This window comes from Delphinapterus leucas, chromosome 3 (assembly GCF_059928025.1).
Source record: "Delphinapterus leucas isolate spDelLeu-1000000601 "Yukka" chromosome 3, BTC_Dleu_Yukka2, whole genome shotgun sequence".
Classification (NCBI taxonomy): Eukaryota; Metazoa; Chordata; class Mammalia; order Artiodactyla; family Monodontidae; genus Delphinapterus; species Delphinapterus leucas.
This window is the reverse complement of record NC_143131.1, coordinates 129,027,362-129,088,309: the sequence shown is the minus strand read 5'-3', so window position 1 is coordinate 129,088,309 and position 60,948 is coordinate 129,027,362. Positions and strand designations below refer to the sequence as shown.

General features: G+C 42.2%; 2 protein-coding genes and 1 pseudogene across 6 annotated transcripts in view; 2 read left to right on the top strand and 1 right to left on the bottom strand.

The window, feature by feature from the left end:
* Positions 1–2,983: 2,983 nt before the first annotated feature.
* On the bottom strand, positions 2,984–33,264 carry G3BP1 (G3BP stress granule assembly factor 1). 3 transcript variants are annotated; one of them, XM_022590197.2, is made up of 12 exons: positions 33,152–33,264; positions 18,192–18,304; positions 16,099–16,180; positions 15,452–15,625; positions 12,543–12,633; positions 11,511–11,604; positions 10,120–10,321; positions 8,421–8,522; positions 7,856–7,967; positions 7,509–7,637; positions 7,014–7,123; positions 2,984–3,324 (listed from the first exon to the last, which is right to left on the bottom strand). In XM_022590197.2, exons 2-12 carry the CDS (start codon positions 18,284–18,286, stop codon positions 3,118–3,120), a joined length of 1,398 nt encoding a protein of 465 aa, XP_022445905.1. In that variant the 5' UTR covers positions 18,287–18,304; positions 33,152–33,264; the 3' UTR covers positions 2,984–3,117. The 3 variants fall into 3 exon arrangements, with proteins under 3 accessions (XP_022445905.1, XP_022445904.1, XP_089765716.1); XM_022590196.3 differs by lacking the exon at positions 33,152–33,264 and adding an exon at positions 32,511–32,724; XM_089909590.1 differs by lacking the exon at positions 33,152–33,264 and adding an exon at positions 24,562–24,598.
* Positions 33,265–48,470: 15,206 nt separating this feature from the next.
* ATOX1 (antioxidant 1 copper chaperone) overlaps positions 48,471–60,948 on the top strand; it is a 13,846-nt gene continuing 1,368 nt past the window's right edge. The window contains exons 1-3 of one of the 2 annotated variants that reach the window (XM_089909588.1): positions 48,471–48,575; positions 54,686–54,761; positions 58,871–59,040. In XM_089909588.1, the coding sequence (XP_089765714.1) occupies positions 48,570–48,575; positions 54,686–54,761; positions 58,871–58,995 (207 nt within the window). In that variant the 5' untranslated portion in view covers positions 48,471–48,569 and the 3' untranslated portion in view covers positions 58,996–59,040. The remainder of the gene's footprint in view (positions 48,576–54,685; positions 54,762–58,870; positions 59,041–60,948) is intronic. The other variant, XM_089909589.1, reaches the window with a different exon arrangement.
* LOC111183118 (large ribosomal subunit protein uL15 pseudogene) lies at positions 54,685–58,864 on the top strand (annotated as a pseudogene). The gene is made up of 2 exons (XR_016392825.1): positions 54,685–54,761; positions 54,960–58,864. The product of XR_016392825.1 is annotated as a large ribosomal subunit protein uL15 pseudogene (transcript).

The window sequence follows — 60,948 nt, the reverse complement described above, 5'->3', positions numbered from 1 at the left end:
AAAAGTTGAGAACACAGGAGACACAAGTAAAGCCCAACCTCAGCATAAAAGCAAACAAAATTATTTTTGTACAACCAAGATCTATTTATTTTCAACAGATCTTAAAAGAGACCCACTGAACCAAACTAGTCTTACATAGCTAAAATATTCATGGGTGAAGGGTTTTAAACTCAGAAAAGAACTGCATGTTGGGCCATTCCTACAGATGAAAAATTATGTTGAATGTGATGAGTTGATGCTGTCTACAGAAAATCTTGCCCTAATCTATTTTATTTTCACTTTCTAACTGTGAAATATGTGAATATATGTGTATCTTAGGGTGACATGTTTATTCCATCAGCAATAATGTAATCGATGATAGCTGGATACTTAATAGTGTTAACCATGACGCTAAACCCTATTTATAAAGTCCAATGCTAATCAAAACACCATAATATCCCAATTATGATAACTTGAAATTATTGAAGCAACCTTTTCTTTTCTGAAATTATGCAGCAATCCCCTGCAATAAATTACAAGCAGCATCTAGTACATTGCTACTACCTCTCCAAATTAAAAAACACACACACAACTGGTACAGATAAAGGAAAGCTGAGATTATTACTTACAGTAGTTGTTACTATAATTCCTGAGAGAGATTTACTTGCTAATTTGTTTATTTTTCTGAGGCTCTATTTCAGAGGAAGGACAACTTTCACTGCAGTTGCCCTAGTCCACCATTCCACCCACCATGAATTATAGGAGTTGGGACTACCTGTGTTCTCAATGGGGTTGCTTCATTTTCAAAGGGCACTTGGCACCACTGGCCCCCAGCCAGCAAACCCTAGATGCAGGGTATGCATCTCCCTCTACCCCCAACCCACCAAAAATCCCACACATTTCTGCATGTCCTCTAGGATATAGTAACAGCCCCAAGTTGAGAAACACTGCACCTAGTTAGTGCCCTTAAAGCTCTGTTCTAAGGAGGAAGAACTTTTTGAAATGTACGGTTTAGTATTCACTTATGAAAAATGGTTTCTAGGTTATCTATAATTTATCACCAAACACTTACTGCAACTTAATTTTTTTCTCAAAAATAACTCAGGCTAAATTTTCTTCTTTCTACCACAAGCTTAATATAAGCTACGAAAGTACAAGCTGAATTTCTTCCAATTATCACTGGCCTGGGCCAAATGAAGTGGTTACCAATTAGTTATTTAAACTGACCCAAAACACAGCCATGTGACTCAGTTATAAAAGTTTCTTCATGTGAAAGAAATGTTGCCAATTTTCAAATATTTGAGGTACTGAGGGTCAACTGATAACATCAAACTTCATTTTAGATTAAGGCTACACCCTTCAGCAAACCTAGAGTTTCCCAGTAACAGCAAAACAAACATTCCTATTCCTACTAATATTCTATCCTCAAACAATAGTCCTAAAGATGAATACTGTTAAGAAAACAAATAAGTTAAACTTGACAAGCTCATTGCCCTTCGATTAATGACAAGTTATCATGCAAAGGCTTGCTTCACAAATGTGTAAACAAAACCTTCACCCATCTCCCTAAGAGCACTCAACAGTAATATACTATGCAAAACGAGTATTAGTCTATATTGCCAGATTAAATTTTCTTCCAGAAACATTTTAATAAAAATTGGCCATTTCTGGGCTTCCCTGGTGGCACAGTGGTTGAGAGTCCGCCTGCCGATGCAGGGGACGCGGGTTCATGCCCCGGTCCGGGAAGATCCCACATGCCACGGAGCGGCTGGGCCCGTGAGCCATGGCTGCTGAGCCTGCGCGTCCGGAGCCTGTGCTCCGCAACGGGAGAGGCCACAACAGTGAGAGGCCCACGTACCACAAAGAAAAAATAATTGGCCATTTCCAAGAAACACCCACTGCATGCCCACCAATAAAAGGGAAGCATAACAAAATAGAAAATTTACCATAAGGCTATGATTTAAGAAAAAAAACTAGTGCACACTCAAGCACACCAGCAAAGTCCAATATTAAAGTCACATTCTTTCTTACGGGCCACGATTAGGATTCTGAAGAGACACTGAAATAAAACTTAATATAAATGCTGAACTACTCAGGTCAAAGGACCTCTACAGAGGCATCTGACCTCAAAAGCATTCCAGTTTGAGACTCAATTTCAGAATAAGGCATAACAAATGAACACAAGACATACAGGGTGAAAGAGGGATTCTGTAATTCCCAACATACTCTGAACCTAATAGAACAAATCTAAGTTTATTTTTTTTTATTATTATTTTTCTTTTAAACAATTGCCAAGACTGGAATCAAAGATAAATAGAAGGCACAACAGTTTTGCTCTGGTTTTGTGTTACTCAGATTTTTGAATTTTTTTTGGGTCTTTTTGGTTTTTTTTTAACAAATACAAATTAAACATGAAAAAACTCTACTTCAAAAAAAAAAATCTAACAGTTCAAGAAAAGCTTATCAGTTGCATTCTAGACATTTAAAACCTATCTCACAGTTTAAATTTCAATGGTAAAAACAGGTTTTGGAACTGTTCTGCAATCACGTATCCAAAGAAAAACTCTACTAACACCTTTTATTCAGTTTTTAACCATACCAGAGAGAATCTAAATTGTCAATTTTTCCAACGGCAATTTTTCCACACCAGAAGGTAGTTATGACTCTCAAAGAAGAGACAATTTGGGTTCTTCCTGCCTTCAAAATGTTTATCAAATCCTGTAATTCTCACAGGCTTTTGAAACATGTAGAAAATAAGTAAGAAATATTCCAATGAATGAAACATACCAAATGTCAGTAATAAGCAAGACACATTCCTTTGGGGAAACTGTTAAAAAAAAATCCAGTCTATATGCAAATAAAGCAAGGAAACGCAGTCTTTTTTTTTTCTTCTTTAAAAATCCACTTTTCCTAAAATATCATTCCACAAAACTGGAAGTGAAGGACTAAAAGGTGGAGGGGTGGGGGTGAGAGGGGAAGGAGCACACACCAGTAACACAAAAAGTAGAATTGTACAAACTTAAGCAGTTTATCATAGACTAGGATCAGATTCCAAGATACCAAAAGGTTGGCTGAAGAAATCACCATTCTGTGGGAGCTAGGGTTTGTACTGCTGCCTGAAGATCGGTGAAGAGCAATTCACTGCCTTGGAGCAATGCCCCTTCCCACTCCAAATCCTGGTTTCTGCACCATGCCTCCACGGGGTGGGCCTCTCATCCCACCACCCAGCCCACCTCGAGGGCCTCCAGGTCCCCGAAGGCGGTTATCTCGGCGGTCTCCTTCCCGGGCGGCTCGAGTCTTCTTTTCTTCCACATTCAGACGGACCTCACCTCTGAACATGATGGGCTGTAAGAACCAAGGTGAACAGACTTACACAGAGTGCTTATGGGCTACTGACTACCAAAGACAAAACAAAGCTATAAAACCAAGACAAAACAAGGAACCAGCAGCTTACAAATCACCTACGTTCTCACAGTGCAGTTTTTTGTCTCAAACTCAGAACACATAATTTTCCCACTAACAGATACATGGAAAAGCAGGTATGCAAGCTAGCTCAAAAGTCAAAAAGTCAATTTAAAGAGTGCAGCAGAGTAACTCTCTTTGTACTTATTAAAGCACATCTTATATTCCCACAGAATTATATAAATAGAATATAAATAAAACTTGCCACCTTCTCCATGGATTGGGAGGCTTAGAATAAAATCCCATCATCACCTAATGTGGAAAGACTTTGCTGCACATGTTTATGCAAAGTACATATACGTCTCAAAAACATCATGAATTTCACCTAAATATAATCTTAAAATGCTATTTGCCTGAACAGAATTTGGGAAAATACTGAAGATAATAAAGATACCAGATCTTAGTGCAGGAAAAAAAAGATACTTCCCACTATGTCTTGGGCTTTCTTTTTTGCCAAGAGAAGTACAGCAAACAAAGGGTTACTCAAGATTCCAATGAACTCAATTTACGCTCCTTGCTGGTACTCAGTGGTTTTCTACTGTAATATTTTTTAAAATAAATATCTAACAGTACTTACTATGCAGAGAAGTATTCTATATACTTCACTTTTATTATCTCATTTAATCTTCACAACAACCCTTTCAAGGTTGTTAGCACACCTATTTTATAGAGACCAGCAAACTATGCGCCAGGGAGGTTAAGGAACAAGACTGCACGGGTCACAAGGCTAGTGAGAGACAGAAGAGCAATGTAAACCAAGGCATTGTGACAGGAAAGCATGAGCTCTGAACCAACACAGCATGGTCAGACACCACGGTCATATTCTACGAGCTATTTCTGTACTCATAAAAAATTACTGAAGGGGGTTTCCCTGGTAGCGCAGTGGTTAAGACTCTGCGCTCCCAATGCAGGGGGCCCGGGTTCGATCCCTGGTCAGGGAACTAGATCCCACATGCATGCCGCAACCAAGAGTTTGCATGCTACAGCTAAGGAGTCAGACAGCCACAACTAAGGAGCCCGCCTGCTGCAACTAAGGAGCCAGCAAGCCACAACTAAGGAGGCCGCCTGCCGCAACTAAGACCCGATGCAACCAAATAAATAAATATTAAAAAATTAAGAACAAACCAAAACAAAAAAAAAGAAGTCTAAAAAAAATTCTGAAGGGAGTACGGTAGACTTCTACCAATACAGTGAGGTGAGGGAAAGGCAAGCTACATCTGAAGTCACCAGAGTTCACAGGAATGATCTGAAAGTGCATGTAAGGAAACCTGCATGGGGGTGGGGCGGCGGAGCCTCTTTTGAGCTCTGACTCTAAAGTGAATTTTAAATTCTGATTAAATATATACTTATATTTGTACATTTATAAGTATTTTAACACAGATTTACAAATATTTATATATATATATTTTTTTTATATACACAGCATATAAATCACACACATTAATGTGAAGTGCTGTTCCTGGTAATGTTCTAGATACAATGGGAAAAATAAAATCATTTAAAGTCTGAAAGATAAGGAGAGGTTAGGACTGCGGATATTTTAAAAGGTAGTTATGGAAGATACCTCTATGGAGGTATCACAAGGATAGAAGCAATCTGAATGAAAAAAGGTAGCAGACATACAGCCCACTTTGAGGAAATTTACCTCAAAAATTTCTATGCATAATGATGCCATGCCTTACCCACAGGGGTTAAATGAAACACCAAAGCCCTCATCTTGGATAATTAACTGGAAGCAAGCTATCGGGCCTGACCTTGTTTGGCCCCACAGGAGTATCATACCATCTAAGAAAATACAAAGTCAAGGCTGCACCAAAAAGTGTGGCCCCTGGGTCTATTGTATGCTCAATGGTGGATTTACCAACAAAGCCTACTGGACATCTCTGTGTTCAGTATTCTGTGTCCTGGGTGACATAAGCCATATTCTCTCCACACTTCTCAGGGTTTTGCAGGAGATGCTTCACAAAAGTAGTGGTCCAACAGTTTGACAGACAATGCACATTTCAGATTAAGGCTAACTTAATGTTACGACCACAACATTAAACTTTGTAATATACCCATTAACATTCTGGAGAACATCAGAGGTTCTGGAGAACCTCTGGGAAATAATGATCTACAACATTTCTAACTAACATGGTAAATAAAATGTGTAAGTTTTAAATGGCAGAGACTGAAAGCAGATTAGTGGTTGCCAGGGGCTGGGGAGAGAGGATATGGGGAAAAACTGCTCAATGAGTAAGGGACTTACTTTTGATGAAAATGTTTTGCAACTAGATAGGTGATGGTTGCACAACAATGTGTATTAAATGCCAATGAGTTGCACACTGTATTTTTTTTTTTTTTTTTTTTTTTTTTGCTGTAGCAGGCCTCTCACTGTTGTGGCCTCTCCCGCTGCGGAGCACAGGCTCCAGACGCGCAGGCTCAGCAGCCATGGCTCACAGGCCCAGCCGCTCTGCGGCACGTGGGATCCTCCCGGACCGGGGCACGAACCCATGTCCCCTGCATCGGCAGGCGGACTCTCAACCACTGCACCACCAGGGAAGCCCTGTATTATTTTTTAATGAAATTTTTTGTTTTGTTTTGTTAATCTGTCTTTGGCCACGCTGGATCTTCATGGCTGTGTGCAGGCTTTTGCTAGTTGCACAGAGCAGGGGCTACTCTTCGTTGTAGTGTGCGGGCTTCTCATTCCAGTGGGTTCTCTTGCTGTGGAGCACAGGCTCTAGGCACATGGGCTTCAGTAGTTGCAGCACGCGGGCTCAGTAGTTGTGGCACATGGGCCCTAGAGCAAACGGGCTTCAGTAGTTGTGGCGCATGGGCTCAGTTGCTGCAGCGCGCAGGCTCTAGGGTGCACAGGCCTCAGTAGTTGTGGTGCACAGGCTCAGTGGCTGTGGCTCACGGGCCCTAGAGCGCAGACTCAGTAGTTGTGGCACACGGGCTTAGTTACTCCACGGCGTGTGGGATCTTCCCAGACCGGGGCGCAAACCCGTGTCCCCTGCATCGGCAGGCAGACTCTCAACCACTGTGCCACCAGGGAAGCCCAGGAAAGGTCTCTTTAAGAACACAGAAATAAGATTCTGACTCTACAAATCCCTCTATTATTAGAGAAAGTACTGTTAATAAAAGTGCCTTAAGGTAGGGTGACTCCAAACCCAGACAACTTATAGAACAAAAGAAGTTCCTCATAGTTATATATGAAACAGTTATATATGAAGACTACAAATATACCTGCTAAACAAACTGATTCTAAGATATCTTAGCTAAAAGTAACATAATATTTAATTCATCACTTACACCAGGAGCCACTACCAAAGAAAGGAACTGCATAAATCTCAGCGCATTGGTTACCATAGTTATTTCATTCTCCATCATGCGCATATTCAAAAAGTACATTATTCAGATGGCAGTTTTGTTTTTCTAACTCCCAGGCAGTTCTTTTAATAATGGTTAAACATGATGGAAAATATTACCCAGACATGTTGGAATAAACTGCGCTTTACATATAAGACATAGTTTTAAGGATGAATACATTAAAAGACCAAAGATACAGAAAATCAAGATGAAAAACTGCTTACCCTGTTGCTAAGCACCTTCTGAACAGGCTCAGAATCATCAAACACAACGAACCCAAAATTGGGTAATTTCCCACCGCTGTTAATACGCAGCTCTACCACATTCCCATAATCTGCAAGTGGAACACAGATTCTCAAATAACTTAGAACATTTCCTTTAAGTATTACACGCGCACTGTCCAATGAAAGCCACTAGTAACACATGGTTACAAAGCATGTGAATTGTGGCTACTCCAAAATAAGATGTGCCCTACGTGCAACATACACACCAGATTTCAAAGACTTAGGATAGGCTGATGGAAAGTATCTCATGTTTGTACATATTAAGATGATGTCTTAGATACACTGGGTTAAATAAAATATTAAAATTAAATTATCCAGTTTCTTTTTGCCTTTTAAAATGTTACTACAAAACTTAAAATTATAAATGTGGGTCATCTGTTTCTATTGGATAGCACTGTATTAAATGAATCTAGTATTTAAAACTCAATAACCTACTTTGAAAAAAATCTTTAAGCTCTGATTTGTCCACCTCATGAGGCAGGTTGCCAATAAAGAGTTGGTGACTGTCAGGGTGTCTCACGATTCTTCGGGGTTCAACGTCACCTTGCTCACCAGCCTCACGGACTGAAGAGGAAACGAAAGCAGGAAGGAATGAGAAAGAGGACACCTTTACATGACTGTTCCATTCAACAGTTCTCTCTACCCCTAAATACAGGCAATTCCATTAACTCCACAACATATTTTTTAAAATCTAAGTACACACAAACATCAACTACCCTCCCAAAACAAGCTCTCACCCTCAACAGGCTCAGACTAAAGAAGCCACCCTTCTGAGCTCTCACCTGGTCTAGGTCCCCTCTGGGGAGGAACATTTATTCGCTGTTCTCGCACCCTTTGATCCCTCTGAGGCCTCTGCGGTGGAATCTGAGATTCAGGCTTAGACTCCGGACGAGGCTAAAAAATGTGTAACGTTAACTTTTGTGTAAGAACAAAGCAAGCTTACCTTTTATTCTTGTGAAGTATCCTAGCTAACAATAAGGTTTAAACTAGAAAATGACAATTCCCTCATTCTCTCACAAAAAAAAAAAAAAAAAACCACATTAAAAATCACCTTGTAACACAGATGTAGAGAACAAACGTATGGACACCAAGGGGAAAAAGCAGCAGGGGCGGGGGCTGGTGGTGTGATGAATTGGGTGATTGGGATTGACATGTATACATTGATGTGTATAAAACTGATGACTAATAAGAACCTGCTGTATAAAAAAATAAAATTAAATTAAAAAATTTTTTTAAAAATCACCTTGTACCCTTCTCCTCTGCCTTATTCATTAAACCTCTGTGAAATCACATTACACAAAAATACAAGTAAATTTGCCTAATATGCAAGCTTAATTAGAAACTCACCTGTGAAGCTGGTACTTTAACAACATGAGGTGGTATCCCAGTAACTGGAACAGCTCCACTGGGTGGAAGGTTCTTACTGGTCACAGATGCCCAAGAAAAGGTCTAAGGGAACACACCAACATCAGTTGATTACACTACTTATCACAACAATATAAAAGGTATTAGCTTTTGGGCTTCCCTGGTGGTGCAGTGGTTAAGAATCCACCTACCAATGCAGGGGACATGGGTTCGATCCCTGGTCCAGGAAGATCCCACATGCCTCGGAGCAACTAAGCCCATGTGCCACAACTACTGAGCCTGCACTCTAGAGCCTGCGAGCCACACCTACTGAAGCCTGGGCATGCAGAGCCCGTGCTCCGCAATAAGAGAAGCCACCGCAATGAGAAGCCCACGCACCACAACCGAGAGTAGCTCCCGCTTGCCGCGACTAGAGAAAGACGACACACAACGAAGACTCAACACAGCAAAAAATAAATAAATAAATAAATTTTATTTTAAAAAAAGGTATTAGCTTTTGAATTCTTGTATTATTACACGCGCATCTCATTTTCAGAGGCAAGATGGAATTTATAAGTAACTTGAGATTCCGTTTCCCCTCTACTTAAAATTTAGTACTAAAATTCCTTAGGACTAATCAAGTATCAGCAAAGTATGAGAGGCTACTTCCACATAATTTCAAGTTTGTGAATCAAAGAAAATTCTCCTTCCAAAACCAGCTCTTCCTCCTATGATTCTCTCAATCTATAACCCAACTACACCAACTTTAGAATCTTCTTGCGTTATATCAATCAATACCAAAATCACCAAATCCTATTATTTACATCTTAAATCTCTTCTCCATCTCCACTGCCATGACCCTAATCCAAGATGTCATTACCTCTCTCCAGAACTACTATAATTAAGCCACCTAAGTTGTCATCCATTCTCAATCCAGCCAACCTACTTTTCCACCTGCAAGCTAAAGTGATTTCACCATTTCTCTTTCCTACTCACCCAGAAGCTTCCAGAGACCAAGAGCTCTATCTACTTTACTGACAATTCCCATACCTAGAACAATGCCTAACGCAAAGACACTTGAAATAACTGTTAGAGAAACGGCATCACAAGAACCCTGGCCCCATAAATACAGCACTAAAACATATTCCTTCAAGGAGCATCAACTGTAAAGGTTCTGTTAGTTCAGTTATCATCTTGATGTGACTCAGGGACAGTAACTGAAAATCTTCAAACTTTTCAAATCAGGTATTCTGATTAGAAAAGTAGTTATACTTGAGCAATTTGTTTCTACTTGTACTGTAAAGTTGTCCTCAATTAGATTTCATAGAAAAGGGCAGGAAAAGTCTGTTGTGCCATGTTATTTTTCAAAGATAGACTATCACTTGTTTAACAAGCACACAATAATCTGCAATTTGAAAGATGTAATATTAAAAAGAAGGTTTGTTGATGCAGTGATAAAATAGCACCTGAAATTTCTGGCCTAAAAAGTATTCAAGTTTCCTTAGAGGAGGGAAAAAACTACTTTTGATTTTAGAAAGCAATATGCATCTTACTTCTTATCTGAGGTATGGCTCAATATGGAAGAAATTTCCCTAAACAACCAATATGAAAATGTACCTACAAAAGGCAACCAAGCAACAATAAAGAAGAAGAGAGATTTTTAAAAATAGAAGTGGAATAAAAATGAAGACACATTGCATACTCTCAAGTCCTCCTGCACTGTCTGGGCTATGTCTGCAGGCGCTGGAGAAGAACTCTTCTGAGCATCCTCAGGAGCAGTTTCTTCCAATACTGGCTCAGACTTTTCCTCTTGGACTTCAGACACAGGTTCTTGCTCTGGCTCTGGTTCAGGATCAGGCTCTGGTTCAGCAACAGGTTCTTCTAAATGTTCTTCTAAGTCATTGCTTTCATGGTAAAATTTGAGAAATATCATTCTGCTTCCGTTGATTTAGCAAGAAATTCCTAGAGACCTGAACCTAAAAAACATAGCTCTCTCCTCCCCAAAAAGATCTAAGAATTATGTATTTGTGTATTAAAACAAGACAACTTTTTAGAAAAGCCCTCAGTGAGCAAATCTTAACTGCAGTCAGATTTGCTAAATTCTGATTAAGCAAATGCATCAAACAGATCAAAATGAACCAGAGCAGTGTTTCTCAGAATCCCAAAATTATTACAATTTACCTATCACATATCACAAAACTCTAATAGGCTATGGGGAGGTGGAAAGGTACAGTTTCAGTTTTTTCAAGATAAAAATTTCTAGAGATTCTGCTGCATAATCGTGCATATACTTAACACTACTATAAAGTACACTTAAAAATGGTTAAGGTAAATTTTATGTTATGTGGTTTTTAGTATCAAAATTTTTTCTCACAAAAACACACAAGGAATTTTGGAGGGAAAAAAAAACCATCAGTTGTGATTCAGAATAGTTCTTAAACTTCCACATAAGTCACTTTAACAATCTGCAGATGCTTCCCCCCACCGGAAATTCTAATTTGGTAAGTTTGTGGTCGGACAACAAATCTTCATTTTCAACCAGCAACCCAGGTGAGTAAAGTCAGTCCCATCACCACACCTTGAGACACATTTGAAAGTATCCTTTAAGCACTGAATATTAACATTAAGGGTATCACAGGGCAACAAGTAAATATTAATTTATATTGCTATCCAACATATTTCTGTTCCAGTTGCAGATTAAAAAAAACCTAAGACACAGTCACACATTTGCCTGAGCTAATAAATGAAGTTCTTTATTGTTACTTAACTCATGTCTGAATTTTTGTCAATTTATGTCTAAGTCCTTGTACACCTTGCATCTCAAAAAAAGCACTTAAAGCTATGCCTTGATGTATTAAATACTTGATAACCGAAAAGCAACTGATGGATACTATTTAAGTAGTCCTCAGACTACAATCTATAGTAAACAAGTTATATATTTATGTTACATACCAAAAGCAAAACCTTTCTTCTGGGAAATTATCACTATTTTCTGAGATAATTCTGAGCATTATGGCTGCCCTCCAACAAACAGAAAGACTAACAACTCAAATTCTCATGCAGCTCTGGACAGATGAACAAAGTTTTCCTTACCTGACAGTTTGATCATAGAAAGTTCCAGAATCATCAGGTACCACCTCAGGTGTCTGCTGTCTTTCTTCAGGTTCCTCTACTTCTTCTTCAGATTCTAAATGAGAAAAGAAATTTAACATATTTGTGCTCACTTAACTCACAAATATATTCACTTGCACAATGTTCATCATGATAAAAAAGGCAATGAAATAAGAACAGTACAGATACATAAAAAGATAAAGAAAATTGGGTAAAATCATGACGTAGGCTTTAAGGACAGAATTAAGGCCATCGTAATGTTTGGGTTACAAGCATGGAGTCTGAGGTCATATTGCCAGTAATCCAACGAAGGTTCTACCACCTAACTAGCTATATGACATCAGGCAAATGACCTCCGTGCATTTCAGTGCCCTAATTTACTAAAAGGAAACAATAGTTCCTAAAATACTTATCTGTAAGGCTGTTGTATTATACAATAAATACAAAGCACTTAGAATTCTGAGTCATACAGAAAACACTAAAATACTAATTACTCTTAGCATTTAGAGACAATTCTCCATGGGTAGCTGTGTTTCTGCATATCTTACAACTGAGGCAATGGCTAATCTTTGTTCCAGACTACCTTTTAAGAATATTTATACAGCAACACTCTCGGAAAACAGCGTCTCTCTCCAGAGCAACGGGCAGGCATGTTTGCTGCCCCATTATAAGGTTTTGGTTGCTGAAACTTAGGTTCCACTCTAGTAATGCACCCCACTGCACTGCAGGTATCATCTAAACTTCTGCAGTGTCCCACGGAAACTATGGCTAAGATGCTACTATTGTTGCTATAATAACCTGTCTACTTCTGATTTAGGAGTTTGATGTCTTCTACCAATATCAGTGAAGTAGACTAACCTATCAGCCTCAAGTAGGTTAAAATCTCCAACCCTTCTTATGCCTTGACAAAAGTTACTAATGAAAGATACAGAGAATTATGAAAACATTCAAGAAACCTACACTCTCTTCAGGTCAATCTGATGCCATCCAAAAAAATTTAGACAAGTAACTTACCTTCCTGAGGCTCAGTGACAAAGCCACCAAAGACCTCATCTTGGTATCTGAAGATATCATTATGAACATAGAACTTATTTGCAACAGAGCCCTGCAATGCCAACAGAAAGTTTTCATTTATTCAGGAAACTTTTAAAATTCCACATCACCCTACACCATCGTTCTCAACTAAAGGCAATACTGCCCACCCCAGGAGACATTTGGCAACTTTGGGAGACATTTCAGGTTTCCCGTGAGGAGGAGAGCTGACAACTACTGAGGAGATGGCAGGGACGCTGCCAGACACCCTACGCCGCACAGGACATCCCCACAGCAAGCAGCCACCCAGCCCCAAATGCCAATAAGGTCAAGGCTGAAAGGATCCCTGCTTTACATTACATACTGTGTGCTTAAAATACCACCAGGTGAATATCCAAAACTGACAAACTCTAAGTATTTAAGATGCCAAAGCCCAGACTTCAAATCATTTCTTGAACAATAAATACATATTACCAATTGCAACAGATATTTTAAAATTCGCTAAATCTCTATCCAAGAATATTGACACAAGCACTCAAACGTGTAGCTAAAAAGGTTTGCCTACACTAGGTATAGGACACAACTACACTGAAATCCAACTATGTCATTTACTAGTCATTCAATTTCTAAGGCTGTTTCTTCATCTGCAAAATGAAGGATACCAACTTATACTTTAGAGCTTTGAATATTAAATGAGACAGTTTATGTAACAATCCATTATACTATGGTAATGTTAAGATCTTCCTCTTTAAAGGCAAAAAAGAACTAAATTTAGAATAATTAATAATCATCCCATGATTCCTTGAATATTTAGAAGTCCATCAACAATTTTAACACTATAGATAATCTAAGCCTTCCTCTAAAAATCATGACTAAAACGACTTCATGTAATTTTTCAAATAGACAACTGAGTTATTTTATATTCAAACAGAAAAATGACAGGGATTTTAGATTCACTACCCTTCAACAGAAAAGTATCTGACAAGTAATGCTAGAGAAAACTTTTAGTCAGCAGGTCCTCTTGGAGCCCCTTCCACACGCTCACACAGATAGGATTCCTTACTCTGTTCATTCTGGACCAGTCGAGAAGGCAGTACAAATGCAATTAATCAACATAAGCCTGTAGTCTTTTCATGAAAAGCATGATAACTAAAAAAAAAAACAGGGCTCCTTGAAGTAACAGCTGACTCCAGAACTGGGGTCGTGTCTGGAGCAGGGAGAGTGCAAGGTGAACCTGAAACATCTGTGCCACGAACTGCCCCCCCGCTGCAAAAAAAACCCCAAAACAAACAAACAAAAAAACAGAAACCCGCTTGAAGGGGTTCACACTTAGCAGGTCCTAGGACACTTCGGAAATTAATAAAAAATTAACTAAATCCATTAAATAAAGACCCCATGACAGATAGAAGAAAAGGCAAAGTTCTTTACAGTAGAATGCCAACTAATAAATAAAGAATTAGATGATCACCATTTGTAGCCATCAGAGTAGCAACTGATTCTGGCAAGAATCAATGAACGCTAGAACTAGCGTCTGAAAGTTTGATGAAGAACAAAGTATACGCACAGTCTCAAAGAAGCACCCACAATTTACTTACTAATGAGAAAAGTAAAAGCACTAACTTTACAGTGGCAAAACCTGGTGACCATCACCTTAACTAAGTAATTCTAATAAGGGGCCTAAATGACATCAAGTGCTACCTAATGTGAGGCACTGAAAGACATGTATAACCTAAAACTAATTATAAGGAAATATCAGACAATTCAAACTGATGCATTCTACACGTAATTTGATTGTCCTCTTTAAAAATGTCAACGTCTTGAAAAACAAAAGATTAATGAATTATAGCTGATTAAAGGAGTCTAAAGAGACATGACAGCTATATGCAACGTGTAATCCTGAACTGAATCTTGGACAAGGAAAAAAAAATTACTATTCTTTGTATTACTGGGACAATAACCAAAATTTAAATATGGACTATAGATGGATAATTGTATTACAAATACTCTAATTTGATAACTGTACTATGGTTATGGAAGAGAAGTCCTTATTCTTAATAAGTGCTCACGGGCTTCCCTGGTGGCGCAGTGGTTGAGAGTCCGCCTGCTGATGCAGGGGACATGGGCTCGTGCCCCGGTCCGGGAAGATCCCACATGCCGCGGAGCGGCTAGGCCTGTGAGCCATGGCCGCTGAGCCTGAGCGTCCGGAGCCTGTGCCCCGCAACAGGAGAGGCCACAACAGTGAGAGGCCCGCGTACCACAAAAAAAAAAAAAAAGAAGTGCTCACTTAAGTACTGGAGGATGACTGGGCATAATACCTCCAATTTACTTTTTTTTTTTTTTAATTTTATTTATTTATCTAATCTTGGCTGCGCTGGGTCTTCGTTGCTGCACACAGGCTTTCTCTAGTTGCAGTGAGTGGGGACTACTCTTTGTGGTGGTGTGCGGGCTTTTCACTGAGGTGGCTTCTCTTGTTGCGGAGCACGGGCTCTAGGCGTGCGGACTTCAGTAGCTGTGGCACATGTGCTCAGTACTTGTGGCTCGCGGGCTCTAGAGTGCAGGCTCAGTAGTTGTGGCGCACGGGCTTAGTTGCTCCGCGGCACGTGGGATCTTCCTGACCAGGGATCGAACCCATGTCCCCTGCATTGGCAGGTGGATTCTTAACTGCTGTGCCACCAGAGAAGTCCTCCAATTTACTTTTAAAATAGTTTAGAATTAAAAATGATAGGTAAATAGAAAAAGAATTATAAATGTGTGGACAAATGTGGCTCTAGGTAAGATATATGAAAGAGTACTTCTGCACTATTATTTCAACTTTTCTGTATATTTAAAACTTCAAAATGAACAGTTTTTAAAAAAACATGTACAACCTTTCATTGTTATTTTTTTCATACCTCAGGAGCAAGGACAAAGGTCTGCATGAACCTCCTCAAAGCCTGGTTGTTATTAGAGAGCAAACCCATCACCTGGACCACCACACCATCATTCAGGGTGGCATGAGCATCGACATGACGGATCTTAGTGTGGCAATTGGTGAAATTTTGTGACATCACTTTCCTATGGATTTCCTAAGGAATCGAAGAAAGAGAATGCAGAATCTCCAAGAACAACAAAAAACTTTCTAACACAACAAAGACAGAGCATTTACCTGTGCACATTTAAATTACAAACTACACAGACCCCACTGTAATTTGTCTTAATATAGTATATTCCCAATGACACCTTAACCTTAATTATTAAAATTATTGTCCTTAATTAACATAACTAAAATGTTTACAATAGATGACCCCCATGCTAAAACCTATCATCTTCCAACATAAAAGAACTTCAGAATATATCATACAAAATGAACAAAGTGACACTATAAGCTTTTCAATGATTATCATATAAACCAAGTAGTTACTGAATACCTAAATTTCTAAACAGAAGTTGAGAAATTTCATCTTTAAATATCAACAAACGTATCAAGCATGTATCCGCCTCAATTCTATGGGTTATTTTCTAGCTGCTCAACAGCCTACACGAAGCTTGTTTTGCTTACTTTCTGTCCATAGACTGCATCTGCTGGCTTTCCATTCGAATCCAATCCCCCATGGACATAAGAAGAGTTCTTTCCATAAAATCTGTAAAGCAGAAAGATACTCGTCATCTTCAAGTATCCTAAGACCAGGTATTTACTGTTCATGTTTGAACCCATCTGTCTGACTAGTACATTCTTGGAGGCAGGAATGTATTTTCTTTTTCATCTTTGTATGCAATCATAATATATGCATCACCTACATGTCACAACATTTGCTGAATGGGAATGAATATGGTCAAGGAATTTTTATGAGTCACAAGTTTCAGGTCTCAGGAAAGGATGATCATGTTGGGAAGGATCTTGTAGTTCACGTCAGGAAGGCACCTTAAAATAAAAGTTCCTGTTTTCACTCAAGGAGACCACAGGTAGTCCTGATATACAAGAGGACATCTATACTCTCTACCGACTTAGAGAGTCCTTTTATATCTGAGAATGCACGTGATGAGTTCCCATTAAAAACCCAGTAACTCAGGCAGATAGGTCTTAGGAGTAGTTTTAACAATTTTTGCTGATGCATTAAGAGCTTCAGACTTAAATCTTCATAGCTTTAATTCACCTATATCCTCAAAATTGTCTTGTTTTCATTACAACAATACTGAATTAGGGAAGCGCCAACAATACCCCACCCCAACACACACACAGACACAGAGAAAATACCCTAACTTGGGGATAATCACTTTTAGGATTTCTTGACACTTGTACTCCAAATTAACAATTTTTCACAAATAAGCCCATACATGTCATTCTACATACTGATTGTTTTTTCCTCCAAAAAAGGGACAGATCTGGGGCCTTAAGGATCTCAAAAGTACCTTTCAACTTGCAAAGTTATTAAAAGGCTGCACATCAGCCAGAATCAGTTCACTGCTGGCTAATCCACTTTTCATTGTATCTAAAATGTACCTCAGAGATGAAATGTGAAAAACAGATGTGTTAGAACCAGTAAATAACAATATTGAGAAGAAATGTATTTGGTTAGTTTGTTTCAACTGCTGCTCCACTTTAAATTCCAAATGTATGTAACTTCTAAAGGCACAGAATACAATTGACAAAAAGAACAACAAAAGAGGGGGAAAGAAAGGTTTAGGACTTGTTCTATCACTTAATAGGTGTGTGACTACCAACAAATTTTTAACCCCTTAGTGTCTTTATCTGTAAAATGAAGTTAACTATCCTACAATGCCTTACTAAGAGGTTTTTATAAAGATCAAGAAGAAAAAGGTAAAAGTGTTTTGGAAATTCTAAAGCCTTAAAAAAAAACAAAACACAAGTGATTCTTTCCATTTTCAGAACAAGGACTCAAAATGAATTTTAAAAACATTCTCTTTCACCTAATAATCATGTGGTATCCAATATGCAAACTGGCAAGATATAGAAGAAAAAATCGTTCTGGTCCAACAAATACACATTTTAGAATTTCTAAAAAATATTCTAATAAGTCTACATAAACAAACTTAAGAGCTTTGTATAATGCAGCACTATTTGTAAGAGGAAATAATGGAAGCAACTTACATATTCATCATTAGGGGATTAAAACATACATTACACCTCTGGAAAATAAAACCTCATGGGTAACAAAATTACTGTGATACATGTACTACCCTTGTAAGATGATCACAGATTATCAAGTAAAAAAGCTAAAACACAGTTTGATAAAAAAATTTGCACCTACATAGAAAAACCGTTAGCATATCAACACAAAAGTATGTCATTACAGGAACACTCTTGCATCTTCTTCAATACATTCTTACTAAATAATTCGTGATTCACCAAAAACAGCAAAACGGCAAACAAAATCAAGAGCACAATTATTATACGTTTACATTATCAAGCATTACTTTTCTGATAATGTATAGGTAACTTAGACTAATTTTTAAATAATATTTGTATATTCTACTATTACATAATTTGAACTACCATCACTTTTTGGTACTTACAAAGCACTTTTATGCAGTAACCCTAGAAGGTGCATGATGAATAAGAGAATCTTAAGGATTAGTTCCCACACACTAAAACGCAGCATTAGATGATGCTCAGGAAAAGAAAGGTCTCACCTGTGTAGCATGTCTGGAGCCTGGTTCAACAGTGTGTAATACTGTCTCACAAATTCCCGCCCGACCAGCAGGGGACTAGGCTTCTCCATAACCATTGCTTTGGTCAATTCAACCTGGAAAAAAAAAGTCAAATATGTTCAACCTGAAAGATCAAGTACAAGGGGAGAAAGGGTCAGGGGAGAAGACTGAATCATTTAGCTGAGACGGACTCATTGACCAACAAGATCACTTCAGCAATTCTTGGGGCTTCCCTGGTGGCGCAGTGGTTGAGAGTCCACCTGTCGATGCAGAGGACGCGGGTTTGTGCCCTGGTCTGGAAAGATCCCACATGCCACGGAGCGGCTGGGCCCATGAGCCATGGCCACTGAGCCCGGGCGTCCAGAGCCTGTGCTCCGCGATGGGAGAGGCCACAACAGTGAGAGGCCCGCGTACTGCCAAAAAAAAAAAAAGCAATTCTTGGTTTTTAAAAGGAATAAACACTATAAGAAACAAAACCCACACAGACCAGTGAGGTTTTATATATTCAAATTTACTGTAATCAGATAAATGCTATGGGGGAAAAAAATCACTACGAAGAATTAATTCATCATTATTCCCAATATTCAATTTCCTTAAACTTAATATAAGAACTTCAAAGGTACATATTGCCAACATGCATCCTATCATAACTTTCCCAAGCCAATAAAATCAATTAAGCATGGTCCACTTGTAATATTACAACATATTACTATGGCAATATTAGGTTCAAGGGTGATAAATATATATTTGACAATATAAACACATACTATCACATTTTTAGTCAAACTAAATCAGAGAAATTTTTACTCCCTTTAAAAATGAAAAGAAATTCTAAAATGAAAAAAAATAGGCAAAGAGTAACAAATAATGTTTTTACTCAACAAAATAATCCCTACCACCTCAAAATTATGACTTAAAGTATGTTGGAGTGTTAAGGCACCTGGCACACAGTAAGTTCTCAATTACTGTCAGTTATTATTTTTTTAAAAACCCTTTCAAAAAAATATTTGGCATGAGATAATCCAAGTTTTCATTTGAGGAGATAAAATCATCCCGAACTTTATAAACATAAAGGCAAACAGAGGTATGTATAATTAACTACAGTATAAAGGAAAAATGAGAGAAATTGTATTTCAGTTTTCCTAAAGAATGGGCAAAATGGATCGAGTTTGGTTGGTCAATTCCTGTACAAGCCATCTGTAGAGATGATTATCCTCATCTAGTGCATGACTGCATTATTCTTGAATACCTAGACCATTTATTTATTACTTGTTTCACCAGGATCTAAGAAACTAGACTAATAACATCAACCTAACTGCATCCTTTGATACTGTCAAGTAGTCTCATTATAATATAAATTTCTAAATAATATTTTATCAAATATTGCTTCCCACATCCAATCTTTCCATGAAAAATGATGAAAATCCTCCAGGTTATATATCAAAGGTAAGAAAAATAAAAACTTAAGACCACATCTGGAACTTCTCCTTTCCCTTTGAGATTATCTAGATAATTCAAATTAAAAAAAAAACAACTTAGTTTGATTACCATTATCATCAGTGTTTTACTTCAGGTCATTGCCATAAAGCCAAGAAAGTTAACATATTTATACAGTAAATTGATCTTTACCTCATTTGTGAATTTTTTCTTTAACTGTTATACTTCTGAAGCTTGTCAGAGAAATCCGTATTATTAACCGAGTTTCTTTATTAGTTTAACAGTTTAATATAACTGAATATTTTGCAAACTAGGTTCTCAATTAGCATTTTAAAATGTTCCAAACAGATGGTACTTTATTCCAGGATTACCTCAAATAGCCTTGCACACTCCCAAGGCTTATATTCACACTATGGTTCCATTAAGGTGGAAACTCCAGCTCAAGTCTCTCCTTTAAGCTCTTCTATAATAAATATCAACCAATCAGCTCGAGGGAAATGGTAGCAGTATTTAAAAATAATCTTTCTGTCAATTATATCTCAATAATTGAGAAAAAAGAAAAAAATAATATTCCATGTGTGTAAATACACATAGCATTTTAGTGAAAAGAAACCATATTGCTTCAATATTTAAAAAAAAAAAGGACTGATTCTTAAAATAGCCAAAAGCGTCAAGAATTCTACGTAAGTCATGGTCAGATAAAAATAACATTTTGAAAGAAGGCTACAAGCTTCTTTGAAGTCATAAAGTTTCTTACGAGTAGAGACAATTTCTTATGCAACTTTCTAGCCCTAAAACTTAAGAGTGTCTGACACACTCAGGAATAAAAAGCTTTCTTTCATTCATCATTCTCAACACAAGTGGAGATTAGAATTTTATACAAGCAAAACAGACTTCTGATCATCCATTTGTCAGACTGAACTATCAGGTTGTCCAGAATTCAGATTATGGCCGTAAATACATTTTTTTTCCCAATGATTAAGAAAAGGCCAAAGAGAAAACTAAGCTACCATGCTTAAAAAACAGAAGCTGCCTGACAGGGAACAGACTGGGAAGGACTGGAAGGGAACTGGCTGGGGTGAGAGGACTGTATGCATTTGGGTGATGGCTATCCGTATACAACTAAAAAACTTTTCAAACTGAACCCTTAAATTCTATAATTTTGTGGTTTGTAAATTATGCCTCAAAAAATCTAAATAAAAATGCTTCCACATTAAAAAAAAAATCCTGAAGACAACATAAAATGTCTTAGAATAATTAAGAGTACTGAACCACCCAATAGCACCAGTGACTACAAAATGTTTACGGAAGTTCTTCAGTAATCTAAGACCATACACTGAAAGTTTTGGGAATAACCTTGTCTATTTGATCATCATTCCCAGTAAAAAAGAAAATGCAGAAAATTTTGGCAATTTGAGCCCAAAAGATTCAGTCTATACAAATAGACTCAATCAATTCTCATTAGAAAAATTTTATTTGGTAAATCACCACCCTGAAATCTCCACCTTTATTTCTGGTCCAAACATAAAACAGAAGCTATGAGAAATATGTAAACTAACATCATACCCTCCTGAGAATAAAGTCTTTAATCTCACCCTCGTTCATGAGAACTCTCAATTCTGTCAAATCTAAAATAATGAAAGTAAACAAAATCAAATGGCATCATCTCAGAAAAGCTGATGTTTTACGTTACTGATCCACTATGACAATTAGAAACTACGCATACCAATGAAAATACATGCTAAAAATACATGAGATCCTCCCTCATTTATTAAATACTCCTGAAACACTGTGTCCTTTTAGAAGAGGTTTTACAAATTTATAATACTATGGATTCTGGCTGTTCCTTATATAACATCATATGCCAACGGATACATTATTGGTTGGACTATGAAGCATGTACCAAAATCAGAAATAAGAGACAAACTAGATAGTCTTATTATTTTAATTATCAACAGCAATTCCCCCTTCCCCATGCTGATGTGAAGACTGGAAGACTTCCTAAAAGATACATGCCACTCTCCCAAGACAAAGTAAGTTCATTAAACGTTCCAAGTAATTCCAATTTGGAGATCACTCCCTTGCAACACTGCTGTCAGATCTACAGGATAAACCTTTTGGGGTATATATTACAAATCACTCAAAAGTAATATTCCTAAAAAATGATATAAAATTAAATCATTGTGGTCTAGAAAGATCAGTGATGAAAGAAACAGGACCTAGGAAGAATACAGGGGGAAGGAGGAAATCACTCACTTCCACTAAAGTTTACTTTCCATTAATTTTATATCCAAGTTTGTAATATTCTGAATGTCATAATATGCCAAAATTGTACTCCACAAAGGGGACAAGAAAAATACGTTTTAAAAATTATACTTCCCCTTAAAAATTTTTTCAAGAAATACTGAAAAAGTCCTAGTTTAGGGAAAGGGGAAGAACAGAACAGTTCTTGACCTCAAGAAGTAAAGAAAAACTTGGCCACTTAGAAATACTTAAGGAAGCAAAGATAGTAAACACTACCTTCACTTTACCAGTTCTAACTGAACTGGTAAATCTAAGACCAGCAATGTGTAACAAATGAACTCTGAAACTGAGTGCTCTATTTTAAAACAGTGAATGAGTATTTGAGATGCAACAAAAGGAAACCTTCAAATTTTCTCTGACCAATTCTCACTGGGCAAAATTCTACCACTACTTGTGCTCCTGAGCTACTAACGATCTCTCTGGTGCCCTCAGTTCTTTAATCTTTAAAATTAAAATTATAACTGCAAGAATTAAGTGTCTGGCAGTAAGCAATGAATGTTAGCTGTTACTATTACTTTTACTATTATAACCATTAACTATAGTGAAAGAAAACATTTCTACATCCCACCATTTTCTGTCACCCAGAAGACTATTTAACTATTTTGCTAGCAAAGTAAAAAGAGGATTATCTCCTGAGAGAATAACAATTTTTCTAGGGCTTCCCTGGTGGCACAGTGGTTGGGAGTCCGCCTGCCGATGCAGGGGGCGCGGGTTCATGCCCCGGTCCGGGAGGATCCCGCGTGCCGCGGGGCTTCCGCGGCTGGGCCCATGGGCCATGGCCGCTGGGCCTGCGCGTCCGGAGCCTGTGCAGCGGGAGAGGCCACGATAGTGAAAGGTCTGCGTACCGCAGAGGAAAAAAAAAAAAAAGAATTTTTCTAGAGTACCTTGGACTACGGAAGCCCAAGCACTTAATGTAAAACTACTTTTTAGTGAACTTCTAGGTTGACTTGATGACTGCAGTGGTCTACTCATGAATGCCACAGAGTCACCTGTGTGCCCACAGAATGTAACTGGCCCAATTAAACTGTAAAACCAAATGACGTGCACATCTTAATATCTTAACTTTTAAAACATGCATCACGAAGCTACAATAATTTTAGGTACGTTTATGCTATGTCAGATATAAAAATTTCTGCTCTCTTTAAAAAAAGATAAATAAAGCATTAAGTTTTACTTTTCTGTTAAACACTGCCAAAAATTTATTTTATTCTTAGGCTAGGAAAATAAGTTTGCTGCAGTATTTCTAAAACAATTTTTATCCATCAGAGTCATAAAGAATATTTCCCCTGAGGAAAAACTACAAGAAAATACGAGTCAAAATGTTTATCTCACATTAGCAGCCTAAAAACTGAGAATACTAACCACTCCTTTTTTTGGGGGGGGGGGAGGGTGTTTATGTTATGAAATAAACCATACAAAAAGTACTATATAAAAAACACAAGGTGTAAATACATACAACATAAGGTTTAAAAAGTATTCACCGTTTCATTACCTGTGTTACAGAAAATTATATTTTGTTCCATATAATATATATAAAACATTTTAATGGAATACTATGTACATGTTAAAAAGAATAAAATTCATAGACCTCTGAATTGCTGGAATGTCCTGGGATGAACATGAATTACTTTCAGAATAAAAGAAAAAGAAAAACGCAACAAAGGGTACCAACATCCAATAATTTATGACCTGTTATCTTACATATTCTAGCTCTTAAAACAAAATGATCTTTAAAAATCCCTGTAAGGGACTTCCCTGGTTGCGCAGTGGTTAAGAATCCGCCTGCCAATGCAGGGGACACAGGTTCGAGCCCTGGTCCGGGAAGATCCCACATACCGCAGAGCAACTAAGCCCGTGGGTCACAACTACTGAGCCTGCACTCTAGGGCCCGCGAGCCACAGCTACTGATGCCCACGCACCTAGAGCCCTGTGCTCTGCAATGAGAAGCCAAAGCAATGAGAATCCCACGCACCACAAGGAAGAGTAGCCCCCGCTCACCGCCAACTAGAGAAAGCCCACGTGCAGCAATGAAGGCCCAAAGCAGCCAAAACTAAATAAATAAAATAAATTTAAAAGAAAAAAAAAATCCCTTTAAGTTCACAATTCCATAAACTAACTCCACACTGTGTGATTTTAGTTAGTCCAAGTGGGATACTTTACCAGATCTGAGGACCACAGAACATCTCTCTGTATTTACTAGCAGCAAGTATAGATGGTCCAATTTAAACTTTTTCATGATGCAGGAAGTTTCTATCTGGTTACTTTCTCCCAACTTTCAGGGTTAAGGTCTTAGAGTGGAGCAACCTCCTAAAAAGCTCTTGGCTTCATCTCTAAATCTGTCTTATGATATCTATGTACTTTGCTTTTTTAAAGGATTATATCAGAATATTTTCTGATAAGTTTTCCAGTTTTAGGAAAGATTCGCTTCTGGCTTCTAATAGTATAATTTTTCCAATAGCATCACTTCGTGTTGGCCTTAGGGTCCATCAAAGCAAACAATAAAAGCATGACTAAGGTAGTCTACAAAACAGGAAAAAAAAAGTTTGAGGCAACAGAGTTGATATTAGTTACCTACAAGGAGTGAAGAATGTAATTTTTATACTTTTCTTACCTTATTTGTAAAGCATGCAACATCAATGAGTGCTATTCTAAAAAAAACACACACGGAAATGTCAATACCTCATGTACTAACATAATCACTGATTTGTTTTTACTAGTTGACCCTGATCTGTGAAATATTCAATACTTCCCTAACTTTCAAAATACTCACCTAGCCCAATTTAACTAGACTGCATGGCAACTTTAAAGAAATTCCACATCAATTTTGCTGAAATTCAGAGAAATGTTAAAGGTGCTTCTTTTAACTGAGTCTAATAGAGCTGTGAGAATTTATGTTCCAAGAACAGGAAAGCATTAAGACCAACTATAATCCACCTGAATTTTTAAATAGTTGAGATTACTCTTTCTAATAATAGCAAAATAGCAAAATGTCTTAATAACTCAGGATCTGTTAAGTGCCCAATGTAAATTAAGAAAAAGCACAGCATCATACTCTAAGAGATTAATATGCAGAATGGATACAGAACTCCCACACAGATCATTCAAACAAAGAATACCTGAGAAAAAAACAAGCAAAGAAATGGAACAGGCAACTCTCAGGAAAGTAAACGGGCAACAACAAAAGATAAAAGTAAGTAACTAGTAAAATGCATATTAAAACTTATCACTTCTCACAGGAGATCCTCCAAAGTATTAAAATATCACTCAATATCAAACACTGGAAAGGAAGTCATGAAAAAAGAACCTGCAAAACTGCTGAGTGTCAACTGGTACAACCACGGTGGAGAACAACTCTGTAGTTGTCTAACAAAATTAAAACCAATCTGATGAATCCAGCAATTCTCTTGTAGATTGATATATAAACAAGAGAAACTCACCCATTTACAAAAGATATAAACAGAGAAAGTAAATGCCACCCTATTTCTGAAACATAAGACAGGTAACAATTCACATATCCATCAAAGGGGTAATGGATTAAGTTGCAGTTTATTCACATCATGGAGCGGGCTGTATGTAAGATTATCATACGGGCACTTAAAAAAAGATTAAAAAGTGATACAATTAATAATTACGCCACTTAACTGGAGTGAACTAGGAGTGTTCCTGGGAAACCGAGATATAAAGTCACCCTATTTATAGCAGTCATAAAGTCAGCATGAACTAGATCTCAGAAACAAAATAAGTTGGGCTTGCCTGGTGGCACAGTGGTTAAGAATCCTCCTGCCAATGCAGAGGACACGGGTTCAAGCCTGGTCCGGGAAGATCCCACATGCCACAGAGCAACTAAGCCCGTGCGCCACAGCTACTGAAGCCTGCATGCCTAGAGACCGTGCTCCACAACAAGGGAAGCCACCGCAATGAGAAGCCCGCGCACCTCAACAAAGAGTAGCCCCTCTCTCTGCAACTAGAGAAAGCCTGCACACAGCAATGAAGACCCTGCGCAGTCAAAAATAAATAAATATTTAAAAGATAAATAAATCAGCTTGGATTTAAAGAAAACAAAAAGTCACTTGCCAAATAAGTACTGTATGATAGCCTTGAAATGTTTGTTTTTAGTATACACAAAACAATAGCAGTATTGTTCATAGATACATTGGTAAATTTATTTTTAAAACAGCCTGGATGTAAAAACAGACAAATAGATCCATGAAACAGAATAAAGAAATATATTCACACATAAATGTACAATTGATTTCCGAAAGTGCAGACAATTCAGTAGAAAAAGGATACTTTTTTCAACAAATGGTGCTGGAACAACTGCACATCCATATATAGAAATAAAGAGAACCTCAATTCAAGACTCACAGAATATTAAAATTTACTTAATAGTTTTAGGTTTTACCTAAAACTATAAAACTTCTAAAGAACATTTGAATGACAGTGAGTCATTTTTGGACACAGCACTAAAAACGTGATCTATAAGAGCACAGATTGATAATGTGAACTCCATCAAAATTAAAACCTTCCAGGGACTTCCCTAGCAGTCCAGTGGTTAAGACTCCGCACTTCTACTGCAGGGGATGCAGGTTTGATCCCTGGTCAGGGAAGTAGGATCTCTTATGCCGCACGGCATAGCCAAAATAAACGAATAAATAAAAACTTTCACTTTGCAAAGACACTATCAAGAGGATGAAAAGGCAAAGCAGCTTGAGGTAACTATTTGCAAAGCAACTTGTATACAGAATATATTAAAGAAGTCTCAAAATTGAAAAACAACTAAAAAATATGAGCGAAAAATCTGAAGAGACAATTCATCAAAGAAATTATTCGAATGTCAAATAAGCACATGAAAAATGGTGAACATCAACACCATTAGTAATTATAGAAATGCAAATTAAAACCACAGTAAAGTACCACTACACACCTGTCAGAATGACAACTTAAAAGGCTGATAATAAAGCGTTGGCCAGGATATCGAGGAAATGGAACCCTCAAACATTGCTGGCAGGAATGTAAAATGGTACAACCACGTTGTACAAGTTAGGCGGTTTCTTAAGAAGTTTTATTTGTAATAGCTAAAGGCTGGAAACAAACCAATGTCCATCAACAGGTGAATGGATAAACAAATTGTGGTATATTTACAGGACAGAACAAACAGTATTACTCAGCAATTTTTTTTAAAAAAGCACATATTGTATGATTCCATTTACATAAAAATTCTAGGAAGTATAAACTGATCTTCAGTGACAGAAAGCAGATAAGGGATCCCTGGGGGCAGAAGAGGAGGGAGAGTGGATAGGAAAGAGGGAATGCAAAGGAGCATGAGAAAACTTTTGGGGATGATAGCTATTTTCACTATCTTGATTGCGGTGGTTTCATAGGTATAAACAATGCCAAAAGCTATCAGATTCTACACTTGAAATATGTGCAATTTATTGTATGTCAATTATACCTCAATAAAGCTGTTTTTTAACCCACCAATATAATAGCTTGGAAAGACAAAAGGTCATCTCAGGGGAAGAGAGCAGAACGGGAACGTGTACAGGAAAAAAAAGGAAATTTAAAAGAGTGACTCAAAATGTTAACTGTCAATTCTGAGTACAATGACATTTAAGGGATCTTTTTACTCTTTTGTAATAACCTATCTAAAACACTACGGAAAAATAAACAGCGAGGGTTTCTGTGTACTAACATGAATATGTTGCAAATTTTGTTGCAAAGTTATGCTATGTATTCAAACATTTGAAATTTGGCTTAGTTATGAGAAATAAAAATGCTTTCCCAGACCAGAGAAAAAACTACAGAAACCAAGCCGCTTTTGCTCAGAGGAAGAGCAGCATTAACTATCACTACATCTACTACAGTTCAATCTACTTTCCAAACTCTTGACATTTACCACCTGTCACCCTCCTTCAAAATTCTTCCTGACAACTTCTTGGAGACACAGGACAGGCAAAATACAACATGAGCCTGAAGTACCTGATAAAGAAAGAAAATGCTTAAAAAAAAAAAAAATACGGGAACATCAAAAGAACACAAGAGTCAAAACTGGAACAATTCAAAAAATGAAGTAATAAGAAGAAAACCAAAAATAAGTTAGGAGAACACTGGATTACAACCCCAAAGAATATCCATGAGCCCATACTGATATAACTAAAAATTTAAAAATTAATGGGTAAATACTGTTAAAAAATGGGAAAATGAAGAATTAAAAAAATGGAGAGAAGAGACAAATCTTTCTTACCTAAGAATTTCAAATGACGGAGAAGAAACAAGGGAAATAAAGAATCACCATGAGAACAGCACCATTAAGAGCTGCAGGCAAGATCCACTAATGAATGCTAACATTAAGCGGGGAAAATTTAGAGAAACAGAATATCTGCCTAAGTTCAAAGTGTTTCCCCCCAAATGTTTAGTAACTACAGCGGTAGCTTTAATATATGTCCACATATTCAAAGATTTTCCTCCCTTAGTGACTAGCTTCTCATAAAAAGAATATGGAAAGGAAAAAAATACTAACCTGGTACACACCACTTTAATCAAGTGATCAAGGTTAATTTAAATTCAACTAGGAATGGTATTATGTGCCCCGTGATGCGGTAAGAAGGTTAAGTCACCTCTGTGGTGTTCTTCCCAAAATCCATAACCTCAGTCTACTCAACACCAAGTATAACCAAACTGAGATCAAGTGTCAAGGTCATTAAAGACAAAGAAAATACAAGAAACTGTCACAGGTCAGAGAAGAGAAACCAAGCAGACAGGAGGACTAACTGCAATGTGGTATACTGGATTGGATCCTAGAACAGAAAAAAAGGACATTAGTGGAAAAACTAAGGAAATCCATATAAGGTCAAGCCTTTGTTAATAATACTTTATCAATGTCAATTTATTTTTGAAAAATGTACCATGATTAGGTGAGACGTTAACATTAGTGAAGTTAGGTAAAGGGTATACAAAACATGTCTGTATTGCAACTTGTCTGTAAATACAAAATTACCTCAAAAAACATGTTTCCTCAAGAGAAAAAAATTCAAGAATTGACAAAATTAATTCACTAACTTTTCTTGGTTTTGAACATCCCTTCCCCAATCCAGCATTAAAAGCTAGTCAGCTAGGTTTATAATTAAGCAACAATCTGTCCTTTCTCACCAAGATGAAAAAATACTGTTAACTATATACTAATGCTTCATATATGAAATTCCTTGAAAACATGAATTTCCTATGCTTTAGATCTCATAAAGCATAGGTGGATTTATGCCAGGAATCCCTAGGAGTAAGCTCAAGATAGTCCATAAACATGTGATATACTTGAGGCGCAGTTGTTAAAACAAACAAACAAAAAACCCTGGAAAGGCAGGTAGGTGCCAGTGATGCCTTCTAAAACCTTCAAAGATTTTTTGAATAAGGAAATTCTAAAACCTTCAAAGTTTCTGAACAAGGAAATATATCTAGCACATATCCTTACCAGTTACACCACTTGCTTTACAAAATAGTTTAGACAACTATTTAGGTTACAGAGCTCCAGGTCTTATATGCAAAAACATGAGAAAACCTAAGATGTGTGAATGCACTTTAAAAATACATAAACAGCTATACAAATAAGCAATGACGCTGCCACAAAGCCACTTAACAGCCACCAAGGATGACATTCCTACTAAGCTGAAGTGTGTCCCATCTAGGAAGCCAGCTTTTTATCCTCTGAACCATATCTTACCATCTCTAATATTTACTTTTTATTAAATACCTGAAATACAGCACCCAGGCTAAACAGCCAAGCAATATGACATAACAGATTGGCCAGAATGCAGAAGTGGAAATCTTATCACTTAAAATCTAAAGATCTGATTTTATTTACAAAGGCCACAGCCTACAAGGGAACTTTTAATAACTTTCTGCTTTGTTAAGCCCCCTCTTCCCACTCTTCATGTGCAGATTTTTCCTAACTCTTCACCCTCTTCACCTTATCATCAGGCTTGCAATTAAGCTTTCCCAACCAAAGCCAGAGAGGGTGACCAAGAATACTATAAATAAACAAACAAACAGAAAGCTGACTTTTGAGATTTAAAAACAAACTTAGTTCTTCACCACAGCGTGATCACCAACTACAAGTGTGATTACAGTTGCTGAATCTTAAGTTTAACTCCATGGCTGGAAGGATAGTACTGTACTAAAGGTCCCACTAGGTGTTAAAAACTGATGGGGGGGGCCTTTTTTTCTTAGCTACCTACTTTAACAATTATCTCCCTCTTTAGAGTCAGTAAATTTTGTCCAAGGAAGTCTTAAAGTGCAATTAAATGAATATACAATGCATATTTGAATTTTGAAGTATTTTAAGAAACAAATCTAACTGCAAAATGTTGAAAGATCAAGTGGGTAATGTTAGTAAACTGGCAAAAAGAAAAACTGGTTTAGGTCACACATTCAGGCTTTATACCGAATTTCATTTTTTAACACTGCCCCATCCGTCCTAAGAACCATATACAATTCACAAACCTATAAAAATTTAAAACAAACTTCTGCCCTTTACTTTCTAGGCAAAGTACTGAAACAAGTTTAAAAAAAAATGTAAATTACCAAAAACTGCTGTGAAGTAGGTCACCAAGAAACATTACCAAATCTCCTGATGTTCCCTTAGCAGACTGTCAGCTGAGAACAGCAAACTAAAGTGAGTTAAATAAAAGAACAAAGAACTACCTACTTTTCTACCGGTTAGAAGAGATACAAAAGCTTAGATTCAAAGGATTTTAACAGCAAAAGTAACCTCTAGTTTGGATTGAAGACAGGCAGACAAGTCTTGTATTATCAATTTGCTTCAATTCATTTCTTCTTGATCAATGAATACACAAGCAATCAACTGGGCTACCAATCTGTGAAATACCAGGTTTCATATTCCTACCCAACCGATAACCATTTGCCTGAAGCCAAGAACATTATTTTTTAAAATATCTGAAGGGGAAACTAACAAAAATTTCCCTCAAATAATACACAAAGAACTTTCATTCTGATATATTCTACCTCAAGGAATAATTAGTGGACTCATTAACAGTTTAAATGTAGATCATTAGTGTTTTAACATTTGATAACTTAAAATGTTAATTCAATAGCTAACTGGTGTATATAAATGCAGGTAACTGGAACTGCTACAAGAAGGCAAGTTCCAAAGAAAACAATGTTATACTCTAAAGCTATGTGTCATTCATGGCAACACCAACAAAGGTGTTGGAACCTGTCCATAAGCTATTTTGATCCTGTATCTACTGCTACTTTCTGTTAAGAAATATGGAAATTACTGGGTAAATGGAAACAAAAATGTTTGTTTCCTCACAGCTTTTTAATTTACTTACAAAGATGTAAATTATGTGTTCCCTCTAGCAGCAAAAACAATTCTTATACAAAGACCAATTCTAAAAAAAGTGTCTGCACAAACAAAATAGATAAACTTCTTTTAAAAAAAAAAGAGAGAGAAAGGAAAATGGTCGACAGCCATTCCAATCAAAATTAATTCGGAAGAGCTAGCTCCAAAACTTTTAATGTAGCTTTAGCTCAAGTAGAGACATTTGTGATGCAAAGTAATGATGCGGACCTGCAACACAGGAACATTTATTATTTCATTAAGTCAAGGAATAAACTGGTTTTAAAAAAATCTCAGATATAACTCTACTAGAAAAATTTACACTCAAGTCTTTGAAGGTGTCTTCTACGTTTGCATATAACAAGAGCATACACACAATGCTAAATAAATGTATGTAGACAAATTTTCATCCACAGAAGTTCCCAACTGCCATAAGGGTAAGATTTCCAACACCTCTCAATCACCCCTAATTCACCTAGCTGAGGCTCCACAGAGGTCACATTTGTACTGTAACTGGGCACCAAGCTTTCCACTCCAATTTCAAATTTTCACTTATACGTCATGGCCAGATTTGAAACTCATCGCTCTGCAACCTCATTTTCTTCAACTACATAAATCGAGGAAGTTCAACTGTCTTCTCGAGGGTCTTTCTCAAAAGCCTGCTCCAATTAAAAAAGGAAGAAAGAAGATTCAAGATCTAATATCAGAGCCTAACTTCCTGCTGGCGGGAACCTCCCATCATCAGGCTCTAAGTTTCAAATCTGACGAGGAACACTGTCCAGGATCATTGGGGCTTATTCATTTTACTCTACGCTTTTCCCAGAAGCTTTTGGGGCAGCACATCCATCAGCTACCTGTAGGAATATCTGTAGAAAAGAAGCCCAAAAAACCCTTTCTTTTCCTTTGAAATAATCCCACGTCCAACCCTCGTCTCCCTGGAAGCCCTCAACTGGCCCAAGTACAAATACCGCTGCAGTCGGCCTTCCGAGGCTGATGCTGACCCCAAGGGAATAGCGTTCTGGGGGCAAAGATGCCCTAGAGCCGCACAGGGCGCTGGGACAAAGAATAAAACAGGTCCGGGGACTGGGAGTCAGACCGCCTAGGTTCAAACAAATACCTGCCCCTTACGGTCTGTGTGCTTTTGACCGTGTCACTCCACCTCTGGGCCTTCGAGTCCGCTGTAAAAAGAGGGAAAGCACCGTACATACCTCAACGGGGCATTTCGGGAGTAAAGAAGACACACACAAGTTGCTCCGCACAGTGCCTGGCACACAGCTAGGGCTTGGAAAAATGTTAGCTATTATCATCACTCAATATCCACGAACTCGCTGCTCCCCGCGTTACTCCTAGTAAAACCTAGAAGCAGCACTTCTGCTTCCCGAGTCGAGAAATTCTCATCGCACCTTCGTGTCCCCCACCCAAAGAAAAACCTCCTCTGGTCTGGGCTAAGCTGGAGACCCCCGCCAGGGAAAGAAGGACTCGGCTGGCGCGCGGAGGGGGGCGGGGGGGCAGGCGGGAAAAGCTACCGAGCCGGCCGCGCGGGGCCCCAGGCCCCCGAGATCACCCTTGGACCCGGGCGGCGGCCGCAGCTCGCTCTCGCCCGCCGTGGCCCTTGGGCGCGGCACGCGCAGGCGGCGGACGCGGCCACGGCCACGCGCGCCGGGCCGGTGGGGGCGGGGGGCGAAGAGCCTCCGCGCGCCCGTGCGTCCGCCGCGCGCCTGCGGCCGTTGCGGAGCGGGGGGTGGGGAGGCGCGCCTCGCGCGGTCGCCGTTAGGACGTCTCCTTCTCACCACAGCCCCAGCTCGTCCTCGTCCCGGGGCCGCCCAGCCCCGCCCACACCTCGGCGTACCTGCACGGCTGAGCGGGAGAGGAACAAGCTCTGCTCCACAGCACCGCAAAAAGCAAAAAACCCCTCACGCAACTGCGTCCGCACACACGCGTGTTCCGTCGCCGGGCTATATAAGGGCGATTCAGCCTAACTTGTTGCGGCCAGGTCGGGCAGTCTGGTAGCCAATCCCGACTGCGCACCCTGGGCTCTTCGAGCAGCAATTGGGTACTGACTCAGGATGAAGGCGTGGCTCTTGATTGGCTTTGACTCATGCCTATGAGACTGTGAGGAGCTCGTTTCCCTAGTAACGGATTGGCACTAAGAGAGACCAATAACTGAAAGGTACGGTGGGAAGGAGGGTGGGAAGTTCTTTGACCGATATCCACGGTAGCCAATAAATGTTTGAGGGTGCTCCCATTCGTTACAACGTCTTCCCCAGGGCGGAGATCCGCTTTCCATGCAGGAGCGGTTGCTCCACAAGGTGGGGCCCGTGTACTTTGGGGAAGTAAACCCCAAGCAACTAGGAGGTGGGCGCCAGGGTGGCCAAGGAAGCCCACCAATCACAGCGCGGGAAAGAGCTGATTGACGCAGAGGTTGGACCGCACCGAGGAGACCTAGCCCCGGGTACGCCGTGCCCTCTGGGGCGGTTCTGAGGCTGTCTGGGCTCAGGCTTCTGTCCTTTTTTCTTTCTTCACTTCTTGGGTGCGATCCCTGAGGACACCTCTCCCGCCTTTTCCTCACAGTTTGGTATCACTGGAGCCAGGTGGTACAGTTTCCCGTTGTTTGGTTGTTTTGTTTTGTTTTTCTTTCTTATACCAACTTTTTTATTTCCATGAGGCCGCCTAAGGGCACTTGCTGGCTCCCACCATTAGTCAGCACTCTTGTGGAACAACTGTTCAACGAAAGCCAGAGGAGAAAGTAACTCCCGTTGTTTACCTAAGATCCTGTAAAAAGGTCGCAGGTGAAAACCGTTGAGTTTGAGGACACCCATTTCTACCCTGCTGTTCTCGGCAAGTGCTGCGGCATGCTGGCTGGTGGGTGTTCACCGAGAAACGGGAGTTTGTAAATTCTCCGATGGGCTTGGGCCTTCCTGCAGCATCCTGGGCGTCACCACCATTGTCATTCAGATTTCCAGTTGCTGTGGTTGTGAGGGCTTATTTCTTCAGGTCGTTGCAGTCTTTAAAAGGTTGATTGTCAGAGTGTTATATAATGACTTCCTTGGTGGCTCAGTGGTTAAGAATCTGCCTGTTAATGCAAGGGACACGGGTTCGAGCCTTGGTCCGGGAAGATCCCACATGCCGCGAAGCAACTAAACCCGTGCGCCACAACTACTGAGCCTGCGCTCTAGAACCTGCACGCCACAACTACTGAGCCCACGTGCCTAAAGCCCGCGCACCGCAACAAAGACCCAACGCAGCCAAAAATAAGTAAATAAGTTTATATTAAAAAAAAAAAAAGAACTATATGAGACACCGTGAAGCTTTCCGAAAATACTTCAGGGGATAAGTGGCACTCCAGCCTGGTCCTGTCCAGGACTCTTACTGTTTTGTTGGGCCCTCTGTTGATCACATGAGCATTTTATATGGAAATACAGAGACCGCCTCTGTAGGTTCTCCTTCCAGGCATGTGACCCTGCGGAAGGGGCTCTCGTTGTTTTGCAAATTTGGAAATGAAGCACCTGAGGCCTCTCTGTTGGGGCCGATGGGGCGCAGGCAGCAGCCTGGTGGGGTCGGAGGTGCGGCTCCAGGAGCAAAGTAGGAGCGTCCCTCTGGCCCCCCAAGCCCCTCTCCCGCACTGGCCTTGCTCAATAAGCATTTATTGAGCTCCAGGGGCTGGGGTCAGAGATGACCGAGATGCTGTTCCTGCCGCTGTCACCCATTCAACAAACAGTGCCTCTGCGCCGTGCCGGGAGCTCCCAAAACTGGGGAACGGGCGTTTGGGGCTATGGGGGCACTGGAGGGAACTCGGCTTAGAGGAGAGAAGCTGCTAGAGGTTTTCTGGAGTAAGGAACCTCCAGGATTACGTTAGTCTTGCTAAGGAATTTGGACTTTATTCTGAGGGCGTTGGAGAGCCCCTGAAAGGTTTCTTAAAGGGTGAACTAAGAAATTTGCATTTTACAACAAGACTTTACAAATTGAAACGCAAAGGAGAGCGGATTGGCCACACTTCAAATTCAGATTGGTAATTTAACCCAGGTGGCCTGTGATGGGGGTCAAAGCTATTCTTAATCACATTTGGAGGGAATTTTAAGTGATAACAGCTCTTTTTGTAGGGCTGTTTGGCAGTCTGTTAAAATTGTGTATATCTCCCTTCTTGCTTGATAGCCATGTGTTTTCTTTTTACCAAGAGACATGTACTACGTGTTCATTACAGCACGGTCAGCTTTGTTATGATATTTAAAAACTGAAAACGTAATTGCTCATCAATTTGCAAACTGATTAACCGGTAATATGCCCATGGTATACAATACTATGCAGCAGTTTAAAAGAGAATGAGGTCGAACTACACTGATATGAGCCTGTCTCCAGTTGTTAATTGGATTGTTAACTGACAAAAATCAAGTTCAACAAAACACACAGTGAATTCCCATTTATGTTAAAAACGAGAAACCAAAACGCCTGATTTCTGTATGTTAAAATAGGTATGTAAGTGCACCGGGGAAGAATTCTAAATTTAAAACAAGCCATTCCCCTTAGGGATTCCCCTAGGGTGGGAGCAACAAGGATAATATATTATTGGAAAGTTTTACAATGTGACTGTGTTCATGTACTGTGTTGTCTCTGTGTTGCTATAGTTATCCATGCACAATCCTGTATGGTTTTGCTGTCTAATAGTGGGTAGGAAGAAAGGAAGAGGAAATGGATTACCAGAGTGAGAATGTGGACAAGACCCTTCAGGTGGCTGTGACTGTCTTCCACAGGAGAGAACAAGCTGGCATCTTCCTGTGGTCATTTACCTCAGGATCCAGATGCTGGATACTTAGTAAATGTTCAGTGAGTAATTTACCACCATGGAAGTGTCTGGAGCGCTTGTTCTCAAGATGGAGGAGATTTTGCCCCCAGGAGACATATGATCTTTTCACAACTAGGTAGAGGGGCTACTGGCATCTAATGGATGGAGGCCTAGGCCTGGGAAGCCCAGGAGAGCCCCCATGATGAAGGGGGCCAAATTAATAGTGCCAGCGGTGAGAACCCTGATGTAGTCATCTAAGGGAGAGTACCCGGCCTCCTACTAGTCTTTCTACTGGCAAACAAATTCTGCAAACCCCTCCAGAACACAACTTCAACCTTTTGTTTCTGCCAATTCTCCCAAAGGTCTGAGAATGGAGGTGGAAATGAAACGGAGTGAGACTCTGTGGGGCCCTTCCTGGTACAAATCCTTTCCATGTCTCGTTTCTTATTTGCTGGAAAAAGACTTCGGCCTCCTTGACCTTCCTTGAGTTCCAAAGGGGAGGTTCAAACAGTTGCTAGTCAGGGAAGGGAGGGAATGCAGAGATAAAGGAGAAGTCAAGAAACAATAGTGCAGCCTTGGGGCAGGGTCTTAGTTCTTCCTGAAGGAAGATACATAATATCTTTGAGTTCTTCTGTAGGAACTAAGGCCCCTCTGCCCAGGTGGAAGATGATAACTTCAGGCTGAGCACAAGATTCCTGGAACTGGGACTTCCCTGGTGGTCCAGTGGTAAAGACAACACCTTTCAGTGCAGGGGACACAGTTGGATCCCTGGTTGGGGAACTGAGATCCCACATGCTGCAGGGCAACTAAGCCCGAGAGCCACAACTATTGAGCTTGTACGCCTCAGTGAGAGAGCCCGCATGATGCAAACTACAGAGCCCATGTGCCCTGGAGCCCGCGCACCACAACTAGAGAGAGAAGAAACCCGCATGCCACAACTAGAGAAACCTGCACGCCACAGCGAAGAGCCCAGGCACCTTAACGATGCATGCCTCAACTAAGTAAGAACAAACTCTCCCGTTACCTCACCACCAAGCCAATCAGAAAAAAGTCACACACTCTACAGCCCTCAACCCAAATTTTGCCTGTAAAAATTTGTCCCTGAAAGCCGTCAGGAGTTCGGTGGTTTTTGAGCCTGAGTCACCCATTTTCCTTGCATGGCCCTGCAATAAACCTTTCTCTGCTCCAAACTCCGACATTTCAGCTTGTTTAGCCTCACTGTGCATCTGGCACACGGACTTGTGTTTAGTAACAGAAGAAAGCATGGGCAAGACCCCAGGAAATACACTTTTGTGGAGAGAATGGATGGGTGGTGTATTGGGTCAGGAATGCTCCTAAGAATATCACCTGAATCAGTATTTCCCAAACAAAGCTAATCACTCAGGAAGGGTGATTAAAAATATGTGCCTGGGCTTCCCTGGTGGCGCAGTGGTTGAGAGTCTGCCTGCCGATGCAGGGGACATGGGTTCGTGCCCGGTCCGGGAAGATCCCACATGCCGTGGAGCGGCTGGGCCCGTGAGCCATGGCCGCTGAGCCTGCGCGTCCGGAGCCTGTGCTCCGCAATGGGAGAGGCCACAACAGTGAGAGGCCCGCGTACCGCAAAATATACATATATATATGTGCCTGTATGTACCTTTAACTGTTAAACTTCTACCTATGAACAAAGACCCAGTGTAATATTATTCACTGAAGCACTGCTTGCAGTAGAGACAGGAAACAACCCAAATGTTGAGCTATATGGGACTGGGTAGATACAATACAGTGCACTCTTGAAACCGTGCAACTCAGACTGGGACTTGAACCCATGGTCTTTTAACTGAGACCACACACCTGTTCTCAGGACTTAATGAAACTCAGGTTCTCCATGTCTCGTCACAGAAAGAATTCAGTGAGAGACAAAGTGATAGGTAAGAAGTGGATTTATTTAGAGAGAAACACACTCCACAGAGTGTGGGCCATCTCAGAAGGTGAGAAAGGCACCAGGATATGGGGTTGTCAGTTTTTATAGGGGTGGGTAATTTCATAGGCTAATGAGTGGGAGGAGTATTCCAGCTATTTTGAGGAAGGGGTGGGGATTTCCAGAAGTTGGGCCACCACCCACTTCTTGACCTTTAGGGTCAGCCTTGGGACTGTCATGGCGCCTGTGGGTGTGTCATTTAGCTTGCTGATGTATTACAATGAGCGTATGCTGAGGCTCAAGGTCTAGTGGAAAGTCGGCTCATCCGCCATCTTGGACCTATTTGGTTCTAATCAGTTTATGTCATGTCCTTGGGCTACGTCATTCTTCTAAAAGCTGTGCCCTGCCCCCTTCCCTCCTGTTTCACTCTTACAGTGGACTGTCATGCAAACATAGAGAAAATGAGGCAGATCTATGTGTATGGTTATAAAGATCTCCAAGAGATATCAATAAATGAAGATAGGAAAAAAAGAAAACAGGGTAGGGGGCCATTATTAATGGGGCAATTATTTCTATTGATACTCTGTATTGCTACAGTTATCCATGCACAATCCTGTATGGTTTTGCTGTACATGCACAGGTAATACCTGGAAGGAGTCATAAGAAACTGTCAATGATTGCTAACAGGGAGATGAATTGGACCTGATTTGGAAGAAGGCTTACTTTTCATTCATTGAAAGTACGCTTTGGTACTTTATAATTTTTTTAAACATGTGCGTGTATTTTTCAAAAATTCAATGTTAAGTGTAGATTTTAATAGTGATATGAGGAACTACACATATGAAAACTTTGATCTTTAAAACAAACAGATGGAATACTACATTACCCCTTTAGGTATATGAGGGCTTTTGGAAATGAAGCATTAATGTTTTAATCTGCCTCCCTCCCAGACTGCTAACCTCTTTTCCTTTTTCTCCTTACCTTACAAAAATCATACAAAGATCCAAAGAGACCCTTTACTGGCTTAGAAATGCATGCCTAATTGGATCCCTCTCTCCTTTGGCATTGACTGTCTGCAAACACATCACCTCCTCAAACCCTGACCAGTGCCTCAGCCAGGCACCCTACTAATGTTCTCTACAAAGATCATTTAATGTAATAGTCACAACAACCCTATTTCCCATTTCTCAGAAACAAGCTCAGAGGGAGTAAGCAACTTGCCCAAGGTCACACAGCGAGAGCTAGAAAGTAGGACTCTCTGACTTCAAGTCCATGTCCTTTTACCCACTTGTCAGTACTGCCCAGGGCAGGATAATACAGCCCCAAGTAGGGAAAAGGGACAGGACCTCCTCAGAAACCCCTGAGAGGCTGGGATTTTCTTTCATTCTCTCAGGCACAGCACCAGGTATTGCTGCATAGACAGCTTTCCAGGTGGTTTGAGAATTTAATCCATGGCAAATCCTGGTAATCTGCAGCCAAAGCTCTTTGCAAAAAGAGCACACTCCAGTACGATCTATAGACCTAGGTGTCCTCACTTCCTGTGGCTTAGAAGAGGGACAAAAACTTGAAGTCTAAATAACGTAGCATGTATCAAGCACGTACTATATGATAGGCATGGTGCTCTAGGCACCATGTTTGAGTCCCTCCTCACAAAAACTCTTCATAAACATCATAAAATATTAACTCTATTTTACAGCAGTAGAAACTATGGCTCAGAAAGGTTAAATGACTGGCCCAAGGTCACATAGCTTGGAAGTGGCAGAGCTGGTATTCAAATTCAGGATAATAGCACTCTAAATCCAAAGCCCAATAAGGAAAAAGGGAACAGTAATAAAATACATACAATAGCTCATTTAATCCTCAAACTGCTCACTTTAACACAGGGGGAAACCAAGGCAAAAAGAAGTTGAATAACTGTTCACTCATCAAATTGAGAAAATGATAATTTGCTAAAATCAAATGTTGACAAGAGTGTGGAAAAGTAGTTATTCTCATATACTACTAGTAGAAAATATAAATTAGCATAACTATTCCAAGCGCTATTTGAATGTATCCATTAAAATTAAAATCCGTACACTCTATGACCCAGAGATTACACTTTTTTATATCCGTTCTGAAGAAACTCTCCCACATGTATACAGTGAGCAAAGATGTTCATTATAGCGTTGTTTGTAATATTGAAAAATAATCGAAACATCTCTCAACAAGGGAATATTTAAATTTACAATAATAAATCCATACTAGAGAATTTTATGCAGTAATTTTAAAGATTGACCTGGTTTGTAATATGTGTATATATGTGTGTTTATATACATAGATATTGATATTTTAAGTATATATTGCAATATTATATAGCATAAATCTCCAGAGCATATTCATTAAAAAGAGCATCTTACGAATTTTGTACAGTATGTCATATATGCTTAAAAAATCCCAACTATTATTTGCATGTGTTTGTCAGTGTTGGTAAATGCATAGGTAAATATCTGGAAAGATGTAGAGCAATCTGATAATAGTTACTACCTCTGTGGAAGACAGTGACCTAAGAGCTTGAAGGAGACTTTTACTTTATCTGTATTATTTTTAATTTTTTTACATTAAGAAACTTCTCATATATTATGTAATTTAAAAAATAACTTGTCATAACCCTAAGAATAGCTTCTGAGTGCTTTTGTGTACCAGGCAGTGAACTATTTTGTGAGCATTGTCTTATTTTTCACAACTGCACTATGAAGATAGGTCTAATTATTATCTTTATCTTACAGGGAAATAAACTGAGGTTTGAAGAGGTTAATTGTCCAGAACAGCCAGGAATTGAACACAGGTTTGTCTGGATTATCTCACTGAACACAGCTTTAAATCCTGGAAGCCTAGAGTAGTTTGGCAGAAAATAAAGGAACAAAAGGACGGTGTGACAAATGTCCTCTGACCTTTGGCTGTAGTGCTGGGAGTCCACTAAGGCATGCTGGGGACTGTGGTGACCCAAAGAGTTCGTGCCTTGTCTAAACAGTCCTAGCAGTCATTAGTGTTGTTTTCTGACAATGCTGTTTCTCCTCCTTCCACATGCCTGGCAAGATTATACTTTACTGTAGCCTTTAAAGACAGGCATGAATGGGAATTCCCTGGCGGTCCAGTGGTTCGTGTAAGGCCAACTGGCCCGAGGCAGGGGTACCCAATAAGATTCACAGGTTGCATCAGACAGAAATTCTCCGGACCACCCAGTTCCAGGAACTGCCCTGGAGACATTCCGGACCACCCAGTTCCAGGAACTGCCCTGGAGACATTCCGGACCACCCAGTTCCAGGAACTGACCTGGGGACTTTGAACCCAGCCCAGCCTTCCCGCCTTTCGAGGGGCGGGACTAACGGTCCCCCAGGATACCCGAAAAGACCACCAAATAAGGAATACCCTGCGTCCTCCCAGATTCACCACACCCCTTTCCCTTCTTCCCCTATAAAATCTTGCCCAACCCTCGCCCGGGTGCGACTTCTCTGGCCCCCTTTCTCTCGGACCAGTGAACCTCGCCCGGGAGCGCTCCCTAATAAGGCTCACTTGAAGCTTTCCTCTGTTTCGCGGTGCCGTTTGTTAAGATCCGACCTTACAGTTAGGACTCCACACTTTCATTGCTGAGGGTGTGGGTTCAATCCCTGGTCAGGGAACCAAGATCCCACAAGCTGAGCAGCATGGCCAAAAAGATAATAATTTAAAAAAAAAATAGGCATGACCATGTGCTCTGCTTTGACCAAAACAATGTGAGCAGAAGTGACAGAGATCTCTTCCAGGCAGTCTTTGGAGCCGGTGATTATTTTGCCAAGGTCTTCCCTCCCCACCCCACCCAATATTCAACGTTGTCCCATATGGATAGTCTCTCTCGATGTGGACCCCTGGGCAAAAACAATTTGCACAGAGCCATTCCTCCAAGGTGCCCAACCTGCAGTGGGCATATGGCATGAGCAAGAAATAAATCTGTTGTTTCAAGCCATTGAGGTTTGGGGATTGTTTGTTACCACAGCATTGCCTGACCTATCCTGCCAATTATAGATAGGTTTCCAGATCTTCCAGTTTTTCAGGAGATACTCAAAATCTGGGTCATCACGTGACATCACTCAGCATTCTTTTTTTTCTTAACATTTTATTAATGGTATAAAAACGTTTTGCTCTCACTTTAAAAAATGTAATGAAATATTCTAAGAGTACTATAACTAAATTCGTTCTTTTTTAAACATTATTTGGAATGTTAATTTTTTAAATGCTTTTCTTAGTTCTTGTAATAAAGCAGCAACTAACTTCCCATGCCATTCTACAAGTAGATTTGTTTTTAATTGTGATAAAACTTACCAATCTAACCATTTCTAAGTGTACAATTCAATGGCACGTATATACTCACAATATTGTGCAACCACACTCAATGTTCTTAAATGTTAACCACTCTAAAAATATTTTGAATACTTTAGGAACTGAATAAAATATGTCTACAGGCCAGATTGAGCCAGTCTGCAACTCTGCCAGATGCTATGCTCCCTCTCCCAAGCCTGCAGCCCAAGCTCCCTTGGCTTTGTAGCCCGTCTCTTCTCATGCCTGGGTTTCTCTGCAGGCCCTTTCAGATCAGAACCTTTGGTCTTAGGTTAAGGGTTCCTTAGTGGATAAAGCACTGAAGCAGCTAGTGCATACCTGTATTATAACACAGAAAATAAACACTTGGTCTCCTGGAGGGAGTAGGCAGCAGCTATAAAGGCCTGTCTTTCCAAAGCTTAACTGGAAAGCATCCACCAGCATCCACCAAAGGGTCACTCCAGTAGGTGGAGTCTAGAGGTAGGGTATCCCTGGAAGAAGGCTCCAATCACTGTCTGAGAACCCACCAGTACACATGACCGTAGTCTTTCCCAGGCCCACTGGCTTAGTGATGAAATGACTTACCCAAGTTGACAAGGCTAGTAATGAGACTGCTGCTGGGCAGTCTGGAACTCGGAATTCCTGAACTCTGCTTTTTAAAAATATTTTTCCCTGTGTTTCTTTTAATACACATTCACTCTTGAAAATATGACAAAGTTTTTAAAAGGAAATAAAAATGATCTATAATATCGGAAAGGGTAAGAATAATACACAGAGATCTGGAGATGGGAAGAATGTAGTTAATAAAACTTTGAGAGGCAATCTGGCTATATCAAAATTAAAAATGAATAGCAATTTCACATCTAGGAATTCTATACAAAATTTTAAGCAAAGATGTATGGATATGGATATTCATTACATCACTGTTATTAGCAATAAAAGAGCGGAAGCAACCTATATGTCCAGTGGTAAGGGACTGTATCTGGAATGTGTCAGCGGGAAGTCTTAGTACTAGTAGCTAAAAATAAAGGTGGGCTTACATTTTTGACATAACAAGTGCGGAGGCCCAAGCTGCAGCTGGCATCAGTTCAGTGACCACACAGTCAGAACTAGATTCTCTTGACATTTCCCTCACGGTTGCAAGATGGTGCACGTGTGCTCTAGATATCTTATCAGCATTCTAGGCAGGAAAGGAAAAGGAGTGGTATCTGTTCCCTTTGTGAGGAAAGCAAGAGCTTTCCCAGAAGCCTCCCAGCAGTCTGCTTTTGACTCACTGGCCTAAGTCATATCATGTGGGTGCACTTGGCTGCAAGAGAGGATGGGAAAGCAAGTATTTAGGGATTCCAGCCTCTACAGTAGCTAGAGTAAAACGACTGGGAATGAGTGCTGGATCAACCAACCAAAGGTTTCTGCCATAGGGACTGGCTAAATAAGTTATGGTACAACTGAACAGTAAAACACCATGTAGTGCTAAAAAGAATGAAGGGAATTGACATGTACTAGTAAAGAACAATCTCTAAGATATTTTGTAAAGTGAGAAAAGCAAGGGGCAAAACTGTATATAGTATGCCTTTTGTTTAAAAGAGGGGATTAGGGTAGGACAGAGACTGACTTTTCCCTCCGTATCTTTTTGTATTATTCGAAATTTTAAAAATAATATGTACATTGGGATTTTGCCTGTAATCCTGCACCCATCCTAGATAACTTCTAGTAACACTGGCTGTAGTTCATTTCAGGCTTTATCTTCATGTAAATAAATGGAATTTATATATATATTCATATATAGGAACGATAATCCTGTACATTTTCCTCTCCTCTCTCACAGGTCTTCATTTGCTATCTCTAGTGAGTTTTCATAATGCTGCTTATCATTAAATTGCACTTTCTCTGCTTAACCCTCTCCTCCCCAATTCTCTGAGCTATTCACTCTTCCTCTGTCTTTCCTCTACTCCCTCCTCTGCCTCCTACTGTGATCTAGCTTTCCCCAGTCTCAGTAAACAGTTGTCCCCAGTGCTACCTTCACTGGTCTCCCTCCCTCCCTCTCTCCCTCCCTCCCTTCCTTCTTCCCTCCTTTAGGAAACACCTGGCAGGTAGGGAGGGGGTGGAGGGTTAACAGGTGAGCATTTTGCCAGTAGGGGAAGACCCAGTGCCTGCTGGGAGGCCAGCAGGGATTTTAGCAATTAGAAGAATTCTAATATTTTTTGATGCTTACCCTGTGCCAAGCAATGTGCTAGACAATATGCATACATTACCATATATATTCCTCCAAACAATACTTCAGTGTAGGTTTCTTTGAGGGAACCATATGCCCTGGAACAGTCATAGTATATGCCTGTTGTCCTGACAACATTATTAACGGTATCCCCTTTCACCAACTAGAGGTTTGGATAAAAAAGTATATAGTTAAAAAAAAAAAAAAAGTATATAGTTATCTTAACTACTCCTTTTTATTTAAACACTTTATTTTTACTTTTTTGGCCATGCCGCGCGGCACGCAGGATCTTAGTTCTCTGACCAGGGATGGAACCCGTGTTCCCCGCACTGGAAGCGCGGAGTCCTAACCACTGGACCACCAGGGAAGTCCCAAACTGCTCCCTTTTGTAAGTGAGGCTACTGAGCCTTAGAGAGGTAAAGTAATCTGTCCAAGGATAGACAGCTGGTAAATGATAGGGCTAAGATTCAAACTCTGGTATACATGGCTTTGCTATGGACTGAAATGTGTTCCCCCAAACTTCATAGTTGATGCCCTAAGCCCCCCCCACACACACATACAATGTGAGTGTATTTGGAGACAGGGCCTGTGAGGAGGTGGTAAAGGTTAAAAAAGGGGGGGCCCTAATTCAGTAGAGCTGATGCACTTGTAAGAGGAGAAGGAGACACAAGAGCTAGCTAGTTCGACCCTGTGAGGACATAGCAAGAAGGCAGCTGTCTGCAAGACAAGAATGGAGCTCTCACCAGAAACCAAATGGGCTGGCATCTTGATCTTGGACTTCCCAGCTTCTAGAACTGTGAGAAATGTGAGAAGTAACTTTTTGTTGCTTAAGCCATCCAGTCTGTGATACAGTATTTTCTTATAGCAGCCTGAGCAGATTAGGACGGGCTCTAATATCCATGCCCCTTCTACTCACCATGCTGGTGGGCCTAGTCATCTAGGGTCAGTGTGAGTCAGCGACTGGTCCTGGTTTAGACTTACCCCTTCTGTTTTCCTTGAACGTAAAAATTAAGGTTTTTTTTTTTTTTTTGGCCGTGTGGCATGTGAGATCTTAGTTCCCGGACCAGGGATCAAATCTGTGCCCCCTGCAGTGGAAGGGCAGAGTCTTTTTTCTTTTTTTTTTAATTTTTAAAAAATTTATTTATTTTATTTATTTATTTTTGGCGGCGTTGGGTCTTTGTTGTTGCGCGCGGGCTTTCTCTAGTTGCGGCGAGCTGGGGCTACTCTTCGTTGTGGTGCATGGGCTCCTCATTGTCGTGTTTTCTCTTGTTGAAGAGCAAGGGCTCTAGGTATATGGGCTTCAGTAGTTGTGGCACGCAGGCTCAGTGGTCGTGGCTCGCGGGCTCTAGAGAGCAGGCTCAGTAGTTGTGGCGCACGGGCTTAGTTGCTCCGTGGCACGTGGGATCTTCCCAGACCAGGGATCAAACCCGTGTCCCCTGCATTGGCAGGCGGATTCTTAACCACGGAAGGGCAGAGTCTTCACCACTGGACCACCAGGGATGTCCTGTTTTCCTTGAACTTAGACTAAGGGTGGAAACATTATCCTCTTTCCTAAACTGAAGTAGGCAAGTTGTCACTCCCTGAATCAGTCTGGGTTCAATCAGGAGAGGGAAACCACACCATAATTAGAAATAGAAGAGTTTAAAGATTATAATGGAGCTAGAGTAATGAAGGATTGGCTAGTAGGAAGTAAACAGAACTCTAAAGAATATAGGAGTAGCAGATTCGGGGAGAAGCCACTGCCCACAAGGCTAAAATAGTAAAGAAGAATGCTGCACCCCACACACCCAGGCTGAGATCCAACTCTTGTGAATGGCAGAGGAGTGGCTATGGTACCATGCTGGTGGAACTTGCTAGAAATTCACCCTCTGAGCTGGAAAACTGCCCTCTAGGATGCTGGAGAACGCTGTTCACAGAGAATCATCTCACTGTAGTTACTCTATGAAAGTGCATAAGCAGGGCAGGTACTGGGAGAAGGTGCTGGCTGCTAGGTGCTGCTGGTCCCTATACACAGCAGGAGCCTGGTGCTGGGGAAGCCATCCTCAGAAGCTAGGCAGAGGCCAATCACTCATCCTGCAAGAGCCTGGAAAGCGAGCACACTGGAATCAGAAAGGAAAAGCTTTTCTCCTCTAGTGTCTCTCCAGAGCCTTTACTGGCAAATCTTGACATCCTGCCATCAGGCAATGAGAAAACAATGTTTAATGGGTCCAGATTTTCACAAGCAGGCAAAAAGGATGAATCGGACAAAAAGACACATGTACCCCAATGTTCATTTCAGCACTATTTACAATAGCCAGGTCATGGAAGCAACCTAAATGCCCATCGACAGACAAATGGATAAAGAAGATGTGGTACACATATACAATGGAATATTACCCAGCCATAAAAAGGAACGAGATTGGGTCATTTGTAGAGATGTGGATGGATCTAGAGACTGTCATACAGAGTGAAGTAAGTCAGAAAGACAAAAACAAATATCGTATATTAACGCATATATGTGGAACCTAGAAAAATGGCACAGATGAACAGGTTTGCAGGGCAGAAATAGAGACACAGATGTAGAGAACAAACGTATGGACATCAAGGGGGGAAAGTGGCTGGGGGCGGTGGTGGTGGTGGTGGGATGAATTGGGAGATTTTGATTGACGTAAACACACTAATATGTATAAAATAGATAACTAATAAGAACCTGCTATATAAAAAATAAAAATTAAAAAAAATAAAATTACATGAATGAGCTCTTTAAAAAAAAAAAGGATGAATTGGAGCTAAGAGACAATAAATCAACAACCAGCACACTTTCTCAAAAAGGTTTCAGGTATGTGTTAAGACTATAATTTGGGACTTCCCTGGCCGTCCAGTGGTTAAGAATCTGCGCTTCCACTGCAGGGGGCACGGGTTTGATCCCTGGAACTAATATCCTGCACGCCTCGCTGCTTGGCCAAAAAAAAAAAAAAAAAAAGACTATAGTTTTCCTCAACGTGGTTCCCCAAACCAGAAGGAGGACGCAGACTAAAAATACACCTGGAAATTAAGGGACAGTGTATCTAATGAAAGGACTAGAAATCTGAGTTTTTAATAAGCTCTCCAAGCAGTTCTAGTGATGAGTGATCTTTGAAGCTATTAACCTGGAGGGAGCCCCTTGGATATTACAAGGACAGAACCAGCCTGGTACTCTGTGTGTCTGTGTGTGTGTGTGTGTGTGTGTGTGTGTGTCTGAAGTTCTGGGTCTTGGTACACCTCTTTGTAAGTGTCCTAGAGCATCTGTGGGTCTCCTGTCTTTGCAGCTTCGTTTCTCCATCTCTCTCCGTGCCTGCCCCTCAATCTGAATATCTCTGCCTCCCAAGGCATGCCCTCTAATGTCTTTCAACTTTTACATGCTGTTCTGTCTCCTTCCTTCCCAATTGGCCCATCGTCCATCTTCAGATGAACGAAGACTTCCTCCTCTGGAAGCCTCCTCTCTTCACGAACCGCCCCTGAGTTAGAGATCCTTTCTTCGCTCCAAATACACAGCTCCTTTAACACTTGCATTATCTTGCATTATCATCGCCTGCTTCCCTGGCTCCCTACTAGGCTGTGTCTTTTCCACTACTGCATCTTGGATGCCTAGCACAGTGCCGGCCCATGGTTGGCAATCAACAAATACTGACTGAGATTGTCCCTCTAGGGAGGGAGGGTTGGGGGGGTGGGGGGTGGAGTTTGTCCTGTTCACAGCGCGGGGGCCCCAGTATTCCCAGCCCCCTAATACAAGCCTGACGCGGAGCAGGAGTTCTAAAAATGGCTAACAAGCAAGGTAGGCTCGCCTAACATCCCGCCCACCGCCTAGCGTAGTTGTGGCAGGGCTCCAGTGGCCCCTTCCCGGCCGGAAGGAGGCGGGGAGGCCTACCGTCTTCAGGCAGCTGCCAGCCCGCGGGACCGGAGTGGGTGGGGCCTGGGCCAGAGGGCGGCTCTCGCCCGCGTGCACACCCGGAAGCGCACTGGCGTCCGCTCTCAGAGCCGGGGGAAGCAGCGCCGCCACCCCAGTGCTTGCAGCCAGCTCCTCAGTCATGCCGGTAAGTTGTCGCGCCGTCCCCGCCCCGCGCAGATCCGCGGCCTCCGGCTTGTGCTTCGGCTGCCCCGCCTTTTGGCCAGAGGTCCCTCTTGAAGGGCTCAGGCCGCGCCCGGAGCTGTCGGCCCTCTTCCCACCCCTCCCTACCCAGCCCCCAGCTTCTTCGACCCTCCCGAAAATCGGATCCCAAGGGAGTTTTAGCTGGCAGTCAGGCTTCAGAACATCGAAGCTGCAAGGCCTTCAAGCGATTACAAGCCTAAAGCTTCCCTGCAAAGACGGGGAAACTGAGACCCAGCGAGGGGCAGAGAGTCGCTGGAGGTCACACAGGGAGTCGGTGGCGATCGGGAACTGGGATGGCTAGTCCCTGCGTCTCCCACGTGGATGCCCCTTCCCGCGGAGCTGGCCTGAAAGAGGGGCTTGGGGTGACTGTTACCTCCCGGACAGGGCAGGAGTTCGGAGATCCGTGTTTGTCTTCCCTTCCTCTGCCCACTGTGTCTGAGTTTCAGGTCAGCGCTGGGCCACACTGAATGGAGACAGTGCTTTTAACCTTTTCTACAGGTTACTTTATGAACCTGAACCCGTGAGCTACAGAGAGGTGCAGGGACCTGCCCAAAGTCGCCAGTTGCTCAGTGGCAGAGTCTGGGGAGGGATGAGCTGCTCACTCAGTCTTATCATCCAATATACATGATAAGACTCATGGTCTCATTTTGTTGCTCATGGCCTCATTTTGTAGGTAAAAGATTAAGGCCTTTGCAGATAAAAACAAACAAACAAACAAACATTAAAATCCCAGTAATTTATTCAAGGTGGTGTTGGGAGATGGGTGCAGCCAGGATTAAGCCCCTTATCTTCAGGGGCCCAGTCTCTCCTGACCTCACCACATGATACATGTCCAACAAAAGTAGTCATACCGGCTTCCTCCCGGAAGCTCTGATCCCAGTTGCATCCCAGGGCTACTGGCTGGAGGGGTGGTGTTTAGCACTTTCCCCCAGGGTGCCTGGTTTTCTGGCCTTGCTCCAAGTGGGTACCCAGAGGTGTCCCACAGATGCCCTGTGTCCTAGCGGCCTAGCTTTGGGGAGCTGACAGGTGAACCAGAGGCCTCCTGGGCCAGGCCTCAAACATCTCAGGTGTCATTTCCCTTGGGTCTTGCCAGGTGCCTTGAGACAAATCCTTAGACAACACAAAGTATGGACAAAGAACCTGACAGAATCAGCCCTCCCAGTTGAGCAAATCTGCCTGTGGCAATGTCAGAGGACAGCAGTAATCACTCTGGGACTGGGATGGCGGAGGCTACCGGCCTTTTGTGGGGGATGTCAGTGAGGGAAAGGCCAGCTTGAGGATGGCTCTATTCTATGTTCACTTCTGGGGATTTTGACGAACAAAAGACCCACCAGAGTGGATGATCCAAATGAAGAGGGCACTTGGCCGTATACCACGAGATGAACAGCTGAAGGAGACTCACACCAAAACTGGAAAGGGATTAATGTGTCACCTTAGAGGTTTCTCGCACAAAACACTTGGAATCTCAGAAACCTCTGAAAAATCTGTGCCCTACCCCACCCCCCTTGCCAGCTGCGTGACCTCAGGCAAGCTGTTTTACCTCTTTGTGCCTTGATTTCAGTGTAAAATGGGGGTAAAAACTGACCTCACAGGGCTGTCATTAGTAGTAACTGGAAAAATGCCAGTAAAATAGGTAGCCCAGCCACTGACATAGTTAGTCCTGAAGAAATGGTAGGTCTTGTGTAGACCTAGGACAAATTGGTAGAAGTATAGGCAGGCAGGTTTCAACCCTATGTTAACAAGGACCACAGTGGCTAAAAGTTTAGGCTTGGGTAGGTCTAGGCCCTGCTATTCACTAGCTGTGTCGCTCTGAGTGAGTGACCTAACCTTATCTGTCAAGAAGGGATAATAGGGGCTTCCCTGGTGGTGCAGTGGTTGAGAGTCCACCTGCCGATGCGGGGGACGCGGGTTCCTGCCCCGGTCTGGGAGGATCCCACATGCCATGGAGTGGCTGGGCCCGTGAGCCATTGCCGCTGGGCCTCTGCGTCCGGAGCCTGTGCCCCGCAACGGGAGAGGCCACAACAGTGAGAGGCCCGTGTACCACAAAAAAAAAAAAAAAGGGATAATAATAATGCCTACCTCATGGTGTTGTTGTGACAATTAAACGAGGACATGCATGCACAGTGCCTGCCACGTAGTAGGCACTCTAATAATAGTAAATTCCCAATCATCAGGGTGTTCAAAAACTGAACGCCCCAGATATTTGAGAAAGCATTTCATCTCTGGGAGGGGTCTGGATAGTATGACCCCGTTCCATTCCCACCCTTCCAGTTCTGAGATTCTGTTAAAGCACTGCACAGATGACTGGGCTTTTTCCTCTACGTTACAGGACCCGTTTTGTAGGTGACAGAGCAGAGGCTCTGGAGGGGTTGGGACTGTGCAAAGTCGAGCATTCGCTGGTGGGGCCGGCCTTGGGATTCTCTGTAAAGACAGGATTACTCTGCGCAGGAAGGAGACTTTCCACAACCCCATATTTACTTTTGCAACTCAGAGGTGGAGGAGGAGAGGACTGAATTGTAATGATTGCGCAACGGAAGCCGTCTGCTGGCTTCTGACCTCTGTACGGTGCAGGAGGGAAGGAGACCCGCTCTCTGTAGCCAACAACAGAAAGCTTTAGAGATCTGTTGACGTCAAGTCCTCGGGCAGCAAAAACTTGGGTTCCTTCACAAGTTGTCCCCATCTCAGGTCTCCTGCTAAGAGTCATCATTGTGGGGGGTGGCAGCCCCATTTGCTGGTCCAGAGCCAGCAAGGTGTCCCTGGAGCCAGAAAAGCCTGGGTTCACATCCCATCCTCAACGCATGCCCACCACAGGACTGTGGGTGGCTTAGTTAACCCCTGGAACCTCAAGTTTTCTCCTACATGTAGTACGGTGACTAGCTCCCTTTCCAGGCTGGGTAAGGACTGAGATACTATATAAAGAGCATTTCACATAGTGGGCACTCATTAGATTTGGGTTTTATATTGGTCTTACAAACCCATTAAAGCTTTGGATGGGTGTACAGGTACCAACCACTGATGAATCTTGATTACCAGTTATTCTAGAGCAGGAGTCAGCAAACTTTTTCTTAAAGGGCGAGATAGTGAATACCTAAGGCCCCATGAACCATGTGGTCTGTTACAACTCCTCAACTCTGCCATTCTAGTGTGAAAGTAAATGAATGAGCTTAGCTGTGTTCCAGTAAAACTTTATAAAACCAGGTGACAGGCAAGCTGTAGTTTGCCAGTTTGTGTGCTAGAGCAGCATCTCAAACTATAATGTGGGCAGGAATGTGCTGGGTGTCTTGTTAAAAATGAAGATTCTGGAAAAAAAAAAAGAAGAAAAAAAAGGATTCTGATTCAGGAGGCCTGGGGTGGGACCTGAGAGTCTGCAGTCTGGCAAGCTCCTGGGTGATGCTGATACCATTGTTCTGAGAACCACCCGTTAAAGACAAGATTATGGAATCCTCGCTAGAAATCCTTATTTCCAGAATTTGCTGTGGTGGTTGCTGAATAGTCACAAAATGAGCTGAAGGGATCAGAGGTGTTTAGAAAAAACGAAAGACTAACCATTTTCTTTAAGGCAGGTTTTGCAGATTTGGCCTCGATAGAATAGTGGTCTCCTGGTTGTGTCATGATGTTTGTAATGATGGTTATGTAATTCAGCACCGAGAAACCAAACTGCTTCACTCTTGGCCTCAGTTTCCCCTGTACAGCATGATGATAACGCAGACCCAAAGGTGCTTTGAGACTTGGAAAGAGCCTGAGAAGCCATTTAGACCAATGTTTCTCAAGTGTGTGGTCTTACCCCTCTGTTTCTCCTCAGTGGGTTAAAAATGGAGAGTCACAGGGCCCACGCAGAGCTACAGAGCTCACTGAGGCAGCTGCCTGCAGAGCTGCCCAGTCACCAAGTACCCCTGTGATTCTTCTGTGCACTGAGGCTGAGGAAACTGAATTGGCTAATGCCCTTTTGGTATAGATAAGGGGACTGGGGCCCCTAAGGGCAGGGATTTTGCCTGAGGTCTTCCAGCAAGACACAGTGCTGTGCCCAGAATTCCAGTTGAGGTAAGAGATTTGAAAAGCTCCATGGAAAACGTAGCCATAGTTTTTTAAAGGGACAGAAAAAACGGAAGTGGAACAAAGTAATACTAATAATCTGATAGCTAACTTTTTCAAGAATTTTTTTCGCCGCGCCGAGTGGTTTGTGGCATTTTAGTTCTGCGGCCAGAGATTGAGCCTGGGCTCTCAGCAGTGACAGCACAGAGTCCTAACCACTGGACTGCCAGGGAATTCCCCCGATAGCCAACTTTTTACCCCAGTGGAACCTACTACTAGGCTCCAGTCTCTTTACCTAACATATGAATTAACTATTACTTCTGAGTAACTACCCCCAAAACTTAGTGGTTTGAGACAACAAATATTTATTAACTTATAGTTTCTGAGAGTCAGGAATCTGGAAGCAGATTAGCTGGTATTTCTGGCTCAGGGTCTCTCATGGAAGCTGCAGTGAAGATGTTGTCCAGGGCTGTGGTCCTCTGAAGGAGGATCTGCTTCCAAGTTGGCTCCCTCACACGGCTGTTGGCTGGAGGGCTCAGCTCTTCACCATGTGCACCTCTCCATAGGGCTGCCAGAGGGTCCTTAGGACATGGCAGCCAGCTTCCTCCAGAGTGAAGGATCCCAGAGAGAGTAAGGCAGAAACCACAATGTCTTTTATGCGTTAGCCTCCAAGGTCACCTAACGTCACTTCAGCCATATTCTACTGGACACACAGGCCAACCCTGAGACATTGTGGAATAGGACTACTCAAGGGCATAAATACCAGGAAGCAGAGATTACTGGGCCATCTTGCATGCTGGCTACCACACTTAAAACGTTGTGTTCACCCCATTCACCAGCCTGGAGAGGGACTTTCATCCCCATTTTGCAGATATAGAAACCAAGGCACAAAGGACTTAAGTAACTTACTCATGGCCACACAGCTACTAAGTGCCAGAGCTGGGATCTGAAGCCAGGTCTCATTTCCAGAGATTTAAAATAAGGGAAGTATTGGTATAAGTAACCTTTGTTTGAAAGCAGAGGAAGGACCCAGGGTTGTTCAACCAGCTATGTCAAACATCCATTCACCCAACAAAATGTGTTAAGCCCCTGCTCTGTGCCAGGCACTCACTGTTCCAAGTATTGGGGATGCAGCAGTGAACGGACCAAAGCCTCATCTTCTGGGAGCTTGCCTTCAGGCCCTTGGTTTGTTAGATATCCTGGAGACTGTAGGATGTTGAGCCCTCATGCAGAGTCCAGGAGCCTGGGTTCCCTTACTGGCCCAGATTCAGCTCACTGGGAGCCCAGGCAAATCCTCTCCCTTCCCAGGATTCAGGTGCTGCCTCTGAAGCACTTGGATGGCAGCAGTGGTCTCCATATTTCAGAGTCACCAGGGAAGCTTATTGACCATAATAGATGCCTCAGCCCTCTGGCTTGCTGACCAGAACCTATAGTTTTTGTTTGTTTGTTTTTATACAGCAGGTTCTTATTGGTTATCCATTTTATACATATTAGTGTACGAACGTCAATCCCGATCTCCCAATTCATCCCACGCTCGCCACCTCCCGCTTTCTCCCCTTGGAACCTATAGTTTTTGTAAGCTCCCAGGTGAGTCTAATGCAGAGAGTGGTCTTTTAATGCATAATTAAGACCACCAGATAGCACTGCTCAGAGCATGGGGCCCACCCACATTAGAATTATTAGTGATCCTGAGACAACCCCATAGCTGAAGAATCAGGGCTTTGAAGATGAGACTAGAAACCAACATCTTAAACTACCTTCCCAGGTGATTCTTCTCGCATGTCCCAGACGCCGCTAAAGGGTTTCGAGGGATTCTGTCCTTTAACGCAACCACCTGTGAGATATAGAAACCCTTAGTTACTGTACAGTTTAAGAGAGTGGGGCTCAGAAACAGGCTACTGGGGAGTCTGATGAAAGCCAGATCTTGCCTTTCTCTCTGCCCTGTGTCTTGGCTCCTGAGTGGGCCTGCATGCTAGTGGGGACTTGGCTTATGGACTTGGCTTATGGTCTCCTTTGTTTCAGAAGCACGAGTTCTCCGTGGACATGACCTGTGAAGGCTGCTCTAATGCAGTCACTCGGGTCCTCAACAAGCTGGGAGGTGAGTGTGTGGCCCTCGGATGGGGGTGGGGAGACAGATACACTTATATTAAATGCATGTAGGCATGGAATGGGAGAAGCTTGAGTTTAAGCTGATAACAGTAACACCAAAACATATTGAGTACTTAGCATATGCCAAGTACTCTGCTTTGTGGCTTCCGTGGATCACATCATTTAATCCTCACCCTGACCATTTCAGGTAGCTGCTTTGACCATCTCCATTTCAAGCAGGAGGGAACTGAAGTTCAGAGAGGTTAAGTAACCTGTTAGGATCACACAGCCAGTAGTGGCAGAGCTGGGATTTGGCCATGTGGAGCCCTGGCAGTACTACTTAGTATGTTGGTAATCACATTCATCTCCAGTGTGATAACTTTTGTTATGTTATGTGACACATTTGAGTGTTATTTTCTATTAAGATTTTTAGAAGCTGTAACATTTTAAGAAATAAACTTTGGATCAGTCCTGTGCAGAACTCCTAAAGCATCTCTTTTGGGTGTATTTAGAAAACGATTAATCTCCTCCAGTCCCCTCAGTTCTCATCTGGGGAAACTGAGGTCCAGAGAGGGCTGGGGTCTGGTCCTGGGGCTCCATGAAGTCGTGACAGAGCTGTGGTCAGAGTTCTGGTAGTGCTGGGGCAGTCAGCCTTTTCACCCTGGATAATAGTAACACCCAGTTTTCAAAGGGCTTTCATGTCGATGTCATCTCGTTAGCACTTAACACCGTCCTCTGAGCTGTACTTCCGTCTGTGGAATGGGGATGTTGACACCAGGCCCCAGGAGGGGAAGTGACTTGCCCAGTGTCCCACAGTGAGTCCATGGCTGGTTTCTAGACTGTAAACTGGAATCGGAACTGTAGAAGAATCTGAAACAGTGAAAAGAACCTGGCTGCTGACTTGCCATGTGACCTTGGCCTCCTCTCCCGGGGCCTGGCTTTCCCCAGCTACAGTATGGGAAAGTCAGCCTCTCAGCTTTGCTGTGGATGCTTTAACAGTATAACTCTGCTCACAAGCCCTTCTATACAAGCACCAGCTCTGCATGAAGTGAGGGAGGGGTGCTTTCACTCTTGCTGGCTCCAGGACACCTGTCCAGGCACCTGGGCTACCAGAAACACAGCTTGAAATCCACTGGGTCAGATGATGCCAGAGTGTCTTCCAGCTCTGTGATGCCACCAGAATATTTGCTCCAAAGAGGAGGGAGACACTTCTGAACCAAAAGACAAAACCCAGAGTGCAGCCAGGATACATTGCCCTCTCCCTGGTATCCATTAGGTACAGAGTCAGAGGTTAGGACTAAATCCCGTGCCGTGTGCTTTTTCAGGCCCCTTCACTGGTGCCTGAGGACCTGCCTTTGAGCTTGGGCAGGTATCTCTCCCTCTTTCACTACTATCCCCACTTGGGGTGGCCTCTTAAGACGGGTCAGAAGGGTTTTCTGAGCTAGTCGGGGCCACAGATGAGCAGTGCTGGACCAGTGGCATACTTGAACTGGAGAGCCCACAGTTGGCTCTGACCCCAACTCCTTCATGTACCGATACGGAACCTGAGGCCTGTGATAGGCAGGACCCAGCCAGTCAGTGGTGAAGCCAGGCCTGGGATTCTCCCTCTGTTGTTTGAAGAAGATCCATTTGTACCTATTCCCCTATGCCACCGAGGGGCTTCAAATGGGCACAGCCCTTTAGCAGGGCAGTTTTGCAAGACCTATGAATATTTAAAGTGTGCTAGGCCCCTGTTTTCAATAGCCCGCGAGACTTTGCAGAGGCCTTCCTCTTTTATCTCGGCCGCCGACATGCCATCTGGACTAAGGAAGACCCGGAAACTTAGGGGCCACCTGAGCCATGGCCATGGCTGCATCATCAAACACTGGAAGCACCCGGGAGGCCACGGTAATGCTGGTGGCATGCATCACCACAGGATCAACTCTGACAAATATCATGCAGGATACTTTGGGAAAGTTGGTATTAGGTGTTACCCCTTAATGAGGAGCTAGAGCTTCTGCCCAACGGTCAACCTTGATAAACTGTGGACCTTGGTCAGCAAGCAGACACGGGTAAATGCTGCCAAGAACAAGACTGGAGCTGCTCCTGTCATTGATGTGGTGTAATTGGGTTACTGCAAAGTTCTGGGGAAGGGGAAGCTCCCAAAGCAGCCTGTCATCAGGAAGTCCAAATTCTTCAGCAGAAGAGCTGAGGAGAAGATGAAGGGTGTGGGTGGGGCTTGTGTCCTGGCAGCTTGAAGCTACATGGTGGGAGATTCATTAAATCAGGGGTCCCCGACACCATGCCCTCCCCAGCCCAGCCCACCCCACAGAACAGGAGGTGAGCAGCGGGCGAGTGAGCGAAGCTTCATCTGCCGCTCCCCACCGCCCTCCGCATCGTCCTCCCCGTCGCCGCTCCCCACCGCCCTCCGCATCGCCCTCCCCATCGCCGCTCCCCACCGCCCTCTGCATCGCCCTCCCCATCGCCGCTCCCCATCGCCTCCCCATCGCCCTCCCCAGCCCTCCCCATCCCCGCTCCCCATCGCCTGAAAAACTGTCTTGCATAAAACTGGCCCCTGGTGCCAAAAAGTTTGGGGACCGCTGCATTAAAGGATAACAAGTGATTTCCTCATCTGGTGTGAGTGTAGGTTCTTTGGCACTTCTACCTCCCTACCTGTACCAAAACCCACATAACGGGTTCTGGGAGTTAGGGAATGAAGACCTGGGCTCCTTTGCCAGCTCCCCTCAGAGTATGGAAGACATGGCACCAACACTTAGAATAAGGCCTTGGCTGGTTACCTAATTTGAGGCTTCTCACCTTGAAAGTGAGAATGCTACCTGTTGATCATGGACATATTGTTGAAAAGCCTATTGCCATTGTATGCTCTGAATTTATAAATGAGTGGGAGAATGTGCCCTTAACTGTTCCATGGGACTCAAGGGCGGAAAATTCATGATCTTTACCACATTTTGCTGAGTCACGTTGGAAAGATGGGTCAGTGGTAGGATAGAAGTGGTTCTTTGGAACTTACTTCCTCAGTCTAAGGTTCTTCCACCTGGCTTCCTCATCTCAGACCAAACCATTCTGGTCCTAATCAGAATGTTGGAATGGGGCCCAACAATCTGAATTTTAAACACACCAGGGCTTTTTTTATCAGAGTGGTTCGGATTCTAGAAAGCAGTTGCCAGGACTTATGGGTCCCTGTGCATAGGAGTCTTAATGTTCAACGAAATACATCATGAAATGCTAATGAAAAAAAAAGTGTGCCAGTCTGTTGCCCCACAATTTCCATTCTATGAATTCACGGTATAGAAATATTTCCACAAGTTTTATAAGATACGTTCAAGTATGTTTACATGGTTGTGATCATAGTGAGAGATTGGAGGCAACCTCAGTGTCCTTCACAGGGGGACTGAGTAGATGGATGGTACATCCACACTATGGGATATGGTGTAGCTGTTAAAAAAGAATGAAGTAAGTCTGTATGCACTGAGATGGCAAGATATCCTGGACATTGGAAAGTGACATATAGCAAGACCTGTTTACTTTTCATTTGTCCATCAGGGAGAAACACTGGATAGGGGCCCTATTGTTCAGTGATCCTTAGAGGTAGGAAATAGTAGGGGCCTTACAGTTTCAAATTTTATTCAGAAATGCTTGCCTTTTTTATTTTTAAATGGTGTGTCTGGGGACTTCCCTGGCAGTCCAGTGGTTAAGACTCCGCACTTCCACTGCAGGGGGGCACGGGTTCAATCCCTGGTAGGGAAATTAAGATCCCACATGCCGCGCGGCACGGCCAAAAAAAAAAAAAAAGTGTGTCTGTATTACTTTTGCAATTAAGAAAAAAAAATTTTTAAAGCCCCCATCTAGAGCAGGGATGGGCAAACTACAGCCCCTTGGGCCCAATCCAGCCCACAGCCTGTTTTTGCACAGCTGACAATGGTTTTTACATTTTTACAGGGTTGTAAAAACAATATACAGAAGACTATGCAGCCCACAGTTCCTAAAACATGTGCTCTGTGGCCCTTTTCAGGAGAAGTGTGCCGATCCTTGGTCTAGAAGAGAGGGGAAGGGTGGTGGGCAATAATTCAGGAGCCTGACTGGGAATGTCTCTGTCCCCCCTCACCCCCCTTCCTGCAGGAGTTCAATTTGACATTGACCTGCCCAACAAGAAGGTCTGCGTCGACTCTGAGCACAGCGTGGACACTCTGCTGGAGACCCTGGGGAAAACAGGAAAGGCCGTTTCCTACCTCGGCCCCAAGTAGCGAGGGCCTGGGCCCCCAGCTTGCAGGATGGACCAAAGTGGGCAGGTGGGTGAGGCCCCAACACTGCAACAAAATATGTCTCTACCGGATGCAAATCACAAGCTCAGGGACTCCTTCCAGCCCCCTGTGAGTAGACAGAGCACTTCGTGATGTCTCCCAGGGTCCCCTCTATGACTTCAGGGTACATTTCATGATCAGCAGGGTTTAAGTTTAAGCATATGGCCCTGAGCAGTGTGTCTTTTGCTTTGATAACTTAACGGTCCCATCAGAGGTGACACCTACGCCCTGAGCCTTGTGGTCCGGTGCACTGACCAGGTGAGTTAGTTCACCTTGGCCTCTGTCCCCACTTGGAACTGTTCTCAGCTTCCTGAGCATGCCCTCTGCCCAGACTGGTGCAAAGACAATACTGTGGTCAATCTGGTAGCTTCTTAAAACCTACCATATGACCCAGCCATTCCTTTGCCAGGTATTTACCCAAGAGAAATGGAAAGCACTGTCCATATGAAGACTTGTAAATACTGAGAGCAGCTTTACTTGTAATAGCCAAAAGCTGGAAACAACCCAATGTCCATCACTAGGTGAATAGATAAACAAATTGTGGTATAGCCATAGAATTGAATACTATTGTCCATGCAACAACTGCAATGAATCTCACATACTGTATGATATCATTTATATAAAGTTCTAAAAGATGCAAACGAACCTATAGCGACCAAAGCAGATCCGTGATTGCTTGATGATGTGGGGTGGCAAGGAGAGGCAGGAGGAGACTTTGGGGTTGGAAATGTTCATTATCTTGAGTGTGGTGAGGGTATGTGGGTGTATTCAATTGATAAGTCACAGATCATCACATTGTGCACTTAAAATATGTCTACGTATAGCATGTCAGTTACACCCCCAATAAAGCTGTTAAAGGTGAAAAACAACACAAACAAAAAACCGCAGCGTGTTTAAGCTGGATGTTCCCTTTGATTTTACATAGTCCAGAAAGGAGGCTAGTGACACTGTGCCAGCACCCTTCACTGCGGAACCAGGGCAGACTTTAGTCATCCATCCAGCATTCCTTCCCTCCGTGCCTAGCCACAGTCTCAGAATCCTTCACAGCACAGCCCTCCTAGCAGTCACTGGCCCCGTAGTGCCTTTCATGCCCTTCATGCGTGTATTACAACAATCGCCACATCCCTGATGTCGCTCAGTGCTCTCGCTGTAATTAAGGAAAATGAGGCCTGGAGAGGGGAAGTGACTTGGCCAAAGCCCCACACAGGTGAGTGCCAGGGGCAGGCTGAGAATCAGGCATCCAACTACAACTGACTGCTGGGCCATGGCAGTGAACTTCAGCTGCAGCCTCCTTCCTAAAGGTGTGCGTTGGAATCTGAGCCGTGGCAGTGTCCTTTGTATCTGGTGACATCACGTGCAAATCATGAGATGTCAGATGTGTCTGTCTTCGTCATCCCCTTTCTGCCCATAGATGAACCATGTTCAGGAATGAGCCCAGGATGAATAATCAGTATTCTAGGAGCCTAGTTTTTAGCTCTGCCCTCATTTCACACTCTGACTGTGGACACTTCTCTTTCATTCCTGAGACTTAGTCCTCCCTCCTGTAAAATGGGGCTATAACCTCTGCCCTGCTTTCCTGCCTTGTGGAGGTTACTGTGAAATCCCTCTGAATATGAAGGATGATCCTTAAAGGGAGGGTAACGTTTCTACCATACCAGTGTTCATCACATGGTTCCTGCATCCCTAGGGTTTTGGGGGGAGGGTGGGTGGGTGGGACCCTAGACCCCTCCATGTATCCCAAGTAGCCCCGTTTTATATTGGGCTTCCGTGTAAGACTGTGTGTATAAAAGTCTCTGTGACAAGGAGGGATGGAGGGAGGGAAGAGAAAAAAACTTCTTCAGCTGGCTACACACGTGGGAGAGCCCCAGTGTAGACACTTTGAATTGGAAACTCCCG

Coding starts and splice junctions, on each gene's coding strand:
- G3BP1 (XM_022590196.3), bottom strand. CDS start 32,609: ATGATAATAGCTAACATTTTTCCAAGCCCTAGCTGTGTGCCAGGCACT. Junction 18,305..32,510: donor TCCCGAAATGCCCCGTTGAG/GTATGTACGGTG, acceptor TTTTTTTTCCAG/GTTGAATTGACCAAAGCAAT. Junction 7,124..7,508: donor GCTTAAAGATTTTTTTCAAA/GTAGGTTATTGA, acceptor TTCCACTTGCAG/ATTATGGGAATGTGGTAGAG.